The 71,837-nt window shown below is 43.1% G+C and overlaps 2 protein-coding genes across 4 annotated transcripts; one reads left to right on the forward strand and one right to left on the reverse strand.

The window, feature by feature from the left end:
* The first annotated feature begins 25,790 nt into the window (after positions 1–25,790).
* LOC104014530 (nutritionally-regulated adipose and cardiac enriched protein homolog) lies at positions 25,791–36,627 on the forward strand. 3 transcript variants are annotated; one of them, XR_015702354.1, is made up of 5 exons: positions 25,791–26,102; positions 28,486–28,609; positions 30,477–30,503; positions 33,280–35,715; positions 35,904–36,627. XR_015702354.1 is itself a non-coding variant. In XM_009467192.2 (4 exons), exons 1-4 carry the CDS (start codon positions 25,791–25,793, stop codon positions 33,480–33,482), a joined length of 666 nt encoding a protein of 221 aa, XP_009465467.2. In that variant the 3' UTR covers positions 33,483–36,627. The 3 variants fall into 3 exon arrangements, 2 of the variants coding, with proteins under 2 accessions (XP_009465467.2, XP_087603991.1); XM_009467192.2 differs by having other exon boundaries at positions 33,280–36,627; XM_087747865.1 differs by having other exon boundaries at positions 25,918–26,102; positions 33,283–36,627.
* Positions 36,628–38,419: 1,792 nt separating this feature from the next.
* Positions 38,420–56,099, reverse strand: TMEM179 (transmembrane protein 179). The gene is made up of 4 exons (XM_009467193.2): positions 55,775–56,099; positions 51,949–52,086; positions 50,340–50,418; positions 38,420–48,273 (listed from the first exon to the last, which is right to left on the reverse strand). Exons 1-4 carry the CDS (start codon positions 56,074–56,076, stop codon positions 48,094–48,096), a joined length of 699 nt encoding a protein of 232 aa, XP_009465468.1. The 5' UTR covers positions 56,077–56,099; the 3' UTR covers positions 38,420–48,093.
* Between the last annotated feature and the right edge of the window lie 15,738 nt (positions 56,100–71,837).

The following is a 71,837-nucleotide window of genomic DNA, read 5'->3' on the forward strand; positions in this document are numbered from 1 at the left end:
AACTCTGGTACCACACAATAAGCATTAACAAACCAGCTATAGATAGGATTGTGACACCTCCACAGAGTTTATTCCGCAATAGTTGACTAAGGCCTTCAGTATTTTTGCCCTCACTGATCAGTTATGAGATCTTGCAGATACAGAGACTCCTGAATGACTTGAAGACAGCCACACAGGAGGCTGGAAGCAGCACGAGGTCTTGAACACAGAGCCTTGACCTTTATGTGCTAATCAAAGGATCCAGCTTTGGATCAATCCCTCATATCAGAATTGCACTGCAAAAATATCTAATTCCGTGTCAGCTTCCACAGTCTTGGTTATTTGATCGGCACTGATTGTGTACATTATTGCAAGACAAAAAAAAGCAATCAGTCAAGGCTATATCTTTATTCTCTTGCTCACACTGGTATCACTTCATCTTTCTCTCTCGGTGCTTTCATGGCTCTCATAACAATAACATGGGAGCATCTCATAATCTCATAACAGTCCAGTAAGGTGTGACAATATTATTATTCCCATTAGAAGACTAAGCACCAAGCAATAAAGTTTCGTATTCACCAAAACTGTTTAAAGCCTTACCCCTGATAGCTAATTCCCAGGGTTAACAAATAAAACACCATCAGCAAAGTGACATCAGTGGGACTTACTTTCTCAAGCAGAAGTTAGGTGCCTGAATACACTTGTGGTTGTAGATGGACGTGACTTCTCCAGGCCTCATCATGCGGTCTCTGTGGGAGCCAACACTAAGCCCAATGCCATGTTCCAGGTCAATGTCTTGTCCACTAAATCATCCTTGGAGAGCAGGGTTAGCAAAATGCTCCAGTGTGAAGGGGAGGAGAGGGGATATGGGACTTGCCGTACTTCTGGTGACACTTAGGGCTGGAGCAGCATGAATACTGCCAGTGATTTTAGTTAAAGACTGGTGATGTCTTTTTGCCCAGCTAGCATTCCCACTTGTGTGAAATCTTTGTGGAACAGAGGAAATTTCAGTACTGTCAGCAATTGTCACCATTATTTTAAAAAGTCTCTTCCCATTCTTCCCAGAGTCATAGAGTGCTGTGCTGCACTTGCCATGTTGCCACCTTGCTGCCTCACTCTTCTGAGACCATTTGGTTTCAGATGTGAAGCAATTATCCAGACTAAGCATCAGGGGAGGGGGGCACAGGGGGCAGGGAGCGAGTTCAGCAAGTCAGACCTGAAACAGGAGTATGGCTCCTCATTCCTATAAATGAAAGGCAGCGGAGTACCATCTAATGGGACACCAGAGCTGCCTTAACCCCCAGCTAAGCACTGTTGTCATGGTTTGCATAAAGTGGCATGGCAGAGTAGCCCAGTGTCTGTCTCAATTATTTGTATGGCATCCATTGTAACAGTAACTGAGAAGCCTCATGATCTTTCATGTATTTGTCCATATAGCAGCCAGGTAAAGAGGTTTTATTATGCCCCCTTTTTATAGGAAGGAGTACTGAGGATAAAGGAGATTGAGAGTATGTCCCCAGCAATAGATTCAATACACAGGCAAGTTTGGATTTTCTAAATTGGACACTTATAACTATAATTTCAGGAGTGGGGTGTTTCAGTTACTGAAAACCTACCCAGTGCTCCAGGTGGAAAATACATTAAGATTTATGCTTGGATGTAATGCCAGTAATGCGAGAAGCATGGAAATACCTTAGTTGGATAGATGTTGGAAGAGTCTCCTTTCCAGCAGGCATGCTATTAGTAGAGCCCACACTGCTACAGCTACCCAAACCACATTAAATCTATTTACACAACCCTAATCCACCTCTGGCTGAATGGAGACAGTAGCTTGCCCAGGACAGAAGTAAAATTTCCAATGAATTGGAGAATTGTTTGCAAAACTTCCAAAATACCCGGACACCTACTGCATCTCAGCAGAACTAGACAACCTCCTATCCGGTAAAAAGTCCAAAAGCATTGTGTCAAGTATTTTGAATTCTCCTTGCTGAAGGAAGGAAGATTCTTAGTTATTAAATATTTACTAGATATCTAGTCCAGATCACACATCTGGCCTGAACATTTCCCTTGAAGCTAACCTTGAATATCGTAAAAATACTTAGGTCGCCTTGATTGAGCTATATTGTTTAAGGTGATAAAATGTGAGCAAAAGATGTAATTAATGGGCTGGTTGGTTACATGAATATTCCTCCCTGAAGTATTATGGTGACATTTCTTGTCTTAATGCCTGAGTGATTTTGTTGAAGAAGTTGACTATTGTCTTATGCATTAATTTGAGGCTTGAGGGGGGAAAAGAAACGTTAAAAAATTAAATCGATTTCCCATTCAGGCCCCAGAAGTTTTCTGCAGCAACCTTACCTACTCTCTGAGGACTGTACAATATGCGGAGAAAAAAACATTTTGTGGGATTCTCTGGTTTAAATACAGGCAGCACTCCCTTAAGTTTTTAAAAGATCTTATAAGGAACAAAACAGATGATTATAAATAGGGACAGCAAAGTTCTGGATGAATATGCCAGGACTATAGCTAATCAATTCTGCACACATAAGATATAAGCAGCTCACCAAGCTGGTGCATGTATAGAATCCAACCCTAATTAACTGTGTGTGTGAATTTTGGATTACTGAAAAACCATGTGTTGTTAATTTAATAAATCTTCATTAATGTTGCAGGTAGCAGCAACTGCCACAAGAACCATTACAAATTGACCCTTTTCAAATCCTCATAATCCTGCACTAGAGAGATATACCTAATTGGACTCATTAAAAGTAAACATTGATTGACAGGACCGCTGGGATCCTTAAAAGGGATGTGCGGTCAAAAAGAATCGCTGCATTCCTGATCGCTGGAGCAGCAGCTGGTTGTTTGTTGCTTCTGCCATGGTCCACAAAACTGGCAGGAAAACTGCTGACAGAAAGCAGTGCATAAGGCAGCAAGGAAGGCTGTGGGGTTACGCTTGCAGGTAAAAGGCCTTACATATGGAACGTTTCCACAGTCAGGTCACATTCACTTCCACATGGTGGGTGGGGAACATACACTGCAAATAAATATGGAGATAAGGGAATTAAGGACCTTTGAACTGTGATTTACTCTTGTTAAGACTTTGGGGCTGTTTCTCCAATGTTTTATGTTTTGTAAGTCATTAGCACCTGTGCAAAATGAGTGTAGGAAAACACAGGCAAATCAATAGTGTATTACATAGGCATCAGTAATTACATAGCAGTGGGTAACTGGGCCTTGGGACTTTTCAGTTATTTTCTGTTGCAAATGATGTTCAGACACCATTTGGGAAATCGTGTTTCGGTCAAACACTACATATTTTGATTAGTGTGGGTCAGTGTTATGGAGGTAATCAAATAATACGGATCTTTCTGGGCTTAAAAAAAACTATCAGTCTGTAAATCTCCATTTCTGAGTCCAAGCCAAAAAAATTTTTATTGGCTTATTACATAGCTTGAACATCATCTGGCTGGACCACCTGTGTCACTGTGAAAGCTCAGACATTGCCCTGGACATCTAATTCAATGCACACGTTTCAGTGTGTAGTTTGCCTGCTTTTAAAGTCAGTCTCCAACATTTTCCTCCACAGAACATGTAAACTTATTTAATCTTTCTGTATTCCAGAACTACACAGACACATGAGCACTTTAATAACATCTAAGAACCTTACTGCACATCAGGAGACTTCTGGTAACAGTCTACATAAGTGTTCCTAATGTGCAAAAAATGGACAATAATGTGACCTAATGTAGATCTCTCAGAGCAGCGTCAGATAAGTTGAATTATCTCCATTGCCATGATCAGTAGGAGCACACATGAGCAGTTATTCTGGACCTGCTGATGTGCAGTCACTTGCTCAACTGCTAGAGTTGCATGGCTTGTCTGAGCCCTTTGTTTCGTCTATTGCCTTTAGTTCTCCTGTACCAAAAATCTCTTGGGTGACTAGGAGCCACAGGAGTTTGTCCCAGTTTATGCCCTCACTGCTTGCTCTGGTTTCTCACGGATACATGAAGCCCAAATGCAGAGACATTCCCGTGCAAGGATACAGCAGCTCTGCCTTCTCCAGGACAAACGGCAAACACTTCTGAACAGGCTGCGGTGGAAGCCTGGGAGGCACTTCATGTTTCATTGCAGTTTGAATGCGGTAAAGAAGTGGAAGTGTCAAAAAGGATTAGTGTGTCAGTGGTTAAAATGATTGTGGCATGAAGGGACTGAGGACCGCCAAAACCAAAATAACAAGAAAGTGTCTCTGAAGGCACTCCTGACGCATCATTTTGACAGATGTGCAGCTCCTTGTTAACTGTAACAGGGGTGAGCAGGCTCTGCTGCAACAACCTTCCTGGCCTGGGACTGGGGGTAGATTTGGGATGGATCGAGCAGAAATTGTATTAAAAAATGGCTATCTTGATCATATCAGAGACGTTTCTGGCAGTCTGCTGCTGCACCATTGTAAGCGAAAGAGATGGGGCTGACCATGCAAATAACACATCTTTTGCAGCTTTAAACCTTAGCAGGACCCAGGCAGGATGAATATCAGTGACCCAGTGGCCTTCAGCATGAGAATCCAGACTATCCCACTGTTGGAGGGTCTGCACCCTCACTGGAAAGTATCTGGACACTCACAGGTTGCAAGTTTGGACACTCGCTGGGAGCTTTCTCCAGTCCACCACCCTCCCAAGGATCCTGCTTATGGTCAGCATCCACTTTGGCCCAGACTTACCTCATTTTACCGCTTAGTCTAAGAGCTGTGGGACTGTGAGCTGTGTTCAACAGGGGCACCTCCGTGTTTCTGCTGCACCTCTGACATGGGCTGTACATCCTTCTCCTGCTTTCCATACCTCCACTTGCCAGGTGAGTGGACTCCAGATCATTCACCAAGAATGCAATAACCTTGAATGCTGGCTGGGATAACTTACACTGCTCAGACAAGCACTTTGTGGGAATCTGAAAAGGAACCAGTGCAAAAAAAATCAAAACCAAAAAGGTAGACACAATTTGTTATTATTGTCACTTGTGTTTCTGCCTGATTTCTTTGGAGTTGGTTTCCTGACAAAATAGAGTGAAACCACTATGTTAGATGTGCAGCATAGCCTGTGCAGTGCCTGGACTGCCTGCTGCTTCATATTTATTAATTGAGAAATCCTTGGGCAAATTGCCACTCGAACCACAACATTGTTGATAAATTCAGCAGTTGCTGGTACTCCAGCAGCATGCAAAGAAGCTGAACGAGACTGATTACACTGTGCAGCTATATCTGCAAAAGGTTGATTATATGGTTTCCTTCCTAATTAAACATCTAAACATCCATTTACTGAGGAAAATGAAATTGAGGAATCGTCGTTTACAGCAGCCTTGTGTGGAATAAGAGAGCCAACGTGAAAATCCCTGAACCATGAAGACATCATTGTACTGGCCAAGCCCTCTCCAAAAACCTAGTTGGAGCTCACATGCAGTTTGGCATAACAAACTTATCCTAAACCTTGTCGCTTTTCCACGAACCAGGTTGAAATGAAATCAGATGTGGAAGAAGCAGTAAAATCAGCTTCTGTCTCAGCTTCTGGTATGGACTGGGACGGAGCTGTAGTTGTGAGCAACAGATGCCACAGCATCATGTCTGCTGGCATCATCATAGGAACTGCTCAGAAAGCAGGGACTTTCTGAAATGATGCCTCAGTGGAACAAAAATCTCCATTCCAGTAATTACTCCAGTCGCTCCTGAAGGATCGTGTGCAAGAGGCTCACCACTTAGAGGAGGAGAAGCAAGGGGGAGGGAGGGAGAATTTCTTTTGTAATGTCTTTTTTCTTGTTCCCTCACTACTTTGTCTCTCCCTGATGCTGAATCAGACATTTACAAGCATACCCAAACATAGAAATTACCATATGGGCTCAGCAGGATATCTGGGAATGATTTTCCCCATCAGCTACACATTAGGTCTCATCCTGATCTTTAGCATTTAACAGCATTATTTCTGATGTGAATAATTAAAAATAAAAGTAAAATGGCACTGCCATTTCTTCTGTGAAGGAGCTGTGGAAGTTAAAGGATGTTGCCATGAGAATAAATGACTATAAACTAGCCATCAATAAATTTAAACATGACGATTAGAAGAAGAGGAAGTCTGGAAAAGGTTTCTGATGGATGCTGAGGGCTGAGAGTTACTATGCTGTTGTTTGTTTGAAGGCTGCTGCATTTAGAAATGAAATTGTATGATGTGATTGCCTGTAACAGGGGACTGGATTTAATGCCTAGTGCATCCTTTTGCTTCTAGGTCACCATTCAGCAGATGTCCAAATTAATTTCTTCATCGTTGTTTTTAAGAACTGTCATTTTGAGGCAACACAATCTCCATGAATGGTGTTAATATCCTGTCCAGTCAAGAGGTGCTATGGAAAAAAATCATGAAAAGTTTGAAAACAAGAGCCAAAGCAACCTTCTATTGCATTTTCATTTCACTTCAGTGGACCCCTGTCTTCTTCTTGTTGTTGTTATTCAGCTCAGCTAAGTCACTTGTACAAACATGGTACAGTTGATGGAAATGGGGTGAGTGAAGGGTTAATGGAGAGAAAGGCTAAGCAGAGTCAACATCACTGATGGTGATCCCAGGAGTGAGGGCAGACATATTATCGAACTAGTCTGAGGTTCAAGGGAGGACTGAATGAAGGAGTTAGGTCCTGAAGGTGAAGGTGACAGATACAGTTAAGGTGAAAAACTGCTCTCCTGTGCTTTCCATCCCATCGGTTGCTGAATATATCAGAAAAGTCCTGAACCACTTAAAACAAAAATATATTAAAAAGTCCCAGAACACACCCCACAAAACCTCAAACTACTGATAACTTCCTTCTTGCATAACAGCTGGTTTCGTTGTTCCTTATGCCCATGCTGAACAGAGAAAGAGTGCCTTAACTGGCTGCTCCAGCAGGCTGTCATCCTCCCCCCTGGCCATCGGAGGTCAACTACTCATGCTCTTCAAGTCCACATTTTAGCTGCATATTTAAAAGCCAGTTTTATTCCTAGTCTTTCTGAGATCATATTGATTCCAGTCTGAACTAGAAACGGAAACTTTGCACGAACTACTTTAAGAATAGGTTGGTATTCTCTAACAGACAATGCCTTATTTGACTACAAAGGAAACCAGCTTTTCCGTTACACTTTTTTGAGTTGTATGATTATTCTACTTTATGATCATACTCAAGTTCATGTTTGGGCAAGTTGGTCTAAATTAGCACCTTTCATTGCATTTAACAGAGCTACTTGCATTTGTAACTGAAGCCAGATGAGGTTCTACTGAATTGCTTCTCTACTCTTCTCTACTTCGTCTACCTCTAATTTCTCTACTTCATCTAACTCTACTTCAAACGTATGATCTTACCTCCATTTTCCATATAGCTCTTTGTTAGAAAAAAGGCCACCATATAAACACAGCCCATCATTACAGTGTCTGCGGTACAAGAGATGGTATTTGCAAAATTAAGGGGACAATATAAACATCAAATGATTAGGACAAGGCACAATCAATTCATGGGAAATGCATACAGTTTAGCTCCAGATTTAGTGGTGAGACAAATCTGTTGCACATCAGAGATGAAAAGAAATGACAAAAATAATGAAACAAATTGCATAGTACTGGACTGTTAAATATTATTACCCTACCAAGGGCTCAAAGTAAGTAATATTAGGAGTTGACTATATGTGGTTTCCTGTAAATGAAAAGCATATGGTTTAAAGGAAACCATAGTCACTTGAAGATACCAAGTTTATGTAAATAAAGAAAACAGATACAATAGAGTCTTAAGAGCAAGTTTCTCTAAGAATAAAGCAGGCCACAAATGGTTCAGTAATTCCCAAGGAGCTGGTTGGAGCTGATTGTGCTATTTAAGCCATATGTCTCTTAGGTTACTAATGTGAACAAGAGTCTGCCTGCTGCATTTTAAATTACCAGCCACTGCCAGCCCATTGTTTTATGTAATTCCCCCTCTGAATAGATATATTTATTCAGAAATAGCTGGCTATTCAGTGAGTCTCCCTCTGCTTTGTGGAACTCATTAAACAATATATTTCTTCAGTCAACTTGCACCAGACATGCCCTGTACAAGCTTTTGTGAGCTTCATTCATATGTACAAACAGTGGTTCACTGTTGACCTGTGAAGCCTGAAAGAGGGTCAAAAATCAGTTGCTAATGTTGTACCTGGTCACCAGACCTCTGTTAAGAGCAGAAGGGCTACAGGGATATTTGAAGAAGCAACGTTCCAGCTTGAGACAGGCTCCTCTCCAGGTTGAGGGCTCTGGTTAAAAACTGCTCTTGGGGACATGGCTTGGTTTGCCACAGGCTAGTGTCACAGTGATGGCACCAGCACAGTCCAAAACTGACTGCATTCTGTAAAATGCTGTTATCTGAGGTAATTTCCTGCACTACGGGTCTCACTGACTTCATAAAAACAGCAGACTTTCAGCAAATGAACAGCCCCAGTGAAGGAACAGATGTGCTGCAGAGGTGATCTGGTGGCTCGCTACAAATGCCACCAGAGCTGAGCACATTTGAGCCAGCAACAAGTGACCCTGCCCGGTATTAGTGTTGTGGGCAGCAGTGGTGTCAATGAAGCAGAGACATCAGGGTGGGGGATCTGACCATGGTCTCCCTGTCTGTGAGAGGGCAATGAGCACCGTGGCAAGCCCATGGAGCAGGAGCAATGCCAGGGTGCTCAAGAGGGACAGGCCATCCCTCCATCATAAAACCCACCAGGCAAGGGGATAAAGGCAAGAAGGAAGATCCATCCCTCTTTTAATAACAAGCATTATAGTTATTCCAAGGACTGGAAGGTGACGAAGCAATCATAGTAGTGATGGGATGCTGCCAGCTGATGTTTATGATGTTGTGACACTGCATCCAAATCTGAAAATTTCATCATGCAACACCACCCTCAGCCATGGGATCATACCAGGAGAAAAAGTTCAGATGAAGAACCTCACAGACTGCACTGAAAAAGCAGATATCACAGGGCTAGTGAGACTAAGGATTAATGCCTATTTTTTCTTTTTTTCATTTGTGTCCTGCGTTTGAACAAGAGTTGAAAGCTTATGGGTAAGAATCAGAGACCGAGGCAACAAACAGAACCTTGTGGTTGGTGTATACTACAGGCCGCCCGATCACAGGGAGCCTTCTTTCTACAGCTACAGGAAGCATCGTGCTCACAGGCTCTCCTCCTGCTGGGGGACTTCAACAATGCCAACATCTACTGGAAAAGTAGCACAGCGAGATATAGGCAATCCAGAAGACTCCTGGAATGCATTGAGAATAACTTTTTAAGCCAGGTAATAGACAACCTACCAGAGGGGATGAAGTACTGGACCTGTTGGTCACCAACTCAAGTGAGTGGATCAGAGATTGGAGGCAGCCTGGGCTACAGTGATCACGCACTGGTGGAGTTCACAGTCCTGAGGGATATGGGTCAGGCCAAGAGGACTCTGAATTTTAGGAAAGCAAAGTTCCAGCTGTTCAAGGAGTTAGTCAATAGGACCCCCTGGGAAACTGCCCTCAGGGACAAGGGAGCAGAACAGAGCTGGCAGACCTTTAAGGACGCTTTCCATGGAGCACAAGAGCTCTCGATACCCAGGAATAAGAAATCAGGAAAGGAAGGCAAGAGATCAGCATGGATGAGTCGAGACCTGCTGGTCAAACTAAAGGGCAAGAAGGAAATGCACAGGCAGTGGAAGCAGGGACAGGTATCCTGGGAAGAGTATGGGGAAGCTGCCCGGTTGTGTATGGATGAGGTCAGGAAAGCCAAGGCGCACTGGAGCTGAACTTGGCAAAGGATGCAAAGAATTATAAGAAGGGCTTCTACAGGTATGTCAGCCAGAAAAGGAAGGTCAAAGAAAACGTACCCCCCACGATGAGGAAGACTGGCAAACTGGTAACAACAGACAAGGAGAAGGCTGAAGTACTCAACAACTTCTTTGTCTGAGTCTTCACTGGCAGCTTCTCCTCCCACATGTCTCAAATGGATGGACTGCAAGACAGGGACCGGGGGAGCAAAGTCCCTCCCACTTTAAGAGAAGATCAGGTTTGTGACCACCTGAGGAACCTGAACATACATAAGTCTATGAGACCTGACGAGATGCATCTGAGAGTCCTGAAGGAACTGACTGATGTAGTTGCCAAGCCACTCTCCATGATATTTGAAAAGTCATGACAGTCATGTGAAGTCCCTGGGGACTCGAAAAAGGGAAACGTTCTCCCCTTTTTTAAAAAGGGTGAAAATGAGGACCCTGGGAACTACTGACCTGTCAGCCTCACCTCTGTGCCTGGGAAGATCATGGAGCAGATCCTCCTAGAAGCTATGCTAAGGCACATGGAGGACAGGGAGGTGATTCGAGACAGCCAGCACGGCTTCACCAAGGGCAAGTCCTGCCTGACCAACCTAGTGGCCTTCTATGATGGAGTGGCTACATCAGTGGACAAAGGAAGAGCTATGGATGTTGTCTATCTGGACTTCTGTAAGGCCTTTGACATGGTCCCCCACAACATCCTTCTCTCTAAATTGGAGAGATCTGGATTTGATGGGTGGATTGTTCGGTGGATGAGGAATTGGTTGGATGGTTGCATCCAGAGGGTAGTGGTCAACGGCTCAATGTCCAGATAGAGATCAGTGACAAGTGGTGTCCCTCAGGGGTCCGTATTGGGACAAGTACTGTTTAATATCTTAATCAATGACATAGTGGGATCGCATGCACCCTCAGCAAGTTTGCAGACGACACCAAGCTGAGTGGTGCAGTTGACACGCCTGAGGGATGGAACGCCATCCAGAGGGACCTGGACATGAGCTGGCAATTTGTGCTTGCAGCCCAGAAAGCCAACCATATCCTGGGCTGCATCAAAAGAAGTGTGGCCAACAGGTCAAGGGAGGTGATTCTGCCCCTCTACTCCACTCTGGTGAGACCCCACCTGGAGTACTGTGTCCAGCTCTGGAGCCCTCAGCACAGGAAAGACATGGACCTGTTGGAGTGGGTCCAGAGGAGGGCCACAAAGATGATCAGAGGGATGGAACACCTCTCCTATGAAGAAAGGCTGAGAGAGTTGCGGTTGTTCAGCCTGGAGAAGAGAAGGCTCTGGGGAGACCTTATAATGGCCTTTCAGTACTTAAAGGGGGCTTATAAGAAAGATGGGGACAAACTTTTTAGTAGGACCTGTTGCAGTAGGACAAGGGGTAATGGTTTTAAACTAAAAAAGGGTATATTTAGACTAGATATAAGGAAGAAATTTTTTACAATGAGGATGGTGAAACACTGCCACGGGTTGCCCAGAGAGGTGGTAGATGCCTCATCCCTGGAAACATTTAAGGTCAGGTTGGACGGGGCTCTGAGCAACCTGCTCAGTTGAAGATGTCCCTTCTGATTGCAGGGGGTTGGACTAGATGACCTTTAAAGGTCCCTTCCAACCCAAACTATTCTTTGATTCTTTGTAAGATGAAGACTTCAGTATACAGTGAATTTCTAAGCAGAGTTATTACCTCTGGTGCCTGCAGCAAAAGCACCCCTTGGGATGTTTGACAGGATATAATGTCTGACTTGATGATGGAAACAAAAGAAGTCCTCTCCGTGGCAGATTTAGTCACTTGAATTTACTGATAATGCACTCTCCTCCAATAAATGAAAATTCCCCTTCACCCACTCAGATGTCTGTTCTGTATGTTGCTGACACACACGGAAATGCAAACCTCTCATAAAAGTAAAAGAAAAAGTAGATTATGTTCTGATAAACAAAGAGAGACTTCAGAAGAGGGGAAAGAGCCTTGGTTTATATTTAAAATGAACTCTCTGAAACACAGTTACAGAGAGTGAGAGAGATGTAAAGAGGTGCCGATGCAGGATAGTTCTGCACTGGGACTTCAATACAGGGATTAGTTTACACTCTGGTAAATCCTCCTTGTCTTTCCCTTTGCAGCCCAACAAACTCACAGCAGAGAACTTGCATTCAGTGCAAGGTCACCCTGAAGAGGTCTCCCCCTCCCACACCTCCCGGCAATACGTATTAAAATGTCATTCTGGCCTTCAGGAAAAAAAATTTTCTCTGCCGGAGCATAGGGTAGGTGTGATCCCGCTGGCTGGGTGGAGGCAGCTCCATCAGAGCTAGTCCTTCATGCTACAGGGAGAGGAACAGGCACCTACAGGACAGGACTGATCTGCTGCTGATGTAGATATTTAAATTAGGGTGGATAAATTGCCCCTAAAAGCACTTGTTTGTGTCCCTTGACTATCGTGGGAGGCTGGGGTGATGTACTGAAGTGGGAGTATCTGCAGGGCAGCAAATGTCAGAGCAGCTGAATCCCGACTTCGCAGTTAGTGAGAGAAACTCTGCTCTTGGGGGAAAAATCCTACACAGGGTGAAAGCACTCATGCTTATACTCCATCCAGATGAGCGTGAATTTGCTGCCAACCTTTGCCAGTTGGCTGAAATGAAGAGGAGTTGAACTGAAGCTGGACCTTTTACAGCTTTTTCAGTTCAGGCTGGTGAGCATGAGAAGGAGCAGGAGAGGGAAGGAGGGGATGCTACATTTACAGCACCATAGCCCATGTGTGATAAAGATGGTGGGGAATAAAACAGAAGTCCTGGTCCATGTCTAGTTCCCCGTGTGGCAGAACACTGGAAACCCTTCAGCCTGTGGTTCCCAAGGCAGCCAAATCCGATGTGTACCCAGCAATGAAACCATGGACACTGGCTCCTTAACACTAACCCACTCCCATTCAGAGAAGACCCAGTCCGTGTGCCTTCCCAGCTGCATAAAACTCAGATATCTGATCTAAGGTAGCCACCGTGGCTCTCTGCAGAAAGCCTGTCAGTGGGCTATTAGCTCATCTGTTTTAGAGCTCTTAGGATGGGATAACTGCTATCTGGGACTGCCTACACCTCTTCTGGCTGCTTATTCACCCCATTTACTAAGGAGGATAAATTTCTTTAAATGAAACAGCAAAATACTGAGAGCAGTTTGAATCCCCCTAACTGCTCAAAGCAGATTGAGGGCAAATTTAGCCCATCAACCCAAAACACAGCAACCCTTGCTTGGCAGGGCATCCCTCTGTTTCTTCCTTTCACCCTAGCCCTTGTGGGGAGCCTGGGAGGTGATAGGGACTCCCCTGTGCTCAATGAGGGGTTTCTGGAGCTGGAAGCCCAAACAAAGAGCACAGATTGAAGGAAACTAGATTGTGTTCATTTGTCCTGGGGTCTCAGCTCTCCCTAAATCAGCAGTCTGTATAGTCAGCCACAGTCTGTCTGCACATTCATATAAATCAAACCCAAATGAAATGTTGACAGAAGAACTGGGTTTCATGCACTAATTCAAGAAGCAGCCCAGGTGAAGGGATGTCAAATTAAAGTGCTTCCTTCCTCCACCTCCCCATTTCACCGGGCTCCGCCATTCTGGCAGCAAACTGGAGCACAGCCAGCCCCCCACAACACAGGGCAGGGTGTGCGGGAGCCTGGGCAATGTGTGGACCCAGGCTGCAGGCCAGGCACGCACAGACGAAATGCAAAACCCCCGTCCTCTCCGTGCGCTTGCTTTGTGTGGGCGAGGAGCTGTCGTGCGTGACAGATGAGAGCTGCAAAGCAGGCAGGTCAGTGCTGCGGTGAGGGTCAGTGCTATTTCGATAGCTGCAAGATGCTCTAATTATAGTGCTGGGAAAACTGGAAGCTGCCAGATTAGATACAGGAATAATGTGGCACGGGAGCTGCAGAGTAAAGACACTTGTTGTTTTGTTCTTGGTTGCTTAACTCAGGGACAAAGCCTTTGAGGAAGGAAAAGCAACTTTAAAGTTATAATTGCGCGCCAGGAATTCTGAATATATATATAATTAGACACAGAAAAAAATCAAGGTGGCCTCGTGTTTATCGCAGTGGCTCTGTCTCCTGTGCTTTTGGCACTGTGGTTTTTCAGCTGAGCTTCATCCAGTTGTCTGGGCAGTTAAATATCCTTCACCAGGATAAACAGCTGAGGAAGCCCTGAGGCTCACTCAAGCACAGTGCCTTTGGTGGGTGTTGCTCTTCAAGAAGGTTCAGGCAAGTACATGGCTTTATATATGCTGCGATATTCCTCCCCGCTACCTGCTCCATACTCTTCTCTGCCTTGCTGCAAAACTTTTGCAGCGTTGCTCTTCAGTGTTACAGGATTTAGAGCAGCATTTCCCACAGTTTTTATGCTCTGATGATTCTTGGCATGCTCTCCCTGGACAGTTGTGAACTTCACAGCCTGCAGAAGCCTTTTGTTGAAGCATCTCAGAGCAGTCACCTGCCCTGGGTAGCAGGGGATTTTGTAGGAGGAGGAATGATGAGCAACCAGACCACCCCAGACTCAGCTCTGCTGCTGGCTTGCTGAGTGGCCTTGAGCAAGTCACTTTGCAACCTGGTGCCTCGGTTTCCCCTTCTGACAGATAAGAAAAGCAGCACAGAGTAGGGTGGGTGAAACACTCTTGGAGACTTTGATGAAAACAGCAACTAGAAATGGGAAATTAATTCCTTTCTGTCACTAATGATCCACCTTCTGGGGCTGCTGCCCTCTCCTTTCCTTCGCCAGCTTTCCCCATGTCTTACCGCTCCAGGGTTTCCCTAACTGCTTTACAGATCCCCACGTCCCCACAACACACCTCCACCTCTCCTGTGCTTCAGCAACCTCTCCTCCAACTACCTTTCTTCAGAAGCTCAGTGGAGCATATTACCTTCATTTTCTTTCTTTTTTTCCCCCAGAGATTCCTCCCCTGTTTTCAGTTTAGGCAGCCTGGCACACTCTCTCCTCCCGCCGCCTGTGCCCACCGCAGAGGTCAGGGCACTGCCTGCTCCTCCTGGGCAGCTGTAAGCCCAGTCATACCAAAGGGCTGGCTAGACTGTCAGTGCATCAAGTGTCAGAACAATCAGTGACTTTCTCCTGCCTAGGAGAGAGGGTGTTTATTCCTCATTTTTTCTGTAGTTATGTAAACATTCGCACCATGCACTGTGATGATTTCTCTATTAAATTTCAGCACTAGAAAAGAGCTGGGAACCAGTTATCTGATGTAGTGCCAGAGCACCGGAGAAGCATTAAGAACACATTTTGATTTATTTGCTCCAATACTATTCCTCAAGCAGGGATCAATCACGAAAAATCAGAGACACTGTAAACAATATACTGTAAATACAGCTAAAATCAAATACACTGATACCCTTTAATTTTATCCAAGTCTGGGTTTAGTCAAATCCAAGCCAAATTTATCCCAGATGTAACTCCAGTTACAGCAGTAAACATTGCACCAGAGAGGAACTTGGTCCGTTTTCTCTTCCTTACTGACAAACGATTTATGGAAACTGCAAAACTGCTGATGCAAGCACAAGTACAAGAGAGGGTGCAAATGCACAGCGATCCTCTCTCAGTGGTCACCATGGCTATTGTGCTTTGTTCCACTCTATTTACAAATTATTAAACATATTGACCACAGCTTCATGTTTTGAAATCAGGAAGAAAAAAGAATCCATTTTTATTACTTTATTAACCTTTTTTATTTAACCTGGTAATAAAACTACTCAACTGTGTGGTGAAATCTCGATTAAAATTTGCCTTACCTCCAGGAGCCACACAGGCAAATGCTCCAATAGTTACCTAAGTTGATTTCCCGGTAAAAGCTTTGCTCTGCTATCGGATTCTGTTATGCAGTACATAGATCCCTGCTTTACTGCCAGCATCATTTCAGGAGGTAGTTTGAAAGCTTTCGGGCTCTCCCAATGATTGCTTCGCTTTTCTTTCACAGCAATTACAGTCCCTTCATTTAATTTCAATGGAAACTTTAGTGTTTTAGACCTTGCCCATGTAGCTGAATGCTCATCTCTGGATCTTATTTCCAGTCCTCAGGAGGACTGGTTTTGATGACCTAGTCTGATTACAGCATCTTTGACAGCTTTAAAGGAATTTGCTCTGGGGAAGGAGACAGCTGCTGCTCTGATGAAGGATTTTTCTGAGCAGGCCTCCCAAGCTAGACATGTCACTATGAGATGCTGTCTACGTTTTTCATCGTGACCAACAGGTACGTCTAAAAAAGGTTTTGTGTTCTTGCCTGCATAGGCCAGTGTGAAGGGAGCCTTTGTCATAAAACTGCTTAACCTGCTTCTGTCAAAATGCTGCGGCTTCTTGGCTTCTTTTCCCTTATGTTGTATATTCAGCCTCTCTGGAAACTGTGGGCCAAAGCTTTAGTCTGCTGTAAACTGGCATTGCTCCTTCAGTTCATACAGACTTCAGGGCAGGAATAGTCTCTTTGCCAGTATCTGTAGCTCTTATACAGCCCTGGTCTTAAATAAGACTTATGAAAATAAGCATATTATTTATGATCAATAATAACCATTACTAGCAACTGCAATAAAATCTCTTAGCAGACTTTTTAGAATTGAATCAGTATAAATGCAGTATGACAACCTGTTCCTCTAGAGCCTATTTTGCCATTAATGTTGAAAACAAGGTAGACAACATTTCAGATCCCCAACAACCCACTTTACCTCCAGAAAGGAGGTCTAACCTGCTTACTGTTGTGTGGATCAGGAAAGCTCTATGTTCCTTTCCTAATGCTATTCCCAAATCCAGGAATTAACCTCCACTTTGCTCATATGAAGCACCTAGAGTGATTGAGTCATTATTCGGACAGAGATGTTTCACAATAAAAGGTTTTGACAAGTATCTGAATTTACAAAGTTTTATATATGCATCCTGGAGCAGCTATTTTATGTTTGAGGGAGCAAATAAAGCAAAAATTTCAGATAGGAGGGGTTTGGTTGCACATGCCTAGGGCCAGAGCTACTACTACACAGACTGTTGGGCAGAACCAAGATTTGGGGGAATTCATCCCCAAGATATCTCCAGCCTTGATTTTGTACAAAGAGACTCCTGTGTAAGCAGGTGGCTTGAAGGACTGAGAGCTGCTTGGTACACCGGAGTGCTAGCTTCTCCTGGCCAGCCCATTTCCTCTGCTACATGCTGCCCTCAAATCCAGCTCTGGACTGACAAGTAAAGGTGACAACCACCAGTGCCACCTGCTCCAAATTCTCCAAATTCCCTTTCTTTTTCCTCCTTGATATTGCTTATTTATGTTGCACATCCCCAGAAAAAAAGGAAGCAATGCCATTTTGCTGCCTTGCGTGTGTTTGATTTCTATTTGGTAAATGCAAAGGAGCTGAAGGTGTCCTTTCTGAAATAGCAGTGGGGAGTACAGAACAGGTAGCGTATCATGGCCATGCAAACCCACCAGCCCGATTAGCCTGGCACTTACTTGGTCTCCCTTTCCTGGTTCACACCAGCTCCTCCTGAGAGACAGGACAGAGTGGTGGCTCCAGCAGCCACCTTCCTATGGCTAGTTTGAGGAAATCCTCTCCTCTTCTAGTCTCAGATGTGCTTTTTATATGTGCTTCGGCGAAGGGACATGTTTTGCATCCAAGGCAAATTTACAGGCTTCAAGAAAGTGTGTATTTCTCGTTATACCCACCTATCTGAAACAGAAGAGGCACTCAGCACCTGGTTTACCCATCACTCTCTGGTAGCAGGCTGCAGCCAAGTCTGCAGCATTTGCTGCCACCATGACAAATGCCAGGTAAAGTCACCTAGCACAGCCTGAAGGAACCCAGGCTGGAGCAACAGGTGTGGAGTAGGCTGACTACCAGGCTTAGAAATGGGAACCACGTGTCTTTGTGGAGAGACACGTGCATGTGAAGAAAATTAATTTAAAGAGAGGGAAACAGATAGATATTTTCTTCACTTGTATACTGCAAGCACAATGTATTATTCGGACAATTATGCTATGTGTCAGTGCATAATTTTGGGAGTGCCAAAATGCTGGAAATTCACCAGTTGTAATAAGCCTGTGACAGCAGACCAGGCAGTGGGAATGTGACAGATGAAATTACTTGGCTTTTTGGCAGAATCCAGTAGAGCCATAGCTCTAGAGAGCAGAGTGCCAAACTTACAGTCAGATTGTGCCCCTCACAGTAACGTTACTTTAACCAGAGGAAAATAGAAATTATTGCTCTAGTCAGACAAGAAACTTGATACCTGTGTTTTGGGATCAACAGTACTTTGCCCAAGTCTTTGTGTTTCATATTAATTCACTTAACCAAAGAGCAAATGCCATTGCACATGCACTAACAAATTTCCATTCACTGCAATATTCTTTCAGGAGTGTAATTAGAAAGGCAGCTTGACCCAAAGTGCCCTAACAGAGATAAGTTTTGCTCATTTAATGGAGATCTATCAGTTCCATAGATGTGAGTAGCAGAGGTGAAATCCTGCCTGGGTTCCACATGCAGAACTCTTCACTGGAGTCAGTGGCATCCCTGATTGTGGAGTGGGGAACAACCAGGTGCCCTTTTACTTTCTTCTAGAAATGTTGAAAAAATAAAAAGACTTGTAAAGAAAATATGTCTGTCAAACCGAAGGCAACTTTTCTGTAAAGAAGTCTTAAAGCATCCCTTGCTAATAACTTTTTGATTTGGGCTATCAAATATGTCCATCAAAGAAGCTGACACTATTTCCCAGCTCTGGCACTATCCATGCAGCAAGTGACAAAGCTAGCCAAAACCAGGAGTGTCAGGAAAAGGTGTTTCAGTTCTACAGCCTCAGGGGAGTCACAGAAGCAGGAGAGGTCTTCTTCTGGGAAAGAGGAGTCGTGGCATCACCTTTCCATCATCTTCACTTTAGAGCTGGAAAAAGACTTCTGGCCCAGTATGCTCCAAAAAGGATCTAATATTTTCCCAGCTCTCCAATACACAGGGAGAAATGCTAACACTAGGTAGAGTGCATAAGAGCACTCCAGTCTCAATACTCCTCCTAGAAATGCTTGCTAGAGTGGATATAATGCATGAAAGAGAGAATGCAAGACAATGAACCAGCTCTCTGTACCCAGAAGTTTTGCCTCTGTCAGAGACCATGCACATAGCCAGAATCGTATGATAGACCAAGAGCTCTGTTTCAATTCTCCTCCCTTCAGACACTATTAATTCACTATCTCCATGGTTGTCCTGTGAAGCTTATTCCTTGCCTTTGCATTTGTCTAGCTTTAAAAGAAAAGGCAATGTAATTTCCATTGTTTCATTGAGGAGACTGATTGAAAGGCTCATACATTTGAGGTGATGAAAAATACAGTGATGAAAACGCTCCACATCAGAAAAAGCACATTTGTTGAAGCAGAGATTATTCTAACCAAGATATTAATTTAAGCTGAGAGATTTCCTGGTCCTTGACCAAATTTCCGATAAGAATGATGGAGAGAGAAGTGGGGGGGGAAAGAGAGGACTGTGACTGTTACAAGGCAGCTAGTAACAAGCTGCCTCCTAGGGGAACTGCATTTTAAGGATCTGATCCAAACTTGCCAGGGATCAGAGCTGGACCTCGGTTCCACACTCTCCAGTAAAAGCCCATCCTGCTTTCAGCTGCCCCTCTGTAAGATACGAATTCCTCTGGTGTGAGCAGGTCCCTCCGACACGCCTGCAGGCATGCCAAAGGATGCTCTGCTTTGGAACAAAAGCACAACTTAAATCTTCAGCTTGCTTGTGCAAAACATAACTGGCTTTCAACCTGACTTATCTGTATATCCTGATGTCCACAAGCATTCTTTGATGTGCTGCCTGAATTTTCCCTTGCTTTATTTCCTCGCCTCAGCTTAAATTGAAATGCAATTGAATATAGGCTCCAGAAGCACTTGGCCAGTTTTGGAAATTGTACCAATTACTCTTCATTAAACCTACTTGTTTTACTCTGAAAACACCAGCCTCCAGGGCCTGGAGAGGTGGAAGAGAGAGACTTAAATACTAATTACAAGAAATTAAATCCAGAACAAATATCGCATTAATAGACTTAACATTAATGTAAAGCGGCTGCCAATGACAGCAGGATTTGCCACTTGTTTTTTATATTCTTCATTATCCAGTATCACCTTCCAAACTCTTTCCAATTCATGCATATTTTACTCATTTGGGCTTTTCTCACACTTCAATCTGCTCTTTTCTCCATTTTTTTGTTCTTCTTTCATGTCATTAATCTAATCTAATCCCCTTCCAAGGTGACACTGCAAATGGAGCTCAAGAGCATTTACATCAGTATCTTCAAATCATCTTATGCAGCGATGCTTGCATCTAGGTGCTTTACGATTCCCTTGGCTTCTTCCCTTCCCATTGCCGTCAGTCCCATTTGCTGCCCTTCTCAGGACCAGTTTGGTATTAATGGCTACGAGGTTTCTAAAATCCATTGAGGACAGACAGTGGCTCGCAGAAGTCAACGGGAGCCTTTTGATATCTGGGATTTAGACAAGACTGCTAATCCTCTTTTTAGGCTATACCCTGCAGTCATCCTAGCCTGAATTCTCCTCAGGCCAAAACTCTCCTGGGGAAATGAGGAATCATTACAAAAAGTCCCAATCAAAACAACAGAGAGCACAGAGTGATTACTGCTAAAATGTAATTCCTGAAGATAATTCTGTTTTGGCTGTTCCTGAGGGTTTTTCTTTTCATGCCTTTTTTGCCTCCCTTTCTGTTTTATGCCAGCTCAACCATCCTCTTGCTGGCAGTGGGTTCATCCTTCTCGCTCATCTCACGGATGGTGGCAGCCCTGCCACCAACAGCAGCCCAGATGCTTTAAACAGAGGTTTCAGTTCCACTCCTTTTTGTTCCTAAAAAGAATGAGCGTGTGATAAAAGCTGACTCAGAATGACCTCACTCACTCCAGCCCTGTCCATCTCCTACATCCCACATCAACAGAACTGGCTGATGTGAGCCATCAGCAGATATTAGCATTTGGTTACTTGGTAACTCTTGTTCAATCAATACATGCTTTACATTTTAGATCCCAGTGGCAGGATGAACAGAACGAATTAGAAAACCTCAGGTGGAATAAACCTAATGGCTTATGGGACATTTCCAAAATAAAAATGCACGTTGGATCACAAATAATAGCTTGGCTGTAATCTCAGGAGTCTAATTATGAAATGGATGTGGAATCATTCTGTAATTATTTAGAAAGTTCATTTCAGCAGCCCAGAAATTCTCTCTGTGTTTACTATATATCATCACAAGTACTCTGTGGTTATTTGTAACATCTACTTGGAAAGATGCATGAATAAAAGAGCCAATTTTAAGAAATGGAGACAGTTCCATACCTTTTATAAGTCAATGCATTCATGTCAGGGATGAATTGAGACCAGGTTCCTCAACAGAGTTAAATCATTTCTAGGCAGTCCCAAGAGAGCAGAAATCACTGTGCCCTGCAGTGGGGATGTTCTCACCGCAATGCAAAACCCTACTACAAATTTTGCTCAGTGCTTATGTCTTTGCCTTAGAGAAGAACTCAGTTCAAAACCAGTATAAACCCTTACACACTGTGGATTTGAAACTGGTGCCATGGCTCCAGGAAGACAATCATCACTCAGAAGTATCTATTATAGCCACAAATAATGCCAGGGCTCTGCCTTCAGAAATTAATTCTGTTGTGCTGGATCAGATGGCTGCAAGTGATATTACCATGCCTAACCTAATTTTTGCAAACAGTAGCAATCCAGGCCTGCAGTTGCTGGATGGATGGCCCCAGGTCTGCCTACCTGCATCAAAGGGGAGCTTATAGACCTGTGTGATCCTGAAAACTTCCAGTGCAGGGTAGTAATATCTAAAGGGCAAAGAGAAGGTCTCACTGGGAGGATAGCCTTGTGAGTCCTTCATGGAGCACCACAGGGACTGTCGATGCTGTGCTTTGCACTGACCACACTGACCTTCCTTGGGGGCAAAGGCACCTGGGTACACAGCTTTCTGGGCATCACAGGAATTAATGACTATACAGAAAGGAAAACTGATTGCTTTCAGCGTAGCGGGCTACACACGCCAAGTGTTATCAAACCATCTGCCCATTCGTTGCTCTGTCTCCATTGTGCTTTGTTGTTGATCTTTTTTTTCTCCAACTCCACAAAAAAGCCCCATTTTGGAGTGACCATCAGATGAGAGATTAACCATGACTCTTCTGGTCATGGAATACACGTTAAAACATATAGTGCAAAGGGCTGATTTTTGTCTTGAGGTTGGGATTTATACAGTGCTTTCCTCCCTGGATGGTCTGAGGAGCAGAAATGGTGCCGTATGACACCTCACAGGCGTCCCACACCTTTCAGCTGTAAATCTGTTTCTCCAGAGATAGAAAAAGGAAGAAGACACACAGCTAATTATGCTCTGTGGGGCATTTTGCCTTTTTATTTCCTGATGTATTCCCTGACTGGTGGAAAATCACTCTTGGCAAACACAAAACTTACCTTGTTGCCAAAAGGTGCAACTCTAAATTATTAATCAAGAGCACACAGAACCACGAAAGGTGGTATATTGAACAAAGGCTCAATTGACACTCTGGAAGTTGAAGAAGATATGGAAGACTCCCTTCTAATTTATTTATTCCTTTTCTGTTCTGTTATCCTGATATGCTGCTTCCAGTTACCACTGCACCCCACATTGTATGGTATTACGTGATTTTGTTTTCACATTGTTGGAGATAAAGTTACTTCATTATTAATATATATGCACTGTGCATATCCATAAATATTGAATATATATGTGTGTGTAAACCTACTGGAAGTGTTAATAGTTAAGATAAACTAAGTCCATTATCACAATGAGTGACTATTTCTATGACCCTATTTGCAATAAAACTAGATTCAATGATATGAGAAAATTGCTAGGTTTCAAAATAATTGAACCAGGCCAGACAAATCCCCACAAAGGCATCATTTACAAAGTACTTTGCTTGTCTAAAATATTTATCCCCGCAGAAAGAAATGGAAAAAGAGTTCATATGGTTATACAGCTATCCTCTGAGCATAAAATTGTTTTATCATGTTATGTTTATTTCCTAGACATCTTCCATTGGGGTATTGCAGGAAAATACTGGCTGTGCAGTTAGTTCCTTTGTGTGGACTGTTCATATTTATTTGCTGGGAAGTCAATCATGTTTTGTTCAAGCTTGTTTTGTTTTTCTGCTGAGCAAACACTTAAGCAACCCTTTTCTTGTAAAAACTTATTTGCATATACAATGTGCACCATTCAAAGTCAGCACTATACAGATAGCTGAGATGTCTTTGCTTTCCCTCCTATGTACCATGGGAAGTAGTGGAATTCTTCCTGAGAATGCTGGCGTTGCTCATTAAGACTGCAGTATATTGTTCGTGCTTAAGGACTCCATCAGTAGTTGCAGATATTTTTAGTTTGTCTTGTATTGAAAGCCTGGATAGATTTTTACTATTAAATGTTCACAGCGAAATGCTTCCAAGCAATCTACAGACAAAGAATTACTCCCAGCAATTATCCACTGAATAAATCTGAATAATGAATATGTTCACACAAGTCACTATCTATTTGTGAACAATTAGCTGAAAGAAATAGAGGTGACACTCATCAGCTAAATAATTCATTTATGAATTCTTTGTCCAGCTTTGCTTCTGACATATGTTGCACGAAATGAGATCAAAGCTTGGATGAAAAATTACTTTAAAAAGAAGGGCAATGTTAAAGGAAATTCTTCCAGCTTCCAAAGCAGAAATTATCCCACTATTGTAACTATTATTTATTACCAGTGATTTCAGAACCTAGTGAAGTTATTTTCCTGGAATCCTTCTCTTCATGCACTAAACTGTGTTTTATTCCTAATGTATATCCAATTTTAGGTTGTTAAACTGCAATCAAAAGTACTTAGTAGGAATGGATCTGTCCCTGTTATGAGATTTGAACTCCTGACATCTTTATCCACTGGAACTTAAGTGCCCAGGTAACTACTAATTATTCAAGCATTTACAACCGTTACTATCAATATAATTAACACATTCTCGGATAAAAGTGAGAATGGGACTATGAAATGATCATTCCTAGCATTTGGATAGCAATCTTTCATGAAAACATTTATAAGCTGCCTAATTATTTTTCAATCAAATGAACAGAAAAATTGTTTACATTTAAGGGGAATCTCCAGAACTGAAAAGAAATGGTTTCTGGCATCAAAAATGGTAAATATTGTCTCCACATGCCCATTTCTTGAAAATAACACACCCCTCCATCTTTCCTTTGGTGTTTTTTAAAGAAAATAAAAAAAAAAATCTGATCAATTGTTTAGAAAAATGTGAAACCTTTCTTTCAATAAAACCAGATTCAATGAAAAAGACAGGAACAAGGTTGTTCATTCAGGTCTAAAATCTCATGAGCTCACTGCCACTCTCTGCAGGAATAAGAGGCTGCAAAAGGCCTTCTTATGTGCCTTGCTGGATGACTCTAGTAAAAATAAATGAGACAATTCACATAGAGAAAGTGAAAGCTAGATGAAGACTAGAGTTTGACTTCCTTCTTCCTACCTCCACCAGTTTTATTGGCCAAAGTAGGCAGATAAATTCCCTCTTATATTGATTAGTAGCAAGTGATTATCACAATGGGAGGAAGGAGGAACCAGAGGAGAAGCTAGGGACCACGGTTTGGAAGGCTTTGTCACCTCTCTGTCTAGGATCTACTATGAGCAAAGTTTTGAAGAATGACTTTTTCCCACCCAAAGCTCAGCTTAGATATCCCAAAATAACTGCTGTGAAACACTTGCAGGACACACCAGAGAAGGGATTTTGAGAACATTTCACAATCTCTGCAGCTGTGAGCCGGTTGCAGCATGAGGAAAAGCCCTCCATCACCCCAATGTACAGGAAAGAGAAGGTAAGGGGACTCTCTCCAGGTGGTTTTTAGATATGGTGCATTCAGTGAAGATCCCCAGTCCAGAAAAATGTGTCATTCTCCATGTTTACACTGCTTTCACTGCTGGAAAGGGAAGGGCTGAGGACAGCAGCCCCTGCAAGTGCTGCAGACCCATTCAGAGGCTGAGCTGTGGGAAGGCAGCAAGGCTCAAAGGGAGCTGCTGGCCCCACATTAGCTGTAGATTTCTCACCTGCTGTGCTGGCCCATTTTTCTCTAGGGGAGGATCTTGACCCTTCCCATTGACTCACCCACTCCCCAAATCCCTGAAAGGAAGATTAAAATAGTGAAGCCCACAGAGCTGCTGTGCCCTCTGGTTCCTAGTGCCAATGTAAGCATCTTGCAACTCTTGCTCCACTGGGTAAGTGCAAAATGAGGACCCCAGTCTGAGCATGCCATGGGAGAATCCATCCAACCACCTGGAAAATAGCACAAAACTGGAGTACTTTAGACATGTCACAGCAAATAAATAGCTCCAGGAAAAGAACAACAAAAAAAGCTCAAGCCTGTGCATGTAGAGACAGTAAACCACCATATTTCAGCAGTCATGGCAGGTATTTCTGACTGGAAATTGTATATTTGATGATGACCAGCCTTCAGCATTTGACAAGGGGCTGTTAAAGCCTCTTGAACAGTAAATCACCTCTCTTCCTATCAATAATCTTATTATAATGTCTGTAGAAATGTCTAATGTTAAAATCCCACTTTATTACTATAATAATGGATCTAATTTGTAAAACATATAAAGTGAGGCCATAACTGTACTAGAGAGAGATATATGTGATCCCACTACATCTATATCATTTCCTGATGGCTTTACCCACATATTTTGAATGGGAGAAGGATTAAAAGCAATCCCACTTGCAAGATTTTTGAGATTGGGAATGGCTTCTGGAAAGGAGATCAACATGATCATGGAAATGCAGCAATCACTATATAAAGAACAGCCTCGACTTCACGTTTACGCATATAAATATGTAGGTGTTTATCTGTGATTTGCTCCATTCAGCCCCTTTCCAGTTGCCAGGAAAGCCCTGTTTTTCAGCTGCACAATCAGTATTATCACTATGTGCTATTTTTGTCTACTGAGTACATTTCAAGTAACGTCATCCTTCCCAAGCCAACGCTGGTATGAAGGGCGGAAACTCTTCTTTCCACTCCTCTGTCATTTGCTGCTGCTCCCATCTGCTCAGTGGCACTGCCTGCTCAGTCCTCGCTGCAGAGAGATCTCCAGACACTTTTCCCTGGTTCTCCCTGTTTTCTTGAGCAAGTGGCTTTCCAACCGAAGCTTCGTGTGGGAGGCTTCATGTTGGCATCCAGAGTACATGTCCCAAATATGTCCAGCCCCACCTTCTGACCCTAATGCAGAGGAGTTGCTGGTAAGTAGTCTCTTGATGGGTGATAGAGTCCTTCTGTCCAACATCTGGAGCTTTTCACAAATGGGTTGTTTTTAAGGGCATATAATTTCCCAACTAGCACTTTGATAGGTTTCCAGCTCTTGTCACAGTATGTTAACACTGGGTTTCTGTCTGAGGGGAAAATGCATCGTTTTTTTCTGACACTGTGTAGCTTTGATTTCCATAAGTTGTTAAAGTCTAGCAAATATCATAAATGCCACTTCATTTTTAAGGTCTTCCTTGTCTAGGTCCTACCCAAAAAGCTAGTTGTTTAATGTTTTTCTCTTCTGATGTGATGTAACCGTTAGCTGTTTGGAAAAGCTCATATGGACAAGAGCTGCACTTGGAGTTATAAATCTCTTCAAATACAAGATTTGGTTTCCTTGGCTGTGCCACGGGAGGAGCCCTCCCAGCTAAAGCTATAACCACTGCTAGTCTGAGCTGGGCATCTTCTGCTGTGTCTCCCTAACCCTGTTTCATTTTACACAGAGTAATTAAATATTCATTATGCCACAAAGTGTGTGTATGTGTTTGTGTGGCTATAGCAGAGTGATTAGGGTACTCACCTGGTAGATGAGAGACCCTGTTCCCAGTGACTGCTCCAATGAATATTTAAGTATTTCATATTAAGTATTCATTGGAGCAAGGATAGGAGCAGACTTCTCCCACCCCCAAGGGAGCACCCAAACACCAGGCTGTAAAGTCATTCTTTTGTTCTTTCTTTCTTTATCTCAATGAATATTTAATTACTTGAGGCCAAACAAGATGGTTTCAGTGGCAGAGACTGAGATTGCCTGCTCCCACGTGTGCACCATAGCTCTGATGATGAGGGTGTGCATATAAGACATATGTGTTCATATTCCTTTGGACTTCGAAAGAAGTTGAATCCAGGTTTCCCATACCCTGGAAGGGTATTCCAGCTTCCGAGCTGCTGAATAAAAACCACAGATCTCCAACACACACTGTCCCTGGTCATGAGACAGAGGTGGTATGGATTCTTGTATGACCCCAAGCTCAGAGAAAGCATCCTTATCAGTGAGGTAAGCCAAAATCTGGTTTATAAATCCCTCAGGAGAAGGTATCAAAGCTGAAGACGTTCCTCACTCCATGGCGGTTCCTGCTGGCTAAGTTATGTGCCTTTCTGAGATTATCCAGAGTGTGATGCATAGGGAAACCTACTTATCCCCTGTGCTCTGGGGTCTGACATTCCCAGACTGTAAAGGGACTTAATCCTGCCTCTGCAGCCCAAGGAATGGGTATGTGAAATGGTGAGTGTGGGGAAAGCATCCAAAGAGAAAAGGTGTAGAGCAAGGGTATTTGAGTCTAAAAATGGGCAAAAGTAGTAGGCACTGGGGAGTAGAAAGATTAAAACAGGAAGAAAAACATGGAGGAAGGAGCGTGCAATCACTGAGTGGGGAAATGACACATGAGGGGAAAAAAAGGAGCAGGGACAGTGACTAGAAGGAGCAAACAAACCATCTTAGAAATAATACCCTTTACCTAACAAAGGAACAGAGGGAAGGGGGAGAAAGAGGTAGAGAAGATTACTTTGATCTTAAAGTAAAAATAAAATATGGAGAATCTCTGCCACCCACTTAGATCTTTGAAAAGGAGAAAATTTGCCATCCACTCTCCACTTTCAGAGGGCAGTGGGTGTCTCTGAACCGAGATGCTTTGGATTCACTTTGGGGAGCTGACTGTGGGAGCATTCCTATGCAGAAGAGGGACTTATTACTATTATTGCAGCTCTGTTTCTTGTCATTTGGCAGAATCCACAGCAATCTGATTCTATTATCAAAGACTGAGCGTGACTCAAAGTAAAAAACAGAGCAACAACATAATTGTGATATTGAAGTGCAAACAAACTACCATCTTGTAGCCATCAGGACTGTGTCCAAACCCAAGACTGCTGCATAGTCTCAGTTGCTGAAATGGCAACACTACATTCAGAATGGAGCTGCTTAGCTCAGAAGAACATTTCAAAGGTGCTCCCAATGATGTGGTTCATGTATTTCACATCATATTTATGTCCGTCTACGCCCGGGCTGTTGAGCAGCCACCTTCAGTAACTGACCACTCCAATTTAGAGAAATCCTTTCTGAACACTTTGCTGCTTGTTACTTTAACTAAGTTTTTTCATGAGAAGACAGCTTTAGAGTACTGAAGATCTATGACAATGAAGGAATATCCATATTGTCTTGCTATAAATATTACAGTGGTCTGACTATAAATGTCAAAACAGATGCGTTTCATATCATGTCCTTCAAGGGACATGGTAACATAGCCACAGAAGCCCAAAGCTTCACCCAGATGCATTACTCCAGTTTGAATAGCCATGTGTTTTGTGTTTTGATCAATTCTTTAGACAGGTGACAGTAGCTATCCTCCTTCAATACTGAGGAAAAGGCCACCTGTGGACCAAGCTGTGGGGGAAAAGCGGAAAGCAGAGAGAAGGGTTCGATTTCGTGACCCAGAAGTCATTGAATATGGTACGCTCAAGCTATTAAGCCTTTTGGCATGACCTTTCTAGCTTTTTAACATTCACCCTGTCTGCCCACATCAGCTTCCCCCTCAGATAATGTTATTTGTGATTTTGAGCTCAGCACGGAGCAGAGGACAGACAATTTTTGCTCTGTGCTCTGCAGAATTTTTCTGGTCCATTTGCCTGCCTGCTCTGGGAGGAGACAGGCTCCTGCATCACATTAGAGCAGCCTGAGGGCTGTTCTTGTGGTGAACTCCTGAGTCAGCTCCCACAGGGATCATTGTAGACTATGGGTTTGGCTGAGCCTCAGGTCTACCCCAGAACAATGCTTTCACTTATAGAAAAGGATCTCAGACCAAATTTAAACATGCTTATGTCATTCTGGGTAACTAGGATGTAATGGTGGGGAGGGAGCCAGCCCTTTCTTGTCTCTGAGCAGCATGCATGCCACAGCATACAATAGCAAAGGTCGGAGCCCGACTGGCCCACTGGGGTTAAAAGCAGCCAGGATGTAACCATTTCTGCCAACGAGGGCACCCAAGGAATGATACAGCTAACATAACCTCTAGTCTTTCATTCATGAGCCAAAATAACAGTTTGCAGGTAGGTCAACTGGGAGTGAGCTTAAGCAGAGGTCTAGTACAAGGATTCAGTTTGCACTTGTGCATGTGAATATACAATTCATAACCAAATAACTTTCACAAACTGACTCAACTAAGAAAAATTGTATTTATTGGTAGGGAACTAAAAACCATACTAATTGTATGGTTTTGATATGTCAGTCAGTAAAAACACAGGTGACAGAATGGTAAAATTTCTGTCAGCCACCTGTTTGGACTGCTGCTCAGCTTCTAAAAACAAGGCTTGGCATCCACTACTGTGTTTGTACACAGACCTTGCATTGGTTTTGCAATATGTTGTTTCTGGTGCCTCCTGATGCAGGAGTGAAAAGCTGTTTCTTGATAAGGTTGTTGACATGGCCTGGGCTTTCCCATCAAAACTGAACTCCTGGGAAGATTCAATGAGTCGGCCCTAAATTCTGCAAAGCTCACCTGACTGCTCAAGAGCAGGATTTTGATGAGCTGTAATACCTCCTTCATCTCCCTGCCAGAGTCCATGCCCCCACATCAGCACTGATAATCCTGCAGTCAGTCCAGCTCGGGGGACCCGGTTCATCTCTCTCCGGCTCTGAATTCAGCACAGCCATGCTTGAGCTCCAGGGAGCTGCAAGGATGGAGAAGGATCTGACTATTTTCCATGAAGACATGAGAAATGTCCCAACCCATAATTAGTATTTCGTGTTGCAAGCAGTCTGTGATTTAGACTATTTGCTGTTTGCCCATGTAATGTTATTAATGTAGAGGCTGGTAAGATGAAGGTTGCTGGCAGCACTGAAATTTTTCCATTCTCTGGATTTTTCATCCTGGTTTGCATTTGGGTCCCAGCTGCCAAGAGAAGGCAGTTCCAGGATATTGTTGGATGGCAGTTGCATCTGACAGTGGGCTTTTCTCTCTTAACTTTCTTCTCTCAGCCTGCTGGTCTATCTCCTTTCCCTTCTAGAAATGATGTGGAATAGGGAGGTCTTTTTTGTGAGCTTACTCCTGACCTCCCTGCAACAGCAGCAATCTCTGTCTCTGAAAATCCCCAAACAATATTTTTTTCTCACTTCTCTGAAGTGTTTCTGCATGTTTGCATGGTGTGGGTAGATCCTCATCTGGCATAAATCTGTACAGACAAAAGCAGTGTAAGAGGTAGCCCAGTGTCTATAAGGCAACAGGCAATTTCAGAGACACTGCTTGGTGCTTTCTTTCTTATTCATCTGCTGCAAAGAGGCCTTTCCAGGCATGTAAGAACATTTTCATTCTGTTTTCTAGCCATTTCCTGCTGTGACTACATAGTGGGTAAGTCGAAGTTTCACATTATAACTGCGAGCCATCCATGGCACTAACCTGAGTTTGCTTTGCGGCTGCTGGGATGCACTGTGCAAATATATCCTCTGTATACAAAGCATTTTGTACTGTCAGTGGTTGTTGCTTTTTCTTCTCAGCATATGAAGCACAAGGTGTTGATGAGGTCTGGTGCAGTATTTTAAACAAGACATCGAGTAAGACAAATAGTGGAAACAAAAATGAAATCCCTGAAGCTATTTTTAATTTAAATATAATTAATATATTTTATGGCAATAGAATAGGTACAGGTTTTTCACTAAGATATGCAGGGAAAGCACCCCAAGCGAAACAGTAGTTCTCCCTGCTGACTTTCATATGTGGGGAAGAGACAATTCATTTATATGCTGGCAGCAGGGTAGAAATAATAAAAATAATCTGTTTTTTCTTTTTTGTTTGCAAGGATGTTCAAGGCCAGCCAGCCTCACAGACCCTCAAGCAAATGTGTGTGTCTGGATGTTCTTATGATGATGATAATTTCTAGAGGCCCTGGCCAAAATCCAGCCCCTGCTGTATACAATGCAGTAAGGGGAGAGGGGTACATATATACGTGTATGTATACCCACATGCACAGAACCATAGTGTTGGGAGGCCAAAATGAAAAAAATGTCCCCACATCCCCTAGCTGTTGCTATTGCCCAGGAAGAAAGGTTGCATGCTCACAGCAATGACAGCATCAGCTAAGGCAGTTATTGGGATAGGAAGAAGGTACTAGAGGCAGGAAAGAGCCAGGTGAAAAAGTAAAGACCAAATATCCCTCAGGTGACAGTGGAAATGTGTGCCCAAGGCAGGAACTGAACCAAAATCTCCTGTATCCCGACCCAGTGCTTTTCTCAGATGAGTTGCCTTTTTCTTAGACTGGACACGTGGCTAGGGCTGAGTGTGCTGTTCCAACAAACAAGTTAACTAATGAGTTTAAGCATTAATTTTCTATTTGTAATCTAGAAAAGAGCAAACTTACATTTAAGCACATAATTGTAGTGATGTGCTGAAGCTGTTGTGAGCATAGCTCGTCACTATTTTGTGGGTGGGATTATTCTCCCACATTATTTTTTTCTGTTCCTGGACTGAAAATGCTCCCTAATTGAGAGGACATAAGGAAAAGCCAAGTTTGCATTTGAGATCACACAGAAATTTTGCATGGAAAGTAACTTTTGCAAGATTGAAAAAGGTTATAAGCACTTCATAGAAAAGGGCTGATGTAAGAAGCTGTTCAGCTTTCACAGAAAAGTTTCACTATTACCAGGTATGCTCATCAGCCAGGCCTCATGCTTTGAAAGGCAGATAGTCACCCAGTCGAGGACCGTATCTTGTAGTGTGGGAGATCACACAAGGGAAATACCAACTTCCAAATCACAAATTTCTGTAAAAACAAAAAGTGGTGAGTAGTTCCCTGGCTAAATACCTTCATATCAACCATTCATAGAATAATACCAAACAAAAAAATTCATAAAAATTGAAATCTGCTCATGGATAATTTGCAAATAGAAAAAAAGGGCTAAATTCAAATGAATAAATTATTTGCTGCAAATAATTCACTCAGATCTATTATGGGACATTGATTTGGTTTCTGGTTAGCTATAAAATGACTGCCTATTAACATTTTACCTTTTCCCCATGCACTTTTTGATACATTATTATGTGTTTCTTGCTTGGTTTTATGACTTTTACCTTCCTCTCTGTACATCTGTATGACAGTTTAATTGACTGCTGTGTATTCCAGGGCTCGTAGTAGAAGCTAATTTAAATATGTTACAGCTAATGTTGGCCCTTTTACCCATAATAATACACACCACATTTTTATCTCCTTATTGATTATGTGCATATGGCAGGAAAATAGCTGCACACCACGGGTTTTTATTCAGGCATGAATTTGGCTTTGTACTGCATGTTTAATACTCAAAGTGCTTTATAAAATAATACTGATTGTGCAATGGCCATGCAGTCAAACAGAGCAGCCAGATGTGAATCAAACTGGATCCCCGAGGCCCGTGGATGGATACACATGTGCAAGGGCAGAGGCATGGATGTCAGTGAGCTAAATGTAGCCAATCGATTTCCACATGTGTACTGTGCCTGACCTGTGGCACTTTTAACATACTTGAACTAGATTTTAAAGGCAAGAAAAATGTTTGCAGTGTCCTCCTGCTTAAGAGCAAGTGTGGAGGATGTTCCAGTGTAATTAGCACACCTAGGACTTAGAGAGAGGTTAAACCTGCCAGAGCTTTCTAAATATGCCTCTTGTTTAATGGAGACACATTTAGGTTCTTTCTTACTGTAATTAGCAGGAGCCCCAAACAAGCTGAGTTACCAGGGAAAAGGACAGAAATCTAGATCTTCTCTCTTTTATGGAACATTTGTGAGCATTAAATAATTAGATGAAGTAGTTTAATATTTTCCTAGTATTTAACTTAACATTTAGCGTAAAGGTATAAAAACTAATTGCTGGAGGGAAACTTGATATCATGCATTAACTATGGTAATCCTGTTCTTATTGTATGTAATTAAACTCTTTAAATGCTCCATTAGATGAGATCTTTTATACTCACCGCCCTCCTTCAGGAGGTGTGACTCACTATCACTTAACTGATGCCTACAGAAGTACTCACAACCAGAGTCCTGTGTTCCCAGAAAAGTGGGACAAAGGCAGCAGCAGGGAGTCAAATTTAGGAAGTGTTTAAGATGACACTAAAATAATGCTGCTTTCTTTTTTCTCCTCATCACCATTCAGTAGATGACAGGTCATCATCTGGATTGCCTGTGCTCCTGTGGCTCTCATTTTGTGCAGTGCTGATCCTTGCTGTGAGTCTCTACTACACCAGCATGAAGCAAGATGTCAAAGTCCTGGAGGAATTTCAATCCCGACTTGTTATCTTCTTTCTTCAGATAAGACACATTGCTCAGAAATGCTGGACTTGGTTTATGAGGCAGTAGCAATGTCCTCCAGCCTGACAGACATCTCAGAGCACTGCTAACCAGCATGTGGTAGTGCAAAGCTCCCAGTCTACTCCAGCCACATGCAGGGAACACATGAGCATCCACCTCGAAGAGCAAGAAAACCAATCCTGTTGTGCACTGTCCAACAGCCACTTGTTCTTCTTTTTTTTTTCTTCTTTGCTATTTTCACATTAGTGGGCAGTCATACTAGCACCTTGGGGTCTGTCATGGTTTAACCCCAGCCGGCACCTAAGCACCACACAGCCACTTGTTCACTCCCCCCAGCAGCATGGGGGAGAGAATCAGAAGAGTAAAAGTGAGAAAACTCGTGGGTTGAGATAAAGACAGCTTAATACATAAAGCAAAAGCCATGCACGCAAGCAAAGGAAACAAGGAATTCGTTCACTACTTCCCATGGGCAGGCAGGTGTTCAGTCATCTCCAGGACAGCAGGGCTCCATCACAAGTAATGGTTACTTGGGAAGACAAATGCCATCACTCCAAACGTCCCCCCCTTCCTTCTTCTTCCCCCAGCTTTATGTGCTGAGCATGGCGTCATATGGTGTGGGACATCCCTTTGGTCAGTTGGGGTCAGCTGTCCCGGCTGTGTCCCCTCCCAGCTTCTTGTGCACCCCCAGCCTGCTCGCTGGTGGGGTGGGGTGAGAAGCACAAAAGGCCTTGACTCTGTGTAAGCAGTGCTCAGCAGTAACTAAAACATCCCTTTATTATCAACACTGTTTTCATCACAAACCCAAAACACAGCCCCATACTAGCTACTATGAAGAAAATTAACTCTACCCTAGCCAAAAACAGCACACAGTCCCACCAAACTCATGATCCACCATCCTGAACAGCAAACAACTATCTGAATTTTGTCCCCAAAAGAGCTTATAAACTGCTGATATGAGGAGCAGAAGTAGAGAGAGAAATACATTGATCTGTGCAGGCAATAGCAAGCTCTGAATAAAAGTCTCCCGAGTCTCAAGGCAAGGCTTTAAATACCATAACATCTTTCTCCTCAAGTCTCCTAAGAACTAGTCAGCAAAAGTTAAAATGAAGCTGAGCTATTGCACAAACACTGCTCTGATGACCAAAGGCTTGTCAAGTTGCTACATTTATACACCTGAAATGATTATTAGTAAAATCCCGGCAAATGGCTTTCTTGTTTCCCTTCATGCATTTTCTTCCTTCATGGGCAAAAGCTGTTTCTTAATGTTTCACTTGACTCCCAGGTGTGAAAAAGAACATGAAAACTCATTTAAACAGTAAATAGTTTATTTGTCTAACATAATAAATAGCAGCATTGAATCCCAGGCTAATTATCAAATCAGTAGTTTAATCCTCTGGGTTTGATTCAGTCCATAAACCCCACGAGCTGAGCTTACAAGATTTATGATAGTGCTTGTATTCAGTCAGAGGTTATGCTTTTACATCTGGGTGTTCAAGGCCTTATGTAATGGTAATATGGACTGTTTATGAAGGCATGGAAGGCAAAGCCCCTTTATCCCTCCATTGTCCCACCACAGTATGCACCTTTCTGAAGGGAATCCTTTTAATGGAGATCATGCAATAAATGTGGAATGGTGCTCTGGGTGTCTGAGAGGAGAACGAGTGAATGCAAACTTATGAGCTTCAGCTATGTTTTCTTCCTAGAGAAAACCATCACAATGAGGTTTTTAGGCCTTAGATTCTTGTCAAGCAGCACCTGATGCGTGCTTGGGTTTATTTGGTATGATAAGATTGACATCAGAACCTGTAAGAGCTGAAGAAAAGGGAAAAGAAAAAAAAGAGAAAGAAAACACTGCAGAGAAGATGGAAGAAATGCCTGCAAGACCTTGGCTTGAATTCCCCTGCCATTGCAATGCACCAAAAAGAAAAAATGGTGCTTTATTTTCAGTTGATTTTTTTAAAAAGAAGGCCATACCTCTCTGCCCCAACAACCTTCCAAGCAGCCCAAGGACTTCAACCAGGCAGAGGATACACAGAAACACATTATACAGCCTTGTCTCAAGAGAGCAGGCAGCAACTTCATTGAAAACAAGTCCAAAAAATTGCAGTCCAAGACAGAAAGAAGTGACTTCAGTGGCTGTTCTCATGCTCCTCCTAAGATGTTAAAGGCCACAGCAATTGCATTCAGCACACTGCCAGTCTGAGAAGCAGAGGTTGCTGCAGGAGGAGTGTTTAGCTCAGGGGCTCTTTGTGCAAACCGCTCTGGTACCCCAGCTCGGAGGGTAAGTTTCACCGCTGCTTCCCTTCCCTCTCCCCCATATCAGCCCTGCTGTTTAGGTAATAAAGAAGAAAGGTTTTAAACTTGTGTGCTGGTGAATCTCTGATGAAAAGGTTTGGTTTGGTACATGCATAGGGCAAGGAGGTCATTACCACTTCTGTTTTCTTTCTTTAATGTTTATGATCTTTCCAGTGTTCGTGTTGAAACTCTGGCAAATCATTGGCATTCCTTTTTTGGCTCTGGACTGACACGTGACCCCCAGCACACAGCAACTCTCCCCTTCAAAACAGGAGCCTTTTCTGAAGAGATGGTTCCCTCGCAGCAAGTCATGGCACATTGCAACAAGAAAGCAAAGCCTGCGCTGACAAGAACTGAGCAATTTGAAGAGCAAGAGCAGTAGAGTGAATCCTTCCAGTATGTCAGCAACCTGGTTTCTGTAACTTCAAAACAAGCCAAACGGTTAAAGTAAAACAGGAACTCCTCTTAGGACTGTGAGGGAAGATGCAGAGGCAGTGTGAAATCCGTATGTGTGCTCACCTCCCTGCACGGCTCCCCAGGAGATGGGCATGGGACCACCTTTCCTGTGGGTCTGCTTTAAATGGAAAATGGCCACGTTCTCCTTGCTGGGGCCCAAATTTATCAGTGCAAGTGAGAACGGCTATCGCATCTGGGCTGTCAGGGAAATTAAGCAGAGGAACGGCTATTCTTGGCTTCTGCCTAGGCTCTGGTTGGGACAGTTTTGGACATGGGCAAAAGTAGCACTTGTGTTGTGTGTTGAGGACTCGCCATGGCCTTGCAAGGCCTCCCAGGTCAGGATTTTTTACTGCCATCAGTCAGACATGTGGCAGGCTGCAGATAGGCAAAACAAATTTGCTGCAAAGCCAGAACGTTTGAAATAAATAAAAGCTAAATCCCATCCCTGGGAGAGTGGTGGCATTTTGTAGGTAAAGAAACTGAAGCTGAGAAAGCCAATACATCTGTGCAAGTGAATGAAGCAGGTCACTAAGAAGGCTGGGAATAGGAGCAAAAATCCCAGCTCCTGGGCCTGCATTTAATTACTGCTGCACAGCTTCACTGTGGACTTGTCTTATCTCCTTCTCACACCGAAGCTCTTTTCCCATTCATCCATCCTGCTTATGCACACACACATACACACCTTTTCCTACTCTGCCCCTTCTTTCTGTTCTTTATCCATCACAGATCTATCCTCACTGCTGTGATCTGAACAGGATTTCTCCTTATTTTTGTTCAATGCTGTTTTTCTAGGTGTGACATGTGACTCTTTGTGAGTCCATGAGTTTGGAAGAGTTAACAGGAGCTCTAAAGTACACAAAATTGGCCGTGTTGGGTAATATTTCCCTTGCAGGCCATGCTGGGCAATATTTCCCTTCCGTACAACTCCAGAGAATTGCCCATAAAGAGGTGAAAAAAGAGGAATACATAATTTATTACAAATGGTCAAGGTGCTCACCTGAATTCACGCTGGTGCCAGCGTGGTGAATCACTTCAGAAGTCAAGAGTCCTGAAGCCAACCAGCTCTGAGCAATTATTTAACCCAGCTTGGAAATGGTCATGCTTTTGCTTTAAAAGGCTGAAAGAGAAGTGATGGAGGACAGGGATCTTGCAGCAATTTTTGAAGCAGACAGCAAGTAAGTGGGCTTCCCAGGAGCAGTGTCTGGGGTGGCAAGACTCAAAGGGACAGAAGAGAGTAGAATGAGGTCGGTGTGTGAAAATGGGTTAGCGACAGGGCCTAAGGGTAGAAGTGCTGCCTAATATCCCTTATGCAATGGGTATTAAATTAATGCACAACAGAAATCGCAGACCACAACAGCAAAGGATAACTGTTTTGGCAGCGTTCAGTACATTCCTGAAGCAGGAACAGAGGGCAGCTGCCAACACCCTCTTCAGGCAGGCTCACCACATCAACAGCACCTGATTGCACTAGGAGGCGTATCCATACCCATACAATTAGAGGAGACAGAAAAGGACACAGTGAGATGACACTAACTTTTTTTACATTAACCTCTTAATACACTCAGCATTAGCACTGGTAAAAGGTAGCCCTAAAGACTGCTTTTAGTCCCACTCCCTCCCTTCATCTCTCCAACCCTGCTAGTCTGGAAACAAGTTAATGGAGCAGGAGAAGCCCACAGCAGCAATTTGAATTGTCATTTCTGCCTTTTGCCACTTTGAAGCAAGTAGAAGGGCTGGCAGCGTGTGACTAGAAAAAGAGTATTACCGGCTGCCCTCAAGGAATACCTCAGAAACATCTAAGATAATAGCATGGACTTGTTTCTTATTAATTCCTTGCTCCAGGATAGCTGTTGGGAACCTTTAGGCCCACCTCTGAAGGGAAAGGCTGATGCTACGTGAAGAAAGTTAACCAGCTGGCATTTAGAAAATGAACCTGCCCATGCAGCCTGTGGTCCCCCTTTACATTTGGTAACAAGCTGCCTTTCAGCTGCATGCTGACATGGGAGCATCTTCTCTTTGCCTCCGATGGCATTAGAGTTCACTGTTGGAAGATGGTACCAGAAGGGCTCAGGCAGCTTAGGATGGTTGGCTATATCCTTGACTATACAAGCTGTGGCATGCAGATGCTGGGGAATGAGTACACGAACTAAGATGCTACCATTGACTTTGAGAACAATTTTTTATCTTACATTGTAACAATTTAAATTCACCTTCAAAAAGCAGGCACAGAAATATTGACTTTTCAAATAATTTATTTGTGTATATCACCAAATCATAAAAAGCCAATGCACTGTCCAGCAAAAAGCATCAATATATAAAACACGTTAACTCATTATCAGTAACACTAGAGTGTATCACTTATACTGAACCCAGTCCAGCTCCTACTAAAGCCAAAGGAAACTTTGTCAGTGACTCCATTAGCAGAAGGATTGGACTCAGAATTTTTATTTGCTCGTTGTTTACAAAGAGCTGTATTAAAATGCTAGTAAAAAGCTTCCCTTTTGAGACTGTATCAAAACAATAATAAACCTCACTCCAATTCTGTTTCTGTCAAATGCATGCAATTAAAGCTCCAAATCAGCAGTCATTACACTGCAAAAGACCACACAAATCAAGAAAGATAATGTTCAAAACAGAGCAGGCTCTACCCTCAGCTTGTGTGGACTGGCGTGGCTCCGGCATGGCTCACAAAGCTAAGCTATATACACCAGCAAAGGATCTGCCCCTCTACTGCTTTCAATGGTTAAACAATTATGAAAAAGTGTTCAGTTTTGTCCCCAAATACCCATTACGCGAGGACCTCTAGCAGCATAACACAACAGTTAATCTAGACTCTTATAAAGCTTTTCCCATGTGGCTATGAGAAGAGACAATAGCTTACGAATGCGTAAGTCACAGGACATCCATTTCAGAGAGGCTGAAATGCTTTCAGGCTCTGCACTGACTTACAAGCAAGAAAGATCTGCTTCAGGTCTTTGCAGGTGGTACCACACAAAAAAACCCAAACCTTTTAAAACTAGGGGTGCTAATAATCTCCATTCAAAAATGACAAGTCTACAGAGATTTGGGCACAGTCTTTGCTTCTCCACACAAACCACAAGCCGCAGGGGGCAAAGGGCCAGCTCTATGGTACCTGGATCTGCCAATGTGGAAGGAAGAGGTTTCCAAAGCAGGCCCTCCAAACGTGGTGGCAATGCCAGCACCTTTACACTAGGTATCTGCACAGCTGACAGAGGTGGCTCTCTCCAGAAGCTGGGTTTAGGCAAACACATACTTCAAGGAGATGATCTGCAGTTTGTGATGCCACAAGAGCAGGCTGGGGCTGAGCAGGCCAAGCAAAGGTTGAAATTGGTGCCAGCGCTGCCAGCACAGGCACTGCCATGCTGGATCCCTCACATCGCAGCCTGAAAGCCGAAATCCCTCATAGCAAATGCACTAAAACAGTTGTCCCCACTACCTATTTCTATTCTGATTTATGGCTCTCTCCTGTCCCCCTCAGCAGTCCTTGTCCCCATTAGGAAGAGACATGAGAAATAAGGCCTGATCAGCTTGATGGCAATAAAATCCTCTGAAGTTTGCAGGAATGTTTTTGGAGACGAAAGGATCCAGGGGAAGGAGATGTCAGTGGAACTGCTGATTTTTGTTGGTGGTGGTTTTTTTTGTTTATAAACCTTTATAAACCCTCTTAGGAGTGTGCCTCAGATTGCAATATGTTGATTTCTCAATTGTGTAGCTTGGGCTGAAATATAGCAATAGTTTTATTCAGAGAGTATTTGACCAGAATTGCTCTGATGCCATCAGTCTGCACTGGTTGTGGACTCCAATGCATTGGTCCTCCCCCTGGAAGGACACTGTTCAGCACGGAGCTTCTCGGCATCATTTAGCAGAATGCTTGCAACTCAGGAAGACTGTGGTTTAATAAGGAGACTGTTAGCACCTTTTGAAGTCAAGTGTTGAACACTGTTTTAACAATGACGGTTAAAACTGTTGCAGCAGCCTAGAAAGTGGAAAGGGTTAACTGATTAAATCAAGATCCAGTGTGTTGCTGGAAGATGTGCTCTATTTCAGACACAAACTGTTGGACTTCACAGTGTTAACAGGGAACGATAATTCCCTCTGCTGCAGGAGTGAGTGGGGGAAGAGCTCTGGACTGTGTTATGCGGAATACCATGACAGATGTTTTTCAAACATTTTCCCACCTTAAAATCTATGGTTTAACGTAGCACTCATCTAACTCCACCGGGTTCCTCAAGGGATTGCTGGCACCAGTCTTAGGCAGCTCCTAGAGCAACATGTCACCCGAATCAGGCCTGGTTTATGTAAAGGGAAGGGTTTGACGTCATACCCCAGAGAGCCCGAGTGAGAACAGCAAAAATCTGCCACACTTTTTCTTATTTTTTGACAAATGTAAAGTTTGCTGTAGGAGCTGCAATTTCTCTCACATTCATAAATACTCTTCAGAATCTGTATACAAACTGGAGTCAAACTTGCCCAAATCTGGGGGGAAACAAGGGGAAAATAAGGAGTAAATAAAAGAGTAGTTTTGTCACACAACTGTTTACTCACTTGTGTGAGAAGTCATCCAACAGGTCAACAGCAATGATGACTCTTCGTTCCCACCTCCTGGCAGGTTGTCTCAACCCTCACTTTACAACATAGTCAAGTGGAAAGGGGGAACAAAAACTTCTCAAATTGGGTTTCCACCACATACAAATAATTCAAGCTATTTCAGTGAGCAGCTCTTCCTGCCAAGTACTTTGTCTCCTTGATAAACGCCAGAACCAGCAGGAATTAGGAGTTTCAAGCCATGTAGAAAAGCTCCAGCAGGATGATTTGAGGGGGATCCAGGATAACACCATGGAGGAAGCATTTGCCATGGAGATGGAGGCTTGTGTCTCCCAAGGCAGAGGGGGAGATTAAACCTGTGCCTCACAGTTACCTGCCAGCAGGGAGGGCTGGGGAAGGACTGTTACAGGCATTTTAACAAGTAGCTCATTGCTTTCTGCCACCCTTGTGAAATGCAGATTTTCAGGTAACATATAACCTTCTATGTCAAACAAATCACAGTTGCTGGCTTTTCGTTTTGGTGAGGAAAAAAAAAGAAAAGAAAAAAAAGTATTATTTGACCAATCAAAAGGGTTATTCACACAGCCCTTCTTGGGTGCCTATGCCCATTTTTTAGGAACGAGAATCTGGCAGGAAGCTAATGAGTTAAATCCTAAATCTTTTAGCTATCTGTGAAAATAGGATTTAGATTCTCACATGAATTCAGGTTTTTTGACTATTGTGTGCAATAACAGTTCAAGCACTTATAGCAGTTATAGCAGCTATGAGAGGTAGAAAAGTTTAAGCACTCAGGTGAATACATTCATGTTAATCTATGTTTGCAATAGCAGTTCAATTACACTCTTTGGCACGGACAAAAGAAACTAAAGAGAAAGCATTGCTATGTAAATACTCTTCCCAAAAACAGAATAGAAAGATGCTATCAATTACATGCCTGCATTGAAATAAGCAGTACTTGCTATATATTAAGTAAATTGCTGTCTAACCTCTCAGAAAAAAATGTTAAGTTTTCTGAGAGAGTGCGGTTGTGTTTTTCCCTTCTATGTTAAGAGTACACCAAAGTGCTGTCTTCTATACAGTTGTTAGATTCGTAAATTATTGAGTGAAATTTTGTCACTTCCAAAAAAAATCAAAAATCTCTTAATGTGTATTTGTGCATATTAAAATACAGAGGTTAAGTTTTCTCTTTCTTATGGAGGACAAAAATAGGAATGTGTACTTCAAGACATTAGGACCATGAACAGAAATAATTCTAAAACAATTTCACTGCTCAGGAACCTGTATGAGTGTTTTCTCACTGCATGCAGGTGTGGAAACTAGCCAGGCAAAACCTGCCTCTCTTCCCAGATTGCCTAAGCATAAGGAAAGGACATTCGTGGTCTCCAAAGCAAACATTCCAATGAGATAAAAATGAGCTATTTCCATCAGCAAAGGAAATGATCTGAGGCACAAATTTAGGATCTGGATATAGACAGGATTCCCATTAGCTCAAGGATGTTCACACATTCATTTAGAAGAAAAGAAAAAAGTTTTGTCAAAACCCAGATTGGCTTGTCACAAAATACCGTAAGACTTGCCAGTATGAATTACTGTCTGGATTTTTGTTAAATTTATCATTTAAATAGTAAAAGTGATTTTACATGCAATATGTTTGAGGTGGGGTGCTTTGGAGAAGGGAGATGATAAAAGCCCCATTCACCCAAACACCAGGTTTGCATGTACTTTCTTGCACTGAACAATTTGCAGCAAGCATCCATTCTGAATTTGCACACTTGATATTGCATTTTCTGAGACCCATCAAGTAGATAGATGTGTGATTTGAGGTTGTGTGGAAACCCTGTTTCCAGCATAAAGCCTATACAATGGCCTGTGGCTCACACTTCCTAGCAAGGGGACCCTGCATTCTGCACCCAGATCAGCCTGAAGAGAGTCCTGTGCACATCTCCCATCAGGAGATGTTCTCCAACCATCAACCTAAGGGCTAAGCTGCATGAGGTGCGAACAATTGAGGTTGAACCAATTTGCAACAAAGACTAAAAGATTCTGGAGGACAAATGAAGGTGAAGCATGGCTTTGTATCTCACTGATGAGAGCCTTCAGGTGTCCAGGGGAATCCTGAGTGTCCTCTCTCAACCAGTCATGCATTTCACATGCAACAGCCATTGCACCAAGAAACCCCAAAGCCCTCAAACCAGGAATCAGTTTGTCCAGTCTATCCCTCCATTTCAGAGAATAACACAGCCTAGGACATTCTAACCTGCTATTTACATCGGGGGTTTAGAAGAAACAGGGCAAGTGTATGTATTTTCTTAAGGTGAGTTTTCAGGTTATTTTAAATACAGAGGGTTAGATTGGTTAGATTCTCAGACACCATGAATCAGCTTAGCCCTTCAAGAACGACACGCTAACTTGCTACACCAAAGATCTGCTTGAGTTTCTTCAACCATTAAGACAATAAATAAGTTTTCAAATGAATTCTCCCATCTAAACTCCCACTACTAAATAACTGTATTATGAATACATCTTTTTTCGCCTTTGTCACCTTATCTTTTCTAACAGCAAATAAATGACTGTTTACAAAAAGACATGCTGGCTGTTCTGAGCCAGAATATTGTACTGTGTTGCAGAAAAGCATGGTTTGGCAACCGAAGGATTGACACTCCTATCAAAATATCTTCTGTTTGTTGCCTGCAAGTCTGCATTTTAAATTAATTAATAACAGTACCATGTTCATGCCAGGATCACTGGTCATTTAGGAGTCCGTGGCGCAGAATTCCTGAATCGGGGGAAAAGCACCCCTTGTTCACGCAATATAACTGTAAAGTGTGTGCTCCTGTTCCTTGTAGCTCTGCTTCCATCCTGAATAGTACATAGATTAAATCAACAGTGTTTCGTGTTGGTGAGGGAAAGCTTTGAAGGGAAATGTGACTCTGCTCCTAACAGGACTAATACAGCTAACATCAGGACATTACCCAGAGATAGGGGAGGAGTTAAAACATCTGCAAACCCCCATTAGAAACCCATCTCAGCCCTTTGGAAGTTGTGCACTGGCCAGTGCTTTCCTGCTCTGCTCACATCACATCCACATCCACCTCTGGGTATCATAACCTATGTATCATCACACAGATCCTAATACTAAGTAAGAAAAAGGCAGTGTAGAAAGTTAAGGGAACCTAACAACTACTCTGACCTAAGCCGCCTGTTAAGAGAAGGGCCTATTGCCACATCACAGAAGAGCAGTGGAATTCTTTCTGGCATATGTCTGTGTACATTGTACATACACACATATACCACCTCCTGAGAGCGAATGCTTTCACGACAAGGTCCGTGTACTCAAGTGTCCATCACTGGTTATTATAACAACCAGTTCTCTAAGGGACCATAGAAAAATTGCCATAGCACACATTTTTAAAGTAAATCATCATGCTCTTATTTTTGTGATTCTTATTGAAAGTTCACAGCTGAAAGATGCCTCATGAATTAGTGGGGTAAGGAGTTATGAGCATTTGTGCCCTCATGAGGAAATTCTGTTCCAAAAAATGTCTTCAATTGTTTCTCCAATATAAAAATAATAATGAACTGCATTGATCTAAAAGCTCAGACGACACTTGTTACTCAGATTTTTCTAACCTAGTGTGGACTGCTGGCAGGGAATTGGCAGGGAAATTAACCGCAGATGTGGGGAATATATTCAGTCTAAAAGAATAATTGTGTGGCAACACCCTGGTGCCTCAGAAAGCAGAATCCAGTTGCATTTGACTAAATAAGGCTCTCCCTGCATTACTAGCAATTTTCACAGGCCAAAACAGAGATCTTTTGACTGTGGTTTTAGCATCACAGGGAACACGGTGACTAAACAACTGCATCCCACAGACTTCACCAGAATGGTTCACAGCTTTATGAGGGGCAGCAGCAGGAGGGGCTGCATGGGCAAAGGCCACAAAGCTTTTACCCCTTCCATGATGTGACAATAAATAAATAGAAGTATAAATACCACACAAGGTTCTGGTTCTTTGAATACATCTCATGCTAGACTGTTTCCAGAGGCCTGCTTTTGGAGATGGCAAATTAAAGAAGGCATTGAAATATCACAGAAATGCAACATTTGACTCAGAGAAACTCCTACTACAGCCACACTCTGCACTGGTTGGCAATGGATGACTAAAAGCAGAGGTCAGAAATGTGCAAGACAGAGATGTGTGTGACGGAGAGCATAGGTATGTAAGTTTGTACAAATAATACTGCCATTCCAATGCATTTTCAGCTTGGCATCACCAGGTTGGCCTGTGTGTCCAAGCTTTAGGAGAAGAGGTTGCAGAAAAATAAATTAAAACAAAAAAGCCCAAGGATACCCTTCCTCCCCTCAAGTCAGCCGGAGAGCTTCCCACTGCATGCTTTGCCTTCTCAACTGCCCAGGGGCTCCCTTCAAAACTAGCTTTGCTTTTAAGCATCACTGATGCTTGCAAGCTGCGTGCCAGCCTCACCCCACCTGGTCAAGTGAGGGAAGCTGGGGAAAAGAGACTGAGACGCCTGTGGGACTCAAAGGAGAGCCTCAGCCTCTTTTCAGTTTACATACCAACTCCAACAGCAAAGATCTTTGCTTCATAGGCACTGAAAGGCAACTGGGACTAGAAGAATTCGTCCAGGTAAATGAATTAGAGAGGCTAAGCTTTGATGCCAAAGTTAACAGGTGAGTCTGTACATGTACTTCTGTTGGGCTGAACTTTCCAAAGGCTGAAGTGAGGTTTTTCATTCCTATTTACTTTTACTTCGACGTGGGATCCTGGCTGCCCCAGGTGCTTCAAAGATCCCACTTTTTGTCTACTAAGCTACAGAACAATGAAGATAGTGTCAGGGAAACAGTGTCAGGGTGACAAATGCTACTGAAATTGTTAACCACAAAAGTCAACAAGAGTAGAAACCCCAGGACCAGTGTTTGCTGCTTCTCATGGAAGTGGAAAGGAGGAAAAGACCCCAAGACAAGGGAAAAAAGACCTCTCTGAGCATGAGCTCTGGGCAGCCTCACTGATGAGCAGCACCTTCTTCCTCCTCAGAACCAGAGACAAGGCTTGAGCCCTGGTATCTCAGAGCAGGGTTGAGGAGGGGACACTTGCTATCTTCTACCTCCTGGTTCTTCAAACCCCCAGGCAAGATCAGCAACAGTGGTCCAAACCCACACGTTACTTCAGCCTAAGCCTGATTTGGCACATACATAAAATATATTACACACAGCAACAGCATGGTTCCACATGAGGAGTAAGTCATGCACTGAAGTAATTTGTAGGGAGAGTCTCATTGCTGAATCCAGTGAGACTGAAAGGAGAAGTAGTGTCTTTTACAGTTGGAGAAACAACTGGGGAAACATAGGAAACAAACAGGCTAACTTTTAGGACCCAAGTTCTTCTTCAGGGTATGAAGGGGTATGAAGGGGAAAGTCATGCCCTGGCAAAGGGCTTAGGTACCTGCAAGAACATATCTCTTATTAGACCAAATTAGTTAAAAAAAAAGCATTCCAACAGTCCTGATGTCTGAATTTAAAATTGCCATTAACTAACTTGATCAAGGAATTGCATTCCCTTGTGGGCAGAAAAACAAGATCTCTCTACAGACAGCTGTGGCCAACAGGGGCTATAAGCTATGTTCACAGGACCAGCTCACTGCTTACAGTCCACGGAGGGTTTTTTTCCCTAAATCTATGAGAACAATTTGGCTGTTAAATGTAATGTTAGGTTTTATGCCCTAAATGCTTACAAATTCAGGGATTTTTTATGACTTCAAATTCTGTTTCAACCAAACACTTAAGTAGGTACTTAACTTCAAGCACCTGACAGTCCCCAGAACACAACGGTAAATCTATATGGTTGTGCTAGCCCCAGGCTTGAGCTCTGATGGGGCAGAAGCCTGCTGTCTTCTCTCCCGAACCTTCTTATTTAACAGGCAATATAGATATGCATGGTTTGCACTTGTGTTGCAATAATTTGAGACTCAACTCAAAAACAGCTGCCACAGGCAGCATCTGTGTACTCACAAAAATTTTTCTTCAACCTAAACTGAACTGTTTGCTTAAGTTTTCTGCTGAATTGGGGTCTTCTGTGTAATGTGTACCCAGCGACAGCTGCCTAATTGTAGTACAACTTTACTTCTCTATCATGCAAATCCCACACTCATCGGAGTGACTCGCCTTAATTATCAGATCTACTTCTCATCTCAACCATCCACTTTATTTGTTGTTAGCTTTGCGAAAATAACAGTTCTTCTCCCTTTTCACAGTAAAATTCATCAGCCCTGGAACTCCTGTCCATCAGTGGGGAGAACGGACCCATTCCACACTGAACTACCTATAAAATAACTCAGATGTTCGAGCTCCTTGCTATGTTTATAGATATATAGAGATACCTACAATGCAAATGTTTACAGTAATTTTGCATACCCTATATGAAACAAATATCACAAGTAAATTCTAATACTCAAAACTGAATAGCATACAATGTTAGGGACCAAGTTACATTTATAAATGCACAAGCATTAATACTACCTATTCAGCCTAATTTCTTAGTATGCAAGCTTCAGCAATTGCTAGCTACACTACACTTCAGGAGTTATAATAAATGTTGGTCATGCCAAAATCTAAGAAGAAACAAAACCACAAAAATTCTCCACCATCCTTCCAAATGATACACAGTTTTTGACAGATACTGTAATAATATAGTGGTTTCATGAAATTCATTAACGCTGTCCAATATTAAATATCAAGTCTGGAACACAGGTTTCTCTGTTCTAAATGAACTCAAAATCAGAGCAGGAGTAACAGGTTCATCAGAACTGCATCCATACATAGCAAAAGCAGAGACAGTGAGAGTCTGTACTGGGACCAGAGCTGCAATTACCCAGAATAAAGTGAGAATAGGGACAGCTTTACTGGCAAAAGGGAGGAGAGGGAGAGACAAGGAACTGGACACAGCTCCAGTTACAACTGTTGTTGCAGAATAGTTTGAAGAAACAGCCTAGACTCTGTAGCCTGATCTTGCCAGCACAGTCCTCAGAAATGACCCCTTCCCCGAAAGCCAGTGATAACACGTAGGAGCTCTGCTAGCAAGAGCAGGTTAGATTGTGCCTGCACAGGACAGAAAGTTTGCTGTGCCAATGGCACATGGGGCCATTCATTCTCTGCATCCTAATATAAGTATTTCTGCCAACAATTTCTCATGGAGGAAGTGGATGATTCACAAGTACATCTCCTTTGGGAAAGAAAATATCTCACACACTCAATACCCTGACTCAACTTCAGCTCGCACTACTGAATAATAAAATCTAGATCCTGCCCTGTTAATTTGCTTACACTTTAGATCATGCCACTTTTCTCATCTTGCAAAGAGGTTCGTGAAGAGGATCTTCCTAGCAACAGCTCCTTCTCATGGATCAGACTATCTAGCAGGTCCTCCTGTCTGTAGTTGTGATAAACCTTCAGGAAAGCCAGAATGGTAATTCCCAGCCAAGTCAGCCAGGCAGCCCAGAGACCAAACTAGAGAAGAAAAGAAATGATAAAGAGATCAGTACTGTATTGTAAAAACAAAATCAACTGTCCAGGTGAATATCAAAATCTCAGCTGGACCAAGACCCATGGAGTCACACCAAGTCACACCCAATGAGGTCCTGGCCCCACCGTTCCTCAACTCTGTCAAGTTATTCTTAGCTTAAAAGGAAAAACTCCTTATGTACTAGAAAAACTGAGGCAAAAATGCACTAAGTACAATAATGAAAAAAAGAAATCGGTATAATCCAGGCGCATCCATTGAACTTCCCATATCTGACATTCTGGCCAGCAGACAATTCTTGGGATTATTTCACTTTTGCTACTTTAGAACTGCAATATGTTTTAAGATATTTTCCAAAATTTTCTTCCCAAGTCCTTCAGGCCTCCCTCTACCTCTGGAGAAGTATAAATTTTAAGGTATTTCTATTCAAAATATTGTTGAGAAAATCTTACCAATTGAACTGTTACACTCTGGGGTAACTGGTTCACATTAGCATGAACTCAGACAGCAAGGGAAACCCACTCCAATCCATCCAAGTTCCCGGTGGCTCATTTATACCTGGCATGAGATACCTGGGCTTAAAGCCTCAGATCTGCAATAGGTTCCATCACTAACTTGTCAGTCTCTCTTGCTTAACTTCATAGAAATAATTACACTGTGATTGGTACAGGTACGTGAATGTTGGCCTCCCTGCCTCAGAGGAGGCTCATTTGCAGTAAAGCTTTCTGGCAGAAATTCCATTTTAATTCTATGATGCGTTTAGCAAAGAAACATTAATTGAATCCCTGTATTTCAGTTTTGACATACTGCATTTTTAATTTAAAAAAATACAGCAATTTAAACACTTCCAGACAGTAATACAGCTGTTTAGTCTAATAGCCAATTTAGATAACCAAGGGCCACTATTTTTTAAAGGGACTTTATGTTCCTATATATATTATGCACTTTGGAAATTCTCTTAAGTCTTTCTGCCCATACTTAAAATTATCTCAGTTCACCAGTAAAGAACACTTTTTAGTTGTTCTACAAACCTTGGAAATAAGAGAGATTAATTTGGCTTTATATGACAATATCTAAAGAACTGGAAACTCACAAGGTGGACATGGACATTTAGTTCCCATGAACTCAAAGCTACAGAATGATAACAGGTTTACTTCTGCTACCATCCCACTGGCTGGCAGATAAGGAGTTAATGGCAAAATCTGCTACAAAATACAGCCTGGCCTTGGGCTAACATCATATAAAGGGGTCACTTTCAATGGCATATTTCTGTCCTACATGCAGATATGTCTGAGCTGGGTGTCTAGATGCCAGTGCTGGCAACAAAGGCATGAAACTATCTTGTGTCCAAGAGGCACGGTTACCTTCCAGGAGTGCCCCAGACAAGCTATTGCCTCTTCCCATATGGGACAACATAAGAAGCATGCTTATGGGTGCAGCTCTGCATGGATGGGGCTATCCTCCTTGCAGAACTAGTATGTGCTTACATGAGCAAGTACTCAAGTCCCAGTGTTCACTGACTTTGTTGACTTAGAGCTAGCATATTCAATAGAAAGGTCTGACAGCCTTAGAGGTCTAATTCTCAAAGATTCATCAGAAAACAGCCCTATGTAAATGACAGTAAACTTTAATTATTTTCAGTGGCCTGATATTTATATGGGCTCGGGGATCTCAGACAAATTCCTGGAAGGCAAAGCTAATAGACCCATGATCTGGTGCAGTTCAGACATTACTCTAAACAACAATGAAGAGCTCCAGGACACCAGTGTTGCAACTTTTGCAGAGCTCATTCTTTAGTGAAACAATAAATTTTCCATCATGAGTAACATGATCAGTGGCAAAGTCAGGTTTTGACATGTCCGCATTCAAAACTACCTATTTTGAATTTAAAATGCAAATGTGCCCGTCACCATCATCCTGATTCAGCACTTGCTGAAGTCAGTGGAAACGCTCCCATTGGTTTCAAAGGAGCAGTAGTTCAGCTCCAGCAATTCCAGATCAATGAGCAAGCGGCAAATGAACTGGAATAGAACCATGACCTAGTCTGACCTACCTGCGCAATAGCAAACTGGTCGTAGAAAGCAGAGTTTTCTAAGTTCAGTTCAAGATCTATATCCTGTAATTCTTCACAGCTACCCAAGGAAGGCATTTGCAGGGGAAAAAAGAAAATTATTTCAGAGACTCCAAACAGGCAAACCAAACATAACATGAAGCAACATCTTACATGCATTTCAAACAGTCACAATGGCATGTTCTATCAAAAGATATTCAAGTTATTGCAGTAACCAGGTTGCTTGCTAATCTTCTCTAAAACTAGGCTAAAAGAGGCATGTAATTACTTTCTTTAAAAATAAAATGTATAATTATGTAAGTGTTAACACCAATCTTCCGTAAGTGGAACTGTAATAGTTATTATGACAACAATATACTTAAAACCCTCTTCTCCCCCTACCCCCAAGCCTCCCACATATACACATCTGGCATCACCCCAGCTTGGTTGCTTCACCCCTGAACGAAACAAAGTGTATGAGCCTCCGTTACCTTTTGACTTCATCAGGAAAAGCCTCAGAAGAAGGAATTGTGTGGGTGTTTTTGTTTCAGATGCTCCAGCAAGGAGACGATACTCTGATGGTAAGATAGAGGCTGCCTACAGATTTTACAAATAACTTGGACTTTTACTGGTGTGAAAAAAATCCCAGGATTTTGAGGTTGTCTTTCTATCTCTCGGTTGATTTCTGCAGCCTCTTCTCTCTCCTTTTCAGTGCTGTCGGTCATCTTGGGTTCTTATCCGAATATTCGATTAGACGTTTTTTGTAATTGAATTTTTAACCGAATATTCGAATAATTCGATTAATCGTTGCAGCCCTAAACAGAACATTTACTATGGCATTTTACAACATATGACAATGTGCAATATAAATGTACGCTTTAAATAGTACGTCTATTCAATATCATATGACATAAAATGTCACCTTTTCCTCTCTCTTCATTGTTATTTGTTTGATAGGAAAAAGTCTACCTCAACTTATCATGTTTCCTATAAGGAGCATAAGCATCGTGGGATACAGCAGACCATTTTAGGAGCTGTACATTTTGTGCACTGTAAGAAAGTACCAACCATCTGTACTTTGCACTTACAAAACACTTTCCATTCTGTGGCTCTCAGGGCATCCACAGCACCGCTATGAGGCCAGCATCTTTATACCAGTTTTTGGATGATGGTGTGTTGTGGCACAGGCAGGATGAGTGACTTGCCCACCCTCACACAGTGGGTTGCCAGGACAGCAAGCCAGGAGCCGTGACTCCCGGTCCCCTGCCCTGCTCACAAGACCACACTCCTCCCATTCTTACAGCATTTCCAAATCCAGATCTCCTTTGGAAATAAAACTTTTTAAACTAATGGATTTCTTTTGCTTATGATCCTGACTCTTAAAGAGACCGTGAAACACCAGGGAAACTGTACTTTTCTTTGTGAGAAACTAAATGCAAAAAAAGTTTTATTTGCTGTTTTTGTTCCAGATGAAAAAAATCTGAATTTCCACATTACAAATGCCTTCTCCCCTTTGCTCACCTTGCATGTAATAACTACAGTTTGTAACACCACTGTTCATTTGTGCATATACAGAAAAAAAAAGGAAGAAAATGTATTCTTCGATACTAACCTATTTGGCATGCTTCCTTTTTCGGTAATTGCATCACACCACATGTTAAATCCTACACTCACTATAGTGCTAGCAATAAATGTGATAAAAACCACAAAGGCGCTGATCAGCAGATTCAGGAAGGCATAAAAGAAAGAGCTGCAATAAAAGGGAAGAAAAATGTAACTCATAAACAGCTGAAACACAACATCAGCAGTCTCTCTAAGCAGCATACACTGGGCACAAAGATATCAGTTTCCATTTGAAACACATCTGCTTTAATTAAGAACACCTAATACATTGAAGAACTATGGATTATGATTTTGAGTCACATTATCTTCATTCGTAAGTGCTTTTGATTTTTATTTTTTTTTTCACAAGAGGATGGGGCTTTAAATCATAAATGCTGAGTGGCGATTGTTCATACACAGCATGGTTTTCATTAGCTGTAATGATGAAAATCACCATTGTTAAAATAAATGTCATTAGCTTAAATTATATAGTAACTGGAGCTAAAATTATTTCATGACTAAAGTGATAATTGGGACAAAAATTGCCTAGGAGAGGGAAACTAAAAATAAAACAACACAGTACTGATAGCTATAATCATTTTAAGCAATGTAACACAAGGTACTGCCATCATAGGACACGAGTCTCAGTTTTATGGGCAATTTGCAGAGCAGGCCAGCTACTCTTGGGACTTCTCTGGCTTTGGTGTCAGTATGTACTTTCTGTCAGCTGAATGTCAATTTACTTCAGCTCCATTAACTTTTTCTAACCAGGGCCAGCCCTAGGCACATGCTGTTTGGAGTGGTAGGGGGTGGGATGCTTACAGTGGTCCCATAGGGCCAAGGAATTGTCTACTCATCTTCCAATCTTGCTGCTTGACTCTGCCCCTTAATTCTAGTTAGTGAAAACTTTCTAATCCTTTTCTCATTCATCTGACCAAGTCCTTTCCCACTTGAAACTGCTCTAGATGGCACTTGGAAAGTCTCATTATCTAAAAACTGGACATCTACTCTAGCTTAGAGAAAGACTGGCAACTCCAGGAGGCAGGTCGTCCCATTCAGGTTAGGTGGTAAGGATGAGTACGACGAATTTCCCACCAGTGCCGCTCTCATTATGCTGAGGATAGACGGAGTCTACTTACCCCAGAGAACAAAAACCTAGTCATTTCTCTTCCCTGGTGGCTCATTAAATGAAAAGCCGAGAGGCTTTTTGAGTCAGTGTTTGAATCCTGGGGAGGTTCTGGGTCAATCCTAATTTGTACAGGTTATGCATGGTGAGACATATGTGACCTCAGGAGGACTTCTTTAAAATGAAATGAGGAAACAATTACCAGTGGGGTTAGGATGTTTGTTTCTGGATTGATGTGGCTTTAGAGGGGCTGTCTAGGTTCTCTCCAAAGTGACAGTCGTCACATCCCGTCCCATCCCATCCCAACACTGATAGAAAAGAAGTGAAATAAACCACCTTCCAGAAGTGCCCTTACAAACTAGTGGGAGCTGGATGCCAGGACACATGATTTCTAGATGAACATAGAGATGAATCCTACTCTTATCCTTTGGCTTCACAGGACCTGGAGGACTAGATCAGCTCACCTCTGCAGAGTGCCAGGGTCACTCATATAGCAGAGGGAGCTGGGACAAGCACACCACGATTTTGCATGTTCACTGTCCTTGCCCTGATTTCACACCTAGCCTAGATTTCATCCCAAGTCTTGCTAAAGCCATAGCCACTGTGTGCACCTTAGCGTGGTATGCTGGCCTGAGAGGCAGAAAAGACTTGAGCAGTCCACTGAATAAAAACAGAGCTGACATGACAATTAGTAAAAGCCCTAGAAAAGGAACAGTTCCCAAGGTATTCAGTGGATCATCGCCAGCCTGGGACCTCTGGTCCTCCCTCTACTTCCTACCCTGCAGCACAGAAGAGGTGCCAAGGTCCAGAATCAGACCTCCCACCGGCAAAGCAGAGCTGAGTGTTGCACTTAATTTGCACCAGGCAAGCAGTAACCATCACTGTGTGCTGGAGGTTCCTCAGGCCAGGGCATCCTGGTAGAGAACTGTGCTAATTTGGCTTTCTGCCTCACCTAGATCAGAATTTCAAGCTACATATTCCAGATTGAGTGGATGCCCTTTAATGATAAATGCTTACACTCAAAGCAGACATTTCTTTGCAATCCTAGTAGTGAAGTATCTGAGTTGTACCTCTACCTTTCAGCTGAGCTGAACAGTCCCAGACCCAGAGCATGGCTCGCAGTGAGCACTTGCTTTTCCTACCCCTGCAGGCAATTCAAGCTCAGTCTGTCCCTGAGGCAAGGGGTGCTGAGACCCTGTTAAGAAGGATTTTTAGCAGGCCTAACTATCTGACAGCAATCATTCGAAGCCATTGCACATGAAGACTGGCCACCTTGCTAGGATGCATAACCCTGACTTCCTCAGGCCAACTTACTCCAGAGCTGACCCAGCAGCAGTGATCCTAAAGGGACAATTTTCAGAGGCCTGCCCAACAGTTTTGAACTAAATAGCCACAATTGGAAGCAGGCCAAACATCTGATCCAAATTTCATTATTACAAGATTTTTACTGCTGGTTTTTTCCAAAAATTAACTAGTTCTGAACTGCAAAACTGAAAAATGTCTGGATTCAACTAATGCTCTATACGTGTCTGATCACCTGAGGAAGCCTAATTTAAATGTATTAAGAAGTCCATGGTTATATTTAGATCTTGTAAGGTAAGTTTTAATATGGAAATAAGTTTCTGATCTCTACTTGCTATAGCATGCTTTAGTATTAGGCAGCTTGAGAGTGGTTGGAAAGAGCCAGAGAGACAACACTACTACCCAGTCCCCAATATTACCAACATCAGGGTTTTGTACAAGCCCAAATGTGCATAACAGCCACTGACCCAAGAAACCTCCAATCCAAATATACCTGGACATGAGTGATTTACCCTTGGCATGGTCCCTAAACCACGGGAAAATGGCTTTCCTAGCCTAGTCAGCCACCAGTATGTGCTCCTGCCTTCCCACCTCTGTGCAGCGGGATGCTTGGAGGGCCCTGGCCCCGTAGCACCCGCAGACTGGGTTACCTGTGCCAGGAACTCTACGCAAAGTGGCAGGACAGGCCACCAGTGAGCCGAGCACAGAGCACAGCTCTCCCGAGCTGCTGCCTGGACCATCAAGCCTCTCACTATTCCAGCTGGGGTCTGATGCCCCTTGGTTTGCCTGAGCACAGTAACCAGCTGCCAGTGCAGCCCTGCAGCTGCTGCAGGGAGCGCTCAGCATTGCTCTCGTGTCATAACCAAGCAATAGTTGTTCTCTGCAATAGTTGCCATGTCCATCACAAAAGCAGAATAAAAATAGAGGGGGACCACCAACTGTTCCCTTCTGCACCCCCACGTGCAACCATGTTGTTTCAAGGTTTTTCAGGCACCCGGTGTACATCCTGGGAAGGACATGTAGTGGGATGATGGTCAGGAGGCACCCGCGAGCCCCAGCCTCCAGTATCGCCCCATGGCCCCCAGCACCCTCTATGCCCACAACAGCTGAGCTGGCCAGACACTTCTCCCAGACTGCCAAAGGGTAGCGGGTGCATCGCGGTGAATCTGGCCCCGCACCCCAAACCCCTGCAGGGAAGCATCCTCCGGAGAGGGCCCTGGACACAGGTGGGGGTGTACATGGTGTGTGTGCAGACAGATGGAGGCAATACACTGCCTCACCCCAAACCCCTTTAGGGAGCTGGGTGATCTGGATGGTGCAAAGCCCAATGCTTCACCCTCAGGCTGCTCCCACTTGCCCCAGCCTTCAGGAGGGATGGGCACCCCCTGCCCTCCCCAGGGGTACTTACTCCTCGTGCCCTTTGCAGAGGAAGAAGAGGGTCCTCCAGGCCTGTACTGTGGCCAGCAGCAGGGAGAGGAGCCCGGTGAAGATGCTGAAGCGGCAGGCGGCCTCGGGCCCCCACTCCTGCACGGTGAAGCGTTGTCTCTCCACCGTCAGGTTGGCGTTAAGCCACATGCCCTCAGTGAAGAGCAGGCACCGACCGTGGAAGTCATTGCCATTTTCGGAGAGCGGCACCACCACGATGAAGCTGAAGAGGAAGGCCAGGAAATAGCAGATGCACTGAGCAAAGAGGAAATTGCTGAGCGCCATGTCCGTGGCTCTGCGCAGGCAGAGGGAGGGAAGGAGGGAGGGATGGAGGGAGGGATGCAGGAGGGAGGGATGCAGGAGGGAGGGATGTGGGCCAGGAGGGGGGGAGGATGGAGGGACGAAGGGAGGAAGCCTGCAGCAGTAGGGGGTGGGGAGGGAGGATGCGCAGTGCAATGAAATGCGATGCAATGCCTCCTCCAGACACAGCTGCTGCCTCTCCCGCGCCCGAGCTGCTCCTACTGATGGCTTCAGGGCCTGGGGGGGGAGCAGAGAGGAAGAGCTGCTGTGGGGGATCCTTCTTCTTCGGGAAAACCTGGCCGCTGATACACCCTGGCACCCAGGGGGTTAAATCAGTCTGTGCCTTCCCAGCAAGGCTGGGTACCACAAGGCTCTCAGTGGGGTATCTTGCTAATGACATAGAACACTGACGTCACCTGTGTTGGTGGCCGTGACAAGCACTCTCCACTGAAAAAAAAAAAAAAATACAGCTTCATCCTCGATGCTGAATCCTAGCAAGTTTTGGTCCCAGTTTTTAAAAATCTGGCCACCAACCTCAGATGGCAGCCATAAGGGACAGGGTGCACAGCCACCCCAGGACCTGCAGACCGAGTGGTTTTGTTCCTAGCCCAGCTGGTCACCCCTCCAACAAGATATTGAAAGTGGCAGCAAGGGCTCACCAGAAGTGGAAGAACTTTTGTTGAGCCTTGGTGTCAGTTAGGGGCTGCCCAGGGTTGGGATCACCTGCATTGTCCCCTGGCTGGCAGGCAGAGTAGGGAAGAAAGAAAATAACCCTAAGCTCCAGCTGGACATTAAGCTGAGAAGGGACGAGCACAGCAATGGTACGTGCATGGCAGGAACAGTCACTACTCACTCGATTCCCAGGGGTGAGCATCCACCCTGCTCGGCACTGCCAGGGACCAGCCCCCTGCCCTGCACCACTCTTGGAAAGACATCAGAGCATCCCCTCAGCTGTAGGGTCCAAAACTGCATGGCCAGGATGGAAGAAAGCAAAAGGCATCAGAAGGGAATGCAGCTTCTGCTCAGTTCTGCCCCCCCCCCCCCCCCAAATCCAAATTAAACTGTCCCCAAGTTAGAGTTTTCCCTCAATCCCAATTTCATTTTTCCATCTAAACATGAATCCTCTTTCCAATGCCAGACACCGCAATTCATCTGCAGTCCCAGGTAAAGTCATTTCCTAATCCAATTTCCTAGCCGTATCCAGTCTGAGATCAACTGCAGCTCTCAGATCACTTCTTAATCCCAGGGTTGTTTCCGCTCGTTTTAGGCACTGTGCCACTTCCTGGGCAGTGTTTAGAGGAGCAGATGAGGCACTGGGACCCCGAATATACTGCACATGGGATTTCAGGCTAGTGTTTCCATTGGGCAACAAAACAATCATTTTTCTATGTTGTTAAGAGGTTACAGATACAGTCCTGAGGCGGGCACTGGGGGGATTCTCAGAGAAGACATTAATTCAGCTTCATTGTAAATCATTTGTAATACATTTTATCTTGAAATCTTGCTCTATCCGTACAGGGAAAATATTTTTTGTGCAGATCCTGCTTCTTGAATAAAAACTTTTGTCAGTATGTATGAAATGTGTCAGGCCATTTTTCTGATCCTTATCCAACTCTGATCATCAAAAATTGTATTTTAATTTTGCAAGATGAGTTATAGAGCATTGACGTGACCCTGTGGGGACAGAGGTGCACTCCTAACAGAAAAGATTTCGCTGATATTTCAGTCTGGTAGTAAGGAGGAAAGTTTATTGCTCTTAACCTTGGTTCCAAGAAGTGCTGGGTTCCCAAAGGGTTTTGTCCTTTTTCTGGAAGGAAATCAAACCTGGATTGAGCTGGAAAACTCTTTTCTTTGAAACCTGACACATCAGATTTTCCAGATAATGTTTTCTGAAGTTAACTTGGGAGGTCAACATCAACATAATAGCTGTTATTGCTTACACTGGAGCCCACAGAAGGGGCCAGCAAATGCCAAGGGCGCTTTGCCTCGGGCAAGCCCAATGCTCAGATCTTACCACCAGAAACCCCAATGCTCAGATCTTACCACCAGCAACCCCAAGGCTCTGTTGCAGGAGGGTTATTGCAGAGGTGAAACGTGAGGGTCACTTGTAGAACATATAAAGTTGTCTTTGCTGATGAACAAACTCAAGCGAGCATTTATCGGAGAGTTTCAGAAAATACAGTTAGGCATTTGCAAATGTTAAGAGACATGTAAAACAGCTGCACTTAGGAGGCTGACAGCTACTGAGGAGCAGTACTTGGTTGGATGGAGCGACCACACACTGGAGTGAGCAAAGAGGTAGAAATCAAACCTGTCAGATGTCACTCGTTTGGCAGCTGCCTGGATTTCTCATAGTCTTCTCTCATGTAAATCCTAAAAAAAAAATTATACTAGGCTGGAACTTGGTCTTTGAAATATGCAGCTGTTTTAGTGGAGTAAATTTGATGGTGTTTTACAAAGAAGACTTAAATAGCCTTAGTTTCCTTAAAATGTTGAAACTGGGGGAGAAAGGCACAAGGCAAAGTGAATGATTATTCATTCTTTCTCATATCACAGGGAAGAGAGAACATCAAATATACAGGTCAGGCAGAAATTTTAAAACAGAGGAAAAGATGTACATATTTCACACAGCACACAATTATTCTGTGGCACTCATCACAGAACACTGCCGAGACCAAAAATAAATATCAGTTCAAAAAGAGATTAGAGAAACTAATGGATAAAGACGATCAAGGGCTGCTAAACACAGAGCTGGGGAAGTAGCCTTCAGCTCAGCAAGTCCCTGGGCAGCAGATTGCTGAGAAAGTAGAGCCGCAAAATGATCACTCTGCATTTGCCCAAATCCTCCATTCTTCCCTAAACCAAGTATCTTCTATGTGGTGGTGCCAGTGTCCTTGGAGATGGGATCCCAGGCGAGATGGTCCTTTGGTCTGACTCACTATGGCAATTTCAGGTTCTCGTTACAACAGCTGACAACTAGCCTGCTGTATCAGCTTTGCCATCCAAGTAGGGAGAGCTGTTCCTCCAAAGCATCCCCCCATAGCCTGGCTTCTGTAAACATCTTTAGGAGGGGGTTACCACTTGAGCAGATGTGTCGTCAGTGTTTGGTCCCTTTTGCACTGTGAAGGAAGCCAGTGGGGTAGTGCTTACAATTGCCAAGGACAGAGAGAAGAGATGGACATGGCCCCACCATGACCAACGGCACTTTTAACACAACATCCCAGACCTCCTGCCCACAGCTCAGAAGGGGCTTGCCCACTCCAGGGCACCCACCTGGGCTTTCTGCACAGGAATTGAACTCCCATCTCCTGTAGGAAAGAAACCTCAAGGGAACCATGTGCTGACATGGGATTGAAGATGACTTGCTCGGCATCAGCAAGGGTGAAGTCCAGAGTTTGCAAATTCTATTTGTCTGAAAAAAAGTCACAAAAAATGAAAACAAGCTGCAGGATCAACTGCCATTGCCACCTCAGTGGTAAGCAGAAAACCAACCTGGATAAATCAAGATCAGATGTACCGTATTTGCCTGTATTCCCTTCAGCCCCATATCTCCTTCTAGTTGCCTGGCTAATCCTCTGTAGATCAAGTAACACTGTACAAGTTGGACTGATGTGGAATGACTGATGGGGACTGTGGTTTTGGCTGTGCTGCTCCACACTCCCTCTCAAGTCATTAATTATGCTCTCTGACATGAGCAGTGCTCTCAAGTTGATATTTGTGAGGTAAGTGATGAATTTCCTCTCCTCCTGATAGCTCATTAGGACATGTTTTATTATGGGAAATTTGCTGAGGAATTAATTATTCAGGCAAAAACATTTTTGTGAGCAACTTTATTTATTTATATATTTATTTTACCTTGGATATATCATTTCTGTGGTCCAAGAAAAATAATGGCTGCATGTCTAGAAGGTGGCTACCATCTTGATACCAGTAATGTGCTGTTTATTTCTGGAGAGGAGGCACAGAGTCACAGTGGTATCTCTGCAGAAGGATGCCCAGGGAGCAATATGTCTGTTTTCTAGGCAGAGAAAACCAGTCCAAATGGCTGCTTTTGAGCCAGCCCTTCAGTCACCCAAAGGCAACTTCTCCCTGATTTACTTGAGCTCAAACAGCTGCCTCAGCCCATTTTACCGAATGGTTCAGCAAATGCAGTTTGCTTATTTAATGCAGCAAACCAGCTCCAGGCTCTGGACTGTATTTTATTCAGACTTTCTTGTCTGTTTTATTATTATATTAATCCATTATTATTATTCCACAAGTCATGACCTATGGTCTTTGTCCTCTGAAACTGATAAAAAGGATCCAGGCATCCCATATATCATCTTATGGTAGTTACTGCAAGTACCGCTTTTTGGGAGAGGCTTCTCATGGTAATCACTGTCTTTAAGAATGTGTCTGCCACTAGTTCAGAGGGATTATAGACAAAGTACCTAACTGTCACCCACCTGTCACATCTGCATTTCTTCACGCTACTACCGAGTCATGAATCTCTCAGGGCATCTCATCTGGGAACATCTTGACATTTTGGTTTTTTGTTTTTATTTGGGTTTTTTTTGTGCAAGCGTTTTTTTTTTAAAGTATCTCTATTCTGCTAGGAAAGCTGTCTTGTCTGTGAGGAGGTTATGGGCAGAGAAGGTGCCATGATGACAGACATTAATGGAGCAGTGATCAGGAAGCAACTGAATGTCATTAATGTGTCCAGATACAATAATGTCTGTATTCTTATACCCAAAGAAAAAAAAAAACATATTCAAACCTATTCACATTCTGAACTGAATGAGGCCAGGCTGTGGCTAAAGTATAATTAAAAAAAAAAATGCTTGAGCTTTTCAGAGCATCATTAACCCTAAGCTGAGTGACTAGTGCATGTCAGACTCCACACAGCACCTTACAGCCTGTGAGAGCTATAACAGCTAGAAGGGGCACGGTCCCGAAATGGCACATTATTTGCTCACCTGCCTCCCTCTTTTAAGGGGACAGAGGTAATGACAAGGGTAGGACAAACTGTAGCAAGGCTCTGATCCCAGGTTCTGCACAGGTGAAGAGTGCATTGAAAAAACAAGCTTCAGGAGTGAATGTATATTTTCTTCTGGCACCAAAAAGATGTTAGAAAAGCCGGGGGGGAGGAAGAAGGCAGAAGAGAGATCAGCAAATTAAGGAGCCACAGAGTCCGAGCAATCAAAACCCAGCCGGAGGATAAATGTAACTCTGCCCCGCTTTAGATTAAATGGGGTCATTACATATTACATCAATATCTTACATCTGCAGCTTAACCTGTGACTGCCAAAGACTGCAGTATCACCAGATCCAGAAGGCAAGCAGTCACTGAGGTCTTGTGCATCTGAACTGTGCTGGATCTGCTCAAAACTCTGCACTTCAGAGCCTATACTTTCTATACTTGCAGACATTCAGCATCCAAAAGTCCCTTGTGTGCATATAACAAAATTTGTTGCAGTGGTCTGCTCTATTTCAACTACTTTTTTCTACCTGGATAATTACTGGGAGGCACTTTTTCCCTCGATAAAATGGATAAAGTGCCTCTTTCTAATGCCCCTGCCTGCTCTGTAGCATGAGAGGCACCAAGCAGAACTGGCAGGTAAGGCTGTGGCCTCACCAGCCACACAACAGCAAAGTCCTTTGTGTTGTCCACATCCCTTTCTCTGTTTCTACCTCTTGCAGGAAGGTGTGTTTTATGACATGCAGAAATCTAGCAGCAGTTTTGGGGAAGACCTCTGAACTGTTTTATCCTCAGGCCTTTACTGGTGATTGACGCTTTGCAGAAGTGAGTCCGGCACCCAGAGCCTGGTGTAGGGGGTGCCCAGCACTCGCAACGCTGCTGCTCCAACTCTATGCCTTTTGAAAATGATACTCAGTTTTTTTTTCCTGAAGATCACTCAAAAATTTCCCAGCCCTAATATGACTTTGAAAAAGAACTTCAGCCTTTGCTGGTTTTGGTTTTCTTTGTAAAACCATTTTTATGTGCAGCCACTAACTAATTTGTATCTTAAGATCGAGTCATTTCCCTGGGAAATTCTCAAGGTCAGTAATCAAGGATCCACCACAAAGACAGCTGAAAAGCAGAAAAAAAAAATCCCTCTGTAAACCACATCATGTTTTTAAATGAGTTATTGTGATTAAAAAGGTTTTAGGTGCAGGGGGAGACATATCAGAGTATCGTTGCTGTTCATTCTAATTAAATGTATGTTGAATCACATTTTAGAAAAAAAAAAATCTCAAACCCTTGTCCAAGTAACTGGGTGCTACAAATCAGCATATCTCAATTAGTCCAACACTGCTGCAGTACTTTATACCAAAGGACGTTCTGACCCACCTGTCTTCACCGGTTTCTGTTCCACTCACATAAACATATACTAAGAGCAGCTAATAGGTAGCATGCCAATTAATAACATGCGGTCGCTTCATGTGTGACGTATTGTACCATGCATTGATTTTTAATCTGCTCAAACTAGCATTTGTCATGCAGGGTGAAAGTCTTATGTGAGAAATAGCCTCTTCATTTTCCTTGACAACTATTAACACTGAGCTAGTCTTCAGTGCTTGTGCCGCAGGCAATTGCTCCCGCCAAAAATAAATGCAAAGACTGAGGAGAGAGCTGGATTGCAAAATTAAACTCTGTCTCAAAAGTGAATAAATCAAGACAGAGAGGCACATCCTTAATTCCTGGAGACAGGAGGAACTTCATGGTGACTGTTTACTTCTGATGAGGCAATGAGCAAAAAAGAACACAAAACATTAAGACGGGGCCTTGCTACTGTCTGTGGATGGGACAATGCATCTGTAATGGGGGAAAGTGGACCTAAACAGATTCTGGAGCCATAGATTAAGGGTAAAGTACAAGGGTCTTGTGGCTTCTCCACCACACGATCATGTCACAGCCCACACTTAGCATCCTAAAGATATGATCTGTCAACCTGAGTAAAGTCCCACCACCAAAATGCACACTGGGCAGGTAGCTGTGAAAGCTGAGAGCCAGTCCCAATAAAACACAAGACACAAAGACTTAGGGAAATAAGGTGACTATGGACGTCAAATAGCTCCAGAGTGTATTGTGGCCTCATTAGACACATTGCTCATATGTGAGATAGAGACAAATGTTCCTCAGCTCAGCTCCTCAGCTGAAGGCGCTGGTACTAATGTAATTACAGCCAGCAGGAGGTCTGACCTGGTACATCATCTCTCGAGGCTACTGAGAAAGAAGTAGAAATAAATAAAAAAAAAGAGCCCCAGATCATCATATTCCTGGCTTGGTGCAGTTTTCAACTCAGCAGATGAAACTGCACAAACCAGGTGGTTTTGCAGAGCTCCATTTCTATATTTCAGTCCAAGCCAAAAGTACCTGCCCTGACACACACTGGCTGGCCCCAGCTTATCCCGTGCATGGATGTCGGGTATGCATCAGTTGCTGTCACTGGATTTAGTTATTGGTAATCAACAGAAAATTGGATAGATCTGTTTGGTTTTGAAAACAATAAACCCATGGGCTTTCTGAAGGTCAGAGGACTCCCAAATGCTTCGTGTCATTATTGCTCTCTTATTAGCCTCTCTTGTAATGTTATGAGGTGTTTGCAAAATGTAGTCCCTCTGAGGCTTTAGAAACATTAAAGGTTCAACTGTTTAGTCCCCTTTTCATTAGGGTGTTATTTGTTTGTAATGTACAGGGATCAGTTATAAAACGATGTGGTGGATTTTGTATTTAAAGGTCTGTACAGGGAGGATAAAAGCAGCTGCTTGGGTAAAACCTGAGGTCCCCAGAAGTTACTGCACAGCTGAGATGCAGCTGTATTACGCAGCATTATTGCCCAGGCCCTCAAAGGTTCTGTAGGATGCTATCAAAACAAAACAAAAACAAAATAAAAAAGGGTAAATAAAAATAGAGTAAAATAATGATTAGCAAATCAGAGGTTCGTATTTTGAGCTCAAAGTTAACTACTTTGTAGGTTCAAACAGAGGTCCCACCTTGTGTTAGGGACACATGCATTTTACATTGATCAAAGCAGAGCTTTGAATACTTGACATAGGAGATGAAATATAGATCTATGATTTGCAAAGTAAAAAGACAACAACAGCAATAATGAGACATCAAAATAGATCTGAATGTCACACTCCTGGGTGCAACCATAGTGATACCTTGTCTCCTGGCAGAGATGAAGAGACAGGGAATATGAGCTCATTATTTTAACAATTGCTTTAACAAGCATGTAAAAAGGGGATTTGGGGGGTTTTGCTGTTTCTTGTCATATTTGGTATTCATTTTCCTTGTGATTGATCAACAATTGACAAATAATGCCTTTTACTAAAATGCACACTATGAGCAAGATTTTCAGTTATGCCTTGTGATGTTTGGACACCCCACCGACACTGTCTCTACACAGACAGTAACAGCCAGACCCATTCGACTCTGTACTCTGAGCTTGCCATAACTAGGACAAATTTAGCTAATATGTTCATTTGAGAGTCTCCTGCTAAGAGATGCAAGACCTACTAGCTAGGACAAGTTGTTACATGGCTTGCAGAGCAGAGGTGGACTGTGTCCAGCCTGCTTGGCAGGGAAATTCATGTCTATCTATCTGCATCCTTCTCTGCTGCTGTATCCTAATGCCTACCCCTCTTCAGAATTAAGTCTCCAAAAATAACCCTTTCTTGGGAACTGAGATTGAGAATGGAAAAATGCAACACTCCAAAAAGCAATAATCTTGCCCAAAAGATTTCTTACCATTCTTTCAGTAACCACCAACTACAGTGCAACCCAACTGCTGTGGGATCTCCGATCCCTACCCCTCTCCAAAGGCACGTCATGATAGAAACGAGAAAATATTGAAGGAAACACAACAAACAAAACAACCATTAGTGACCGTGCTGTAGGAGGTCTAAAAAATTCACTTAACATCAATTTCTTCTGCTGCAAAGGCCAGAAACGTCCATTGACAATAGCTGGTTGACACAGGCCTATTCTTTTCCTGACCACCTCCCATGTGAATTCATGTTGTTTAAGAAAATGCTCTGTACCCCCAATAATTATAAAATTTGTCTCTTAATTAGGAAGTTTCTGCATTCTGAAAAAAATGCTATATAAATGTGAAATATTTTTATTAGCATTTAATGAAGAATTGAGTGCTATATTGACACTACAAAATGGACTGCATTGTTTTTATGCTGCGATATGCAAATATACTCATTGCTATTGCAGATTAGGAGACTGAATTTGCTAATGTTTTTTAATAATGTTTATTATATTTTTCTGACAAAAATACCCATTAAAATACCACTTAAAGAGCATGAAGACTGCAGACATCTGAAATTAATTCTGATATTTTTTTTAAAAAGCAAGTTTTAAAAATTCAAATCTGCATTTTTCTGGTTTTACAAATAGCTCACCAAATCAATATTTCAGGAGAGCGAATCAATATTTCAGTACACTGTGATATAAAGTAAGAAAAAAATTGGTCTATTAACATCTTTTTATTAGCATGTCAATTGCAGTGCACAAAATTTGCACATATGGGTAAAGAAATTGTTTCCTGAAAATGTGCAAATTGCTACTTCACTGAATGTAAATGAAGTGCTAATTGCTCTTTGCAAACAATATTTATGCAAATTATGCCCTACTATTACATAGCAGTGTAGAGTTTACATTTACATTTGTCGTATTTTTTTCTCCATCCTTTTGACAGTGCCTGGACATCAGGACTTGGGCTATTACTCACTTTCTTTTCAAGACATTTTATGGGGACGTGAATGGGTGAAGAATGGAAAAGGACCTGCAGACAGTAATATATCATGACCTAGAGGGGCAGAAGATCTAAATCTGTTCTGTTATTCTGGTTCATCATTCACTAAGCAAAGTATTTGCAATAAATGATTTATATCAAATTTGCCTTTTATTCTGTTTGCCTTTTGACCTATGATATGTTGGGAAATTCTCTAGAAAAGCCATTTAAAAAAACCCTCTGCTCCCCAAAATATACAGAAAATAACTTAAAGTAACAGACACCATCGGACCAAACATTAAATTCAAATGGATATGTTTGGACTTTGTGGTTTTGGTTTTTTTACTGATGTTAACCTAGTTTTAAGAGTTTGTGCCTTTCTTTTTTTTTCCCGTTAAAGTAACATTAATTTGGAGAAGTCAATACACCTTGTCTAGGATTTCCCAGTCATAAGCAAGAAGAGACTTTAATTGTTTAAAGAATATCTGTTTGGTAATATTCATGAACATTGACTGGAAATTTTCATCTTGAAACCTTGAAAATTCCCTGTACATTTATCAATATTGTATTTCTTGAGGTGAAATCCTTCTACACTCGATATTACTAGTTTTCCCACCAACTTCAGTGGCGTTCAGATTAGCCTTTCACAGTTTAATTTCCTAAAATTTGTTCTCTGATATAAAACATGATTTTGTTTTGATGGTGTTTTTCATCAGCTACCAGAACTTCAAGATCTCAAGGCTGCTGGTAACTTGCTCCCAAAAAACAGAAGGCAAAAATTCATTGGAAGGGGTTGGTTTTACTTCTTTTCAGGTTGAACAGATGGGACACACCACCATAGTACTGAGAAGTCAGACACAATGCAATTTTAAAATAAATATTGCTGGAGGAAGGGAACAAATATGCCTGGACGAGCTGGTCAGGACTCTCACAAATGATAGGAATTGGCTTTTATTGCTCTCCGGAAGCAGGTGAGCTGCCTGCCCCGGGCACTGCTCGGTGGCCTGGGTTACCCTTGCTAGCTCCACTGCTATTCCTGGCTGACAGCGGCCACATCACTCATGTCCACGGGATAAAATGTCAAATCCCTCCTCCTTTTGTAACACTGAGAGGTCGTGCTGCATCTCGTGGCCATAGGGTTCACCCCACCCCAGCCAGCCCTCGGGGAGCGGCTCTCCCAGCAATGGATTTTCAGTGAGATTCACCTTTCTGTGCTAAGGGCAGGGCAAAGCGGTAGCACGTCATGAAACCCTGTCTCACAGGACAGAAGGAAAGAAGAAACAGAAAAAACAATGCAAAACCCCAAAGCCAGCCTTGAGTCTGCTTTTAATTTTGGAAGAGTTCTTCTAAACAGAGAGGATGTGTCAGGCACAACCTGACGTAAGTGGTGGGGCTCCAGGCTTGGAGCAGGGAGCAGAATAAAGGCAAGTGGGGTGCAGCGGAGCATGGGGGCACGGCTGTGCAACAACCCCGGGGCAGAGTACACCTATTTCTAATCCCAGGGGAAAGGCAAAATACTCCCTCAACAGATGTGAAGATAAGCACCCAATTGAAGAGGAAAGCACACAACAAGCAAGTTACACCAGTTCACCAAAACAGATTGCACTGGTGGGAGCTCTCAGCTTTTCATTTTGGAGCATCTCTGAAGGTTTCTCGCTTTGAAAAGCTCTCCCTCTGTGAGTGCTTTCCCAGCCGGTCACTTCTTTCTCTAAGGAGAGATGGGAAACAGCAATCTTCTTGCTTTTTCACAGAGCTTTCCAGGATGGGATACTTGAACTTCCCTAAGGAACTATTGTATCTTTTTCTATATTGCTGGTAGACAGTCTGTGAAATACAGCTCTTGTAACAAGCACGAATCCTCTTCCTCCAACCTTAGGGATTACTTTTCTATCTCCAAAGCTATCCAGTCCTTAGATACTTTCCAGGGAAATTCTCAGACATCCCTCAAATTCAGCTCTAGCTTGGCAATCGGAATTTCTTAGGGCTCAGAATCATAACTGAGTTCCTCTGGCTCCATGAGTTACCTCACCCCAGCTGAGCTGCAGGTGCTTCTTCTGTCCACACCACGAAATGTCTTATTTCAAACACCCTAAAATGTTTTAATTCAAACTTTCTTGAGAGAGCTTTAAGCTAATGTGGTTTATGCAAAACAAGTCTCCTTTCTTCTTCCCAGTGCCCTCCTTTCCAATGCTGAATGCAAACTGCTGCATTTTTATCTGCATTTGGGACCACAGATAGGTGCTTGTCACTTTAGTACTGGCTTGACTTCAATTTTCGGTGGTTGCCTCCAGCAAAACCAATATGCACAGGTTCTTCGCAGTGACAGAGTGTAAACAGACTTCTCTGCATCTCATCAAACTTATCTTGCATGAATATGAAAAAAGGAGTTAAAATGCCGCAGGTTAACTCACACTTGGAATGGGCTTGGCAGCCCCCGAAGAGTTTTCCAATTCCTATTTCCTTAATTTTCTCCAAAGATCCTGCCCTGCTGCTGGAGGTGGGTCCCCTGGTAACACATTCTACCTTCAATGAGTCAGACTATGTTTATGATCACATTTTTAATTACTCCAGAGAACATATGTTAATGCTCATTCATCTTCAGATGGAGGAACATTGTGAGAGTCAGGAGCCATATGGCTTCCATCTACAGAGAGAAAAGGTGTGTCAAATTCCTCAGTCCGTTAGCTCCCAACAAGATTAAATTTACATCCAAGGCTGAGCACAGCTTTGGAGCCAGCAAGATAAGGGCTGGGACACGCAGCCATCACAGCGGGGCGCATCCCTTTGAGCTGCACGGCTCTCCGAATGCGGATCAGAGCTGCAGGGCACCACGAGCCCAGTCTGCAAGCCCTGGCGCAGCAAGCACAGCCCTGTCTGCCTGTAGGGCCCATTTCAATAAACACTTACATTTGAGCATGTCATGTGTCAAATGCTCGTCAGCTGCTTAAGCACTCTATATAATTGGGATGGTTTTGCTGTTTTCTGCATGGGTATGTTCTCTTTGGGCCAGGAAAGCTGTGTGAGAAGCAGAGAACAAGTTGCAGCCTGAGGGAGAGTCACTGGAGTTTAAAGTCCTCGGGTTTAAAGCCACAGATTAGAGGCTTCAGAGTTAGTTTCCTCTACTCCCCATACCTCAAAAAGACTTGTCAGGAACAGTAACAGCAACATCAGACTTTGACATTTGTCAGTCCAGGTGCACTCAAGTTCACATCTTGTCCACAACGGCAAAATCAACACCTTCTCCACAGACGAATAGCATTGATGCAATATTACATCTAGTAACAGTGAGGCAATACTACATGTAATCACATCCCCATCCATTCCCTTTTAAAAGTAATTGTTTTACTCTTGTTTTTCTTTTGCTGTCAAGGAAGATACAACACTAAGAGCAATCTGGGTTCGGCCCTTTCTCAGGCACCCAGGACATAAGTGCTGGCAGGATTCCCACCCAGGGCTGATCATTTGCAGATAAAGTGGTTGTAGAGGTGTCACCAAGGGTACAGTTTGATCTTCAGGTTTTTATTACTGGCGATGATATGTGAGAAGACAAGGATGTTGTTTGCTCTCAGACCTGAGATTGAATTTCTAGTGCTGGCAGTTAGGGAGGAAAAAACCCAAACATATCCTTGGGAACACACGGCATCTCATATGGCAACCAGGGGAATACAAAGGCATATTGCTATTTTTAAAGCGGATTTTCTGAGTACAACTGCAGTTTAAAATATATGTATAAATAGCAATCCCTAGAGCCTGCTAATACCAGTCTCCTTCTGAACAAACAGCTTCCAAATAGTTTTGGTAGAAGGCGTCAGATTCCCTGAAACCTCTCACACTGGTGTGAAAACAGTCTCACACACATACACAGACACATCCCAATGCCAAAGCAGCTATTTGGGATCTGCACCACAGTCACTGAGAACAAGCTCTGACCCGCAGTGCCCAAGTGTGAGGGAAATACATGTTTCCCAAAGACATGAATTTTTTATTATCCCATGACAAGGCCTCCGCTCTCATCACCACGGAGCAGGGGGGATGCTGCCAGCTCTGCTCGCAGAGCTGGCTGTCAGTCCCCCAGCATATGCCAGCTCTCAGCATCATCACCCCGCTGCTGCGAACCTCCAGTATGGAGACAGGAAAGGTCTCAGAGATGGGGGAAGCATAAAACAGGTCCACCCCAGAGGATATTTGGTGGTGCTTCACAATTAAGACTCCTTAATTCACTCTCTCTTTCCCCTCTGAGGGCTACCTGGGCAAGGTGCTTTCCCTCACACAAATTGCCATCCGCTCCCTCCAGCGCACCAGAAGAGCAACTTCAAACCGAAGCAGCCTCACGTTCTTTCTTGTTTTGTTAAAGTGATTCAGGTTTTCGGGTTATCCGTATTTTTTAAAAAAGAAATCAAGAGAAGGAACTAGTTATACAAAAGCAGTCCCCTGGTGACTCCGGCATTGCAAGGGAGGTGTTAGATGCCCAGACAGCAGTGGGATTACCTACTCCACAGACGAGCCAGTGCTCAGTGCTGGGGGATAATTAAGCAGGAAGGAATGGGATTCCTGAAAGCTGAGAGCATTGAGTGAGAAGCTGTCTGAATGAATGAAAAGAAAATGCCCTGCATTTGGGTGCTGTTGTGTTAATTCCTGACCACTGGGAGAAGAATTATCTGGCATGGTAAAAACCTCCTGTCTCCCTGAGCGGGTTTGTGCTTAATGGATAGCGTGGGTGCTACAGAGGCTGTTTGCATTGCCTTTCTTTCCCCTGTCAGGCTGCAATTGTATTGCTTTGTTTGACTTTGCAACAGAAGTTATTAACAAAAATGTGTTGTGAGGAGTGCTGCTTTGCTGATATGACTCAGGGTCTTAAATCTAGTGATAACTTCTGCAGTGTAGGATATAATTTGGAGGCCAACCCTGTCAAAACCCAGCACGCAAAATTCCAAGACATTGTGTAATTAATATAATTTATTCAAATGACAAATTAGACTGCAGGGTTTTATTTATTCCAATAAAGTCTGTCTCTTTTCTCCATTTCCATTTCTAAGCTGTAATACTGGGTGTGTTTTAAAACAAATACGTTACTGTTTGCAAGCATCCACCAAAAGCCAAAGTTAGCCCTGGTTTTAGTCCTAGAGCAAATGTATAAATGATCCATTTCCAAAGGAAGGTGTAGCTTTAATTAGCCTCAACTTCTAACATTTTACATGACATGTTTTCCAAAAGCCACTCTTTCTCTTGTAACCTTTTAAGTTTAATTTCTAGCCCATGATCATAGGCTAGATCATTTGCTTAAGCTCATAAACTTTGTCTTTTTCCCAGTGTATTTAGTGATGCCTGGGTAGGGTCCCATATTGTTCCTTTAGAGGACACTCTGTTCTTCTCTCCCAAGCATCTCCAGGAGAGGTTTGCTGTGGCACGAAAGGGCCAGAGACCTCAACAGAGAATCTGTTCCCAGAGTGCTTCCTTGGCTGTCAAATAAACTCCATCACAGGACAGTATTACAGTATCCCAAATGCTGTCTCCTCAACCAATAGTTTCAGAGGTCACATTTTTCTCCTCCTTAGAGGGGAAGAAAGTGGAAGGTGGGAAAAAACAAATCCCTTTGTTTGCAAATATATAATCATCTGTTTTCCATGCTAAAGAGTTCCATTCTATTTAATTGTTCCTCTATTTGTCTTTTTTTTTAATCTATTTTCCTTGTTCTATAGGATGCAAGCCACAAATATAAAAAGCTTTCATGTAAAGTAAGACAGCCCCAGAGCTGGTTTCCACCCCAGATTTCCCAGCAGCGTGGCAGTAAAAGCCCCTGGCCAGGAGACAGAGGAAGGGAAGAGATATGAACAAGCCTTTCCAGAATTTCCCTCGCTGTCCCCATTTGCAGTGAAAACTTCAGAGGCTTTGTTTATACACTCTTTCAGAACAGAAATGTTGTGAAAGAGAGCGAGTACCCTTTCCCAACCTGCTCTAATAAGCAGCTGAGAGGTAACTACCTTTGCTAGTGGGGGACTGCCTTCCTAAAGTCCCTTC

This window comes from Nipponia nippon, unplaced genomic scaffold (genome assembly GCF_047370975.1).
Source record: "Nipponia nippon isolate SJK-2023a ecotype South Korea unplaced genomic scaffold, ASM4737097v1 scaffold_11, whole genome shotgun sequence".
In the NCBI taxonomy this organism is placed as follows: domain Eukaryota; kingdom Metazoa; phylum Chordata; class Aves; order Pelecaniformes; family Threskiornithidae; genus Nipponia; species Nipponia nippon.

Bases quoted from the DNA above. Each gene is read 5' to 3' on its own strand.
- TMEM179 (XM_009467193.2), bottom strand. From the start codon at position 56,076: ATGGCGCTCAGCAATTTCCTCTTTGCTCAGTGCATCTGCTATTTCCTG. The intron at 52,087-55,774 runs GTAAGTACCCCT...CTTTTATTGCAG, and splicing joins CTCTGCAAAGGGCACGAGGA to CTCTTTCTTTTATGCCTTCC. The intron at 48,274-50,339 runs GTAGGTCAGACT...TTTCTTCTCTAG, and splicing joins ACCAGTTTGCTATTGCGCAG to TTTGGTCTCTGGGCTGCCTG.
- LOC104014530 (XM_009467192.2), top strand. From the start codon at position 25,791: ATGTGCTATTTTTGTCTACTGAGTACATTTCAAGTAACGTCATCCTTC. The intron at 26,103-28,485 runs GTAAGTAGTCTC...TCAATTCTTTAG, and splicing joins CTAATGCAGAGGAGTTGCTG to ACAGGTGACAGTAGCTATCC. The intron at 28,610-30,476 runs GTACGCTCAAGC...TCTGTTTTCTAG, and splicing joins CCCAGAAGTCATTGAATATG to CCATTTCCTGCTGTGACTAC.